The 60,948-nt window shown below is 40.9% G+C and overlaps 1 protein-coding gene across 2 annotated transcripts; it reads left to right on the top strand.

Annotated features, from left to right (window-relative positions):
• Nucleotides 1-15,537: 15,537 nt before the first annotated feature.
• Nucleotides 15,538-37,709, top strand: HERPUD2 (HERPUD family member 2). 2 transcript variants are annotated; one of them, XM_082479792.1, is made up of 9 exons: nucleotides 15,538-15,595; nucleotides 15,803-16,163; nucleotides 21,905-21,982; nucleotides 25,316-25,429; nucleotides 27,510-27,667; nucleotides 33,715-33,837; nucleotides 34,170-34,493; nucleotides 35,619-35,733; nucleotides 36,075-37,709. In XM_082479792.1, exons 2-9 carry the CDS (start codon nucleotides 16,017-16,019, stop codon nucleotides 36,234-36,236), a joined length of 1,221 nt encoding a protein of 406 aa, XP_082335918.1. In that variant the 5' UTR covers nucleotides 15,538-15,595; nucleotides 15,803-16,016; the 3' UTR covers nucleotides 36,237-37,709. The 2 variants fall into 2 exon arrangements, with proteins under 2 accessions (XP_082335918.1, XP_082335919.1); XM_082479793.1 differs by lacking the exons at nucleotides 15,538-15,595; nucleotides 21,905-21,982; nucleotides 25,316-25,429 and having other exon boundaries at nucleotides 15,633-16,163.
• Nucleotides 37,710-60,948: the final 23,239 nt, after the last annotated feature.

Below are 60,948 nucleotides of genomic sequence, written 5' to 3'. Positions count from 1 at the left end.
GTCTTTTATTTGGTGGCCATACACAATAATGACCATTGTGATGGGAATCCATACGAGTTAATGATGAGCACTCTTATTTGAGAATTAAGACGCACCAACAGAAGTGCCCGCAGGTGTATAGGATGGAGTCCCTCACCACCGCAGAGAAGGATGAAGTTGCATGTTGCAAACTAGTATTTCATGAAGGGCCTTCAGGAAAGGGAAAAAGACCAAGCCTGTACATTTTTGCAATGAAAAGTACCAAACAGAGCCCAAAGCATGCTTAAGTGTTACTGGGAGAATCCCTTGGGCTGTAATGTAGCTGAGGTTTAGGTGACTGGCAGCAAAATGTGCTGCAGACTAACTGAACATGGTTATGGTACTCCAAAAAGGAAGGCATAGAAAAAACAAGAGGCTGGGGGAGCTAGTAAGGAGGACAGGGCCAATGTTGGTAGCTGGGGGATATTCACAAATTTTATGGCAAGAAAGGAAGGTAATAAGAAGCAAAGGCTGTAAAAGTGACTAATACAGCTTAAGGCCAGTAGGGAGAGGGAGCAGAGTTGAATGGACGAAGCAGTCACTGGAGGCAAGTTTTTGGGTCAGAGCACAACAGCGAGGGTGAGGATAGACAAACATCACTCAGGCTTGTTTCCCAGACCTTCCTCAGGGTGTACTGCCTCCCTTATTCCACATAACAAAGAGTTAAGATGCTCCTTAAGATTCCTCTCTTTTGGCTTGACTTTGACTCGACTTTAATGAACTAACTTCCATACGGCCTTGGTCTTTCCCTTGGTTTTTGCTGTGTGGTCTGTAACTTTCTCAGACTACAAGCTCCACAGTAAACCATTATAGTGGTAAAGTATAAAGCGCCAAGTATTACAGCACCTAAATGCTATCTAAAGCACACCTATGGTGTTCTTCTATGAATAATAACCTACCCAGCTGTAAAAATGCATTGCATAAATAGATTACAAATGGGTAGGATGCAGAACTTGTACTTATGGAACGGCTCCTCCAACAGGGTTGGAATACTAGCGTAGCAGTATTTGGGAGAAAAAGTAGTAGTAAAATGAAGTTAATTTTAGTTTTGAGAGGATCTCTTGTGCAACAAGAACCTTCTGTATATCGTGAGCGTGCAGAAGAGAGTGGTGCCATCACAACAATACAATGAACTAGATGTGCCCAAGCTCTGGTGAAATTAAGATGCAGTGAAGAATTTTAAACATCAGGCCACATGTTTTATCTAAAGCATTTAGTAGCATACAGAAAACCTCTTCACTTGGTGAGAAGCTGTGACATATTTCTAAAGCAAGAAATGTCACAGACAGAACTGTCACCAGTGAAAAACAATTTGGACTCAAGTGAAAGAAATGGGAAAAAAACGATGATAGGAAGCCATTATAGGACACCAAGGGAGGATGAGAAAGCAGAACAGGAAATGTTTATGTAGATAAAGGAAGCCTGCAAAACAACTACAATAGGGATCATAGGAATTTCAATTGGCCTGTCACTGAGGAGAATTGTAATTAGGAAATATCAAATAAGTGTGAAAAGCTGAAGACTTTACATAGCCCTGAATCATCTTCAGAGAGTTTATGAATGTGCAGCTATAGATAGAGAAGCAATGGCCTCAGAAAGCTCACATCCTGGCTTTTATCTCCAACTCCAAAATAGTGCAGGTCTGAAAAAATCAGTTTACTGACCTTCTGGCTTATACTACTAGCTCTATTTTCTCAGGCCTTCTGCAGATGGCTGGGGGCTGGTATATTCACAGAGGATGTGGTTCATTTAACTTCTGGGGATTGACTCTTGTCATGTTTGCGGAGGGCATGAACTATAAATTGTTGGGAAGACAACTTTGCAAGCTATGAGATAGTTAAGTCTTTATCCTTTTAGAAGGAGAAGTGGCTATATGTTTTTGCCACCTGGGTTATTCTTAAATAAAGTTGGAAAATATGATAGGCAATAACTAGTCAATTTTGGGAATTACAATATACACTAACACAAGTTTAGTTCCATCTGCAGTTAAAAAAAAAATCATGTACAAAACCTATTCTGCTGTCCATCCCTAGAAGTGTTCAAGACCAGGCAGGGGGTTTGAGCAACCTGGTCTAGTGGGAGGTGTCCCTGCCCGTGGCAGAGGGATCAGAACTAGATGTTCTTTAAGGTCCCTTCCAACCCAAACCATCATATGATTCTATGATCTTGGCTTCTATGAGGTTTAAATTCTCCACTGCAAAAGTGGACTTAAGAATGTGAGGCTTTGGCAAAATTTCTCTGTGTTGCAGTTGTAAGAAAGAACAGTTAAGTGAAAGTTACTGGATGTTACTCAGGTGATGTTAAAGCATCAGGTCTGGAAGCATTGGTCTTCTGTCCATCCCTAGCTTTTTCTTGCCTTTTCTTCAGGCTCTGTGTGTCCGCTGCACTGCTGCAGGCCTGCCTTTCCCAAGGGTTTCTGACTGGTCCTTCCAGTTGCCACTCAAATGCTCCTGATGCTTGCCTCATCCAAAACCAGTGTGTTCTGCCATAAACCACATGGAAGTCCCCTCTGATGCTGGACTTAAACAGACTCAAGGAACATCACGCCATACTAAAGGGACAGCAGCCAAGAAATAAGAAGAGTTGCAAGAGTAACCACCAAATATTTACGGATGGTAGTTCAAAGCATGTTCTTCTGAGAAGCTGAAGCTGTAAAATTTATTGCGCTAAACTTCATTTTTGCAAAGATTCATCTGAACAACCATCTGATATGTTCCAATTCATAGCACATGTCTGATATTGTATCATTTTGCACAACAATAATCGCGTTAAGATTAGTCCTGACTTCATTCAGTATTACTGTTATAACATAGATTATTCCTTGACATCTGCTAAAACGGATAACATACTTTTATAGTCTTTTATCTTTTCTGGTTTTTATTTGTCCCAGTGAAAGATGATCTAGCTTGATATTTCTCAAGACATAATTGTTGTGTCTGGAGTCATCCTTGTTTGTGTAACAGGGATTGCATTTGTGAGACTTGCAGGGGATTAGACCGAGCACTGATTTTATAAAAAGACTGTGCTTCACTAAAGTTTTGATGAAACCGTGGGAGAAAAATGCAGATAGTTAATTCTACTTTCCTTTGGTTCCATGTGTACACTGGTCTCCAAAAGCTGTGCAAAGATGTTTTCAAGAACAAATTGTAATTAAACCTTTTCCTAGGAAAGTCTCATTATCAGCCTGCAGAAATGTCTGCTTTATTTTAATGTGCCCTTTCAGCAGTATCACACAACTGTTTTCATAATCTCAAAACTCTTATTTAAATAGCTGTGACAATCAAGCCAATTATGCTCCCATGGACCAATTTTTAGTTATCTTTGGTTGGCTTCCACTAAAAACATATTTGTGTCTCTTTGCTGTCAGCCGAAATATTTTTTTGGAATTCAGTATTGTTTATCTCACTAATTACTCCTTAACTTGCTTTTGCTTATTTTTACAAATTTCCCTTTTTTCTCCCTACTAGATTATTTATTTTTTTAAGGCTTCCTACTTATTGTTTCTAATGACCTTTGGATCCCTGAGCCTATGAGGCTCTGGGATATTTTTCCTATTTAAAAACCAAAAGGAGACATTTCTGTTCCACCCTCCCTTCCCCCAATATTTTCCGCCAGCGATTCCCTTTTATATGACCGCTTAATTTTGTTTCCCCAACTCATAGAAATTCGTGTTAAAATAGGAGTAGAAGAGATTCTTTTGGCAGCCTGCCTGCTGAACTCCAGAAATGCCACTTCACATAGTCCATGCTTTGGATGGTTGAGTGAGTTCCAGAGAATATAGCTGGGAAGACAAACCTGTGGACTGAAGCCTGTTAATCCGAGGAGAGAGGAAGCCATCCTCTAAATTGCTTCATTCTGATCATCACATGTCTGTTTTATTCTGAGTGCTTCGTCTTGGGAAAGTAATTCATTCTCTTCACCGCTTCGTTTGTCGGTCACTGTGATAACTCAGCCAGCAGGCATTAATGGTGCTGGTGAATTTTGTGACACTGACACCCATTTACTACTAAGCTTATTAAGATATGGCATGCAGACGATTATACGGTTATTAGATAGTAATGACTTTAGACCTGTGCTTACCTGAGCGTCCTTTAAGACAGGAATCTGGCTGGGAAAGGATGGTTCTGTTGTCACTTCATGGTCATCTCCCAAACAAGACGATCCTAATTATGTAACTGAGAAGTCCTAAAAGCATTTTAGTCTTTCCTAAGTGAAATTAAACTGCAAGTTTACAGTCAATCTTTGTATGGAAAATGTTAAAATTCACAGCAGGTTTCCAGACGTCTGCTTCCCAACTGTTTTTAAAATCTAGGTCATTATATATAGGTGGCATCAGCTAAGTCTCCATGGAAGTCTCACAATATTTTAAACAGCAAAATGGGTCAGAGTGCTTTAAAGCTTGTAACCATCTAACACAAGTTTTTCACATGTGTACAGTCCAAGAAAGGTTAAATATCTCTCTTGACCCCTCATCGAGTGTGAATTTTTAACGTTCCATGTTCTCATAGTTCTGTAAGGCGGCATTTCCTAGGTAAATTCCCCTGCCATTCCAATCTGTTTGCAGGTTTTTTGCCATCCAGTATGAAACCTACAGCAATATAAATCCTATCTTGTTCCAAACCTTGGTCATTCCTTGACTCTGGGTATTTTCCACGAGCTGAAATGTTTGACGTGCCTCAACTACTACTGTTTCTTTGATTTTGTTGTTATTATTCTCCTCATAACATTGGCCCAGACTGGGAGTGGAATAGTGCTTCCAAAAGGTGGTCCACTCCCTGGGTGCAATTTTACACACGCCTGCAAACAATTTTCAGACTAGTGAGCAACGCACATTACTCTAAGCCATGGCAGAGCAGAGGTGCGGGGTAGTACAGCGCTGGAGAGGGCTACTGGATGGATGCTGCTGGGAAGTAGCAAGATGGGGAGAGGTGGTTGCCAAGGCTGACAGTCCCATCGGTAGGAAAGAAGGGAGACACCGGACCCAGATGATTTCAGTGCCAGAAGGATGCCGGATGGGTAAGACATTGCTGGGTGAGGAAAGCTGTGGATGCTCTGGTTTCTTGGTAGAAGCTACTTTACCTCTGGAGCAGGGGATCCTGCCGTAACTGACTGCAGTTGTGTCAGCTTGGGAATCTTTATCCTGGTTCCCTTGGCCTGGACCAAGCCCACTGCTTAGGGGCGTAATCCAGTTATAGACAGGATATGATTATGTGCCTCAAGAATAGAGCCACGGGAGCCCCTAGTAGTCCCAAGACACAACTGCAAGCCAAAAGCCTGCCTCATTTTCCCACAGCCAGCCTGAGTGCTTGAGAACCCATCTGAGAGCCAGGCCAGCGTGAGAAGGTCCCCGCTAGCCTGAGTGAAATGCAGGACATTTGGCAGCTCCATTGCCCTACGGGCTATTGAAACCCATAAAAACATTCCCAGTGCTTTCAGAGGACTGCAGATCCTGCCTACGGGCTCCTTTCCTTGTGCCATGACAGCACTCCAAGAACTCATATAATATCACCACCTTCTGAACATAAATCCACCTGCGTCTGAAAGTATTTACAATTTTTTTTTCTGAGCTTTTTACATCTGCTGCTTATTTTCATGTACTTGCCCACAATTGCCGAAGAATAAACTCATCTTTTTTTTTTTATTTCTTTCCATTGCAGCCAATACAATCTCCTTGTGCCTGTTGCAAATTCCTCCACCACTGAGCTCTTCTGGCATCACGCTGGTTTGTGTTTTTAGGGCAGAGGGGAAGAGGGTTTTGTATGGTCATTTAATGCATGAGAAAACTCATTAATAGATTTTCTGGGTAACTGAAATGTTGTTTTTCTCTGAAGAATAGAGAGAGCCTAACACTGCAAGCTTCCTCCTGACGCCCTGGCAGTCTCCTGCAATTCCAATTTGGTGTGACTGTTTTTTTGGAAAGAAAGAGTAGCTCGAACTCTGTGCTTATTCATTCTCATTGCTGGGGCTAATCAATAAAGCAATTGTATTTTTTGGTGATGTGAGTCTCGGTGTGTTTTAAACCGACAGGAAACCATTCACACGTACGATTGCTAGGCCACCAGGTAAGAATGAGAAGGAACCAGGACAGTGACTATGAATATGGACCAGATCTGAGCCCACAAGACAGCTGAAGAAACTCACAGCCCAGTTTTAAACAGCTGAAATACTCAGTTGCTCCATAGTGGCTTATTTGTGATTCCACAGCCTGTTGCTGTGAAATTAAGGTGATGTCAAGAGCAGATGATAATTACTTCAGCTAAGTTCTGTAAAACAGCAACAGATAGACTGCTCAACCAGAGTGTTAAAAAGAGTTTGTGCAACTAACAAATAATTACATAAAAATAAGTAGAGGAACAATATTTTGTGCAAATTGAACCATTTTAAAACAACAAAGTGCAAAGGCCTGCACACACTGTCAGTGGCTCCCTATATCCCTGGGGAAAGGCCCTCTCTTGCCCATGGAAGTGCAATTTTCTTCCCTGAAGATGGCTAGAAGCAATACAGCCATCTACTGACTGACAAGGTTAACCACAGCGTGTTTATGTGCTTGTCATTTAACTCGCTCTCTATTTCCATCCTAAAATTGCAGCCCGTGGAAAACTGGTTTTCAGCAGAAGCCAATTACTGAAGCACACAATTAATAGCTGATTAGTAACTTGCTGACTCTCCTTATTACTCATTGCTTTGACATCTGGTTAGGTAGCTGTGTGTATAAGCACTCCCAAGCATGTGCCATGTATTTTACCGAGTGTAAGACGGCGTCACGTCTTGTGGTTGACGTGGAAGGGCCCCATTCCCACATCTCCACTGCTATGTAGGGCTAAGAGAAAATCCTGACCACAATACATCTCCAGCGAAGAATGAGACGGGGCTCCCTGATGTGTGCGGCTGTCCTCTTGCCCTTTCAATGCCTCAGGTTGGTGTTTGCTGAACACTGATCACTTTGTAGAAGTCAGAGAAACACTCTGGACACCAACACAATGTTGACGTAGCAACCTGGCAAAATAAGGGGATGGGAGTCTTTGACTCGGGAATTATTCAGGCTACTTAATTGCATTCAAGATTTGTTCATAGGTTATATGATGATGCAGGTGTTTGAAAATGGAGCCTGACGTGCAATACCCAAGTGTTATGTGATTTGAGGGCTCGCATGTCCTAAGACCATGGAATCTTGCAGGAAGTCCATGTCTTGCCACAGACTCTCATTGAAACAAACTAACGAAGAACATTTCAGACTCATACCACTACAATGAAAGATGCGAAAATGGGAATGGAATGAAAGTGGATGAAATACTGCTTTTAAAGACAGTTTTTATTAGATCCTGGATGGATGTCAAGAAGTTCCCTTTTACCAAAATACTTTTGTAATCCTTAAAGGAAAACAAAGTTTTGGTTAATAATCATATAAGGCTCAGCAGGAACAGTGTCTGTGTCAGCAAACTGGAAAAAATACCTGGCATATTTGGTGCACAAGTAGCTGGCTGAGCAGTCCAAAAGGCACTCACGAAAACACAGTGAGGCAGCAGACTATGTGTAAATATAAAAACACTCTTACATTGTTATGAAATGACTGTAGGGATCAAGACTGACCAGAGCAACCGACGCCGCACAATGAGCCTCATGACAGCTTACAGAACATGGTTTTTTGACAGATGGTGAAGGAAGTCCCAGGATCGTCCTTAGGTTTAGGAGGAGCCGTGTAACCTGCAGTGCTGCTGTGAAAGCGCTGAACTGCTCTGTAGGCAGAAGGCTGATTGCAACGGTTGGAGCTAACTGACCTACTTACATACGTATGGGTCCTACCCTTGCTGGAACTGGAGCATCCAGATTTACACGACTCAGACTTCGCTTTGAAGTGTCACTGTGAGGATATTGGGCCTTTCTTCCTCCTGCAACCACTTCAGCAGGTCTTGAATTATATGTTAACTGTGTTTAATCCCTATTGCTTACATAACACATTGGCTGAAATCACCCCTTGCAATTTTTAGAACAACCAAAAGCCAAGCCATCAAGAACTACAGGCAAAATACTACTCCTCGGTTATTTTATTGTATCTTGCTATTGTAGATGAGATGTTACTATAGATTCTCAGAACACGGTGTAAAGCTCCACGCATATAAGCAACAAGCATTTGAGACCTTAAACTGAGACTCGAGGCTCTCCTTATGATACTCAAGAACTTGTAAAAACTGTCTTTAATAAGAGCGTGATATTTAATGGACAGATAAGCATCTTGCTATTATAAAATCTTACAGCTACAAGAATAGCATTTTAGGCTGAAAAGGTTATATTTTCCAGAGTACAGATGTGAGGATGACACCTAAAAAGACAAACCAGTATAGAGAAGCATTTGGAAACAAAATATTTGGAAGCATTTGGAAGCAATACATAAACCATCTTGTTTCCACTCAAAAATAAATGAAAATGTCATCACAACAGACATGAGACAATGGCGCAGACAGAACAAATTATAAATATACAAAATATATGGATTTCCAGAACAATTGGATCCTCTTTCTCTAAATACTTATGCACATGAGTTGAATGCATCGGGTTTCCTGGAACTGCTCATGTGCAAAGTTATTACTTAGAGTCTGTAAGTCTCCAGTCATGTGCAGTGACATTTGCAAACCTGTAGAACTGGAGCTTCAAAAATGATAAATTCTTCTGAAGAGCGATGGTTTCTTTTCTATGGACTAGATAATACTTAGCAAGCATTTGGCCATTTCTGTTACAAATAATAATAAGCCTTATATGTAAAGTTGTAAAGCAGAGGCTGAGAAAAGATTAAACATTTCATAATCCTTAGACTGGCAGTTCTTAAAGTTTTTCCTTTTCCCCCTCACGAAGGCACGGTCTCAGCCTTACATGCTCTCCCAACAATTCGTGAATTATTTATGTGGCTATTTCCAACCTGTGCAGCATTGACACACAGGGCACATGGTAGGCGGGGAGAGAGAAATGCTGCGAGCAGCGCTAGGAGGGATACTGCCAGGAGGCAATGGCTACACCAGCGTTGCAAGCAGGGAGGAGCTGCCTTGCTAATTCCAAGAATTTTCATGATGTCCTCCCCCTAACCTATTCCCACCAAGACACTTCTGCCATAAATCCACTCCTAACTCCATCCCTTGTGCCTCAGATATCCCTGGAAGAAGGCAGTGGTGCTGGGCCATGCCGTGCCTGGAGCATGGCGAAGAAGAACTTGGAAGTAGCAGTGCTGCTCTGCTCTGCCCTTGCCGTTTCCTCACACCATGTCCCAGGAGCTGGGGAGGCACTCGGAGAGAAACAGCACTGTAGGGGTTAGTGGAAGAGCAATCCTTTCTGTAATAAAAAGCTGGGTATTCACTTACAGATCTTAATTCTTTCCATGCGTGTCCTTTCTTGCCCTCACCCCCTAAATTTTGTTCAAACAGAAAAACAGGAATTTGGCCTCATGTCTGGGATTTCTGGAGAGCTAGCAACCTGACTGGATCTGCAATAGTGCAGATCAAATGATGGCTGTCCTGATAACCGGCCAGCGCATATACACAGATCAACTGCACTTCAAGTGAATATAAATCTGAGCTATCTGGAGCGTGTCACGCTTACTGCACAGGTGCTAGTTATCTGAGTATGTGCCAGGAGATGCCTGTATCCGCATTCCTGCCTGTGTTGTCCTGAGCTGAAATTAGAGATGCTGGCACGAACTTTATGCAAGATAAGATAAAACACTTTTAAAATATCTGACAGAGCCCTTGTAATGTAAATCAGCAACCTATCAGGTTTCAGAAGAACTTTTCCTTTGAGCGTGAAAAATTCTGGCTACCATCGAGTCGCTTCTTTTCTTTCCTAAGTTTTTAATCCTGAACACAGTCAGAGAAAAACCTAGACTCTAGGAAAGAGCGATCTTTCCAATGACAGTAAATTTTACATTGCCATTGATCCAGATGAGTCCATCACTGCTTCCTGGAGGTGGAAGGGAGGATACCCTTATAGGCAATGCCTCAATTTAGCTTGTATACTATAGAGAATGAAACAGGCATCTGTTCAGACTGCACTTGGGCAGTTCTTAGGTGTGTGGGCAGTTACGCCGTTCCCCCTGTAAGCTGTGCCCTTCGCTAACCGAATCCTTCCCAACACTGCCCCCAATACTGGGGATTGGCAGTATCTCCAGATAGAAAGTTCCATGGACTAATTAGACACTATAGTAAAAAGAGCTAAGAGAAAGGGTCGCATTTGTTTTAACTTCATTTCCTCTTAGTTTAGTTGAATATCTCTTCATTCTCAAATTATGAAAGATCCATTAGGACTACTTATTTCTGCGGTTATGGGACTGACCCAGAACTCTGGGGCGCCACGCGCTATGCCAGGATGCAATGCACAAATAAGCCCTCATTCTGCAGACGGTTATGAACCTACCTCATTTCATACATGTCTGTAAAGCACAAAGGGTTACTCAGTCTACAGCGAGGCACTGTGGAGAATGGGTCTCTGCCCCAAAGGGCTTACAACTTCGAAAGAAAGTCAAGCAAGTAACACAAAACAAGGAAACATTTAGGGCGAGGAATAATATTTCAGGTCTGAGTGTCCCATTATCACATATTGCCCTATCGGTGTCTGTGTAGGAACTGACTGCAATTCCTTGCATGTGGGCAGACTGATAGGTCCCTTAATGTTAATGGGGCGTCACATGAACAAGGAATGCTGCGGATGAAAGCAGAAGCTGGATCACAGCACTGATCTCCTCGGTAGCCTCTTGCGGGCAATAAGGTCAAAGGCTTTTTGAAAGTTAAAAATCAATTATATTAGTAGATTTTCTTTTATTCACCGCCCTGCAAAAAAAAATCTTCCTTTGTAGCAATGCTGATTTGTCTCCAGTTTTGCTTGGTAGAGACTTAGAATTATATGAATTTTAAAAAAGACAAGGAATTTGCTAAATGGAAATAGATTGTTTTAAGAAAACAAATTCTCTTCTAAAAAAAACCATTACAGTACCTGGTTTTGCTAGATTTCCCATGGCCATTTTAGCAAATGGTTTTCAATTAAATATTTGAAATTGTGTTTCTTCAGCATTCCACAACAAAACAATGTATAGACATTTTAACAATGGTTTTGATGATTCTCGTAACGCTTAAAATGGATGAGAAATTATTGAAAAAATAGGTCTAATCTGAACCCATGCTTAGGAAGAATTAATAGCACATAAATAAAACTCCATGCTAAATCTGTAAGCAAAAAGCCATTCTATGCAACCAGAGCCCATGTCTGAGATCAAATCAGAGATCTGATCTGAGACTGTATAACACAGCGGTCTAGCTCTTTTATATGGTAGTATTACAGGATAAAGAAGGGTCCATTTAAGTTCTGTCCCAGAAAGTGACTGCTCGCCTAAAACTTTTCTATCCCTGCAGCTGTTTAACCAGCATATTTAACGTTTGATTTTCCTTGAAACATAAGATACCACAACATTCTCTTACCTGTATGTCTCTTTTGAAGCACCTCACGTGTAAGAAGGAAAATTTATGGGTAACTGCTACTCTTCTTCAGTCTTGAAGCTATCATCAGGGCAAACTTATTTGCAGATGAATTACATTTTCACTTAACCGCTTCAAGAAGTTATTCCTTATACATTTATCGCCAACTGGACCACCACTGCTGGTAACAATGCACCCAGTAATACGTGTTTTCAAGATTTGTCAATAAAATCATCTTCGTGCCCCCATTAGAAACCAATTATTTGGTCTTGCAGGCTTTTATTCCAGAAGTTAAATGTTGAAATTGTATAGCTCAGCTGAAGTCACTGGAAGTCCAATTCTGTGTTGCAGTCCATCTGCCCAGTCACCTATTGCAGACGAGTGGGGCCTTAACCTGTCACGTTCTTTACAGGTGATTTGCAAGTGAAAGTGAGTAGTTTTGTATTTCCCTCTCAGCCTGCTCCATTTGAATTCCTGGTGGCTAGAAAGCAGAAAGCTGATTAGCTTTCTTATCGGGGGATACCCTTGTAAGGTCTCCCTCTCTTAATGGCCCCTTAGTTCCTGAAACTGTCAGCATGTAATATCCGAGAGTGCTACCCCTTGTGAAGTTTGATGGAAATTGGCCACTGGGCTCAAAGGTTGGGGGGGGGAACAACCGGCACTTACAGAAAACATCAGTGTACAAGTCCTGATGAACAACTGAGAAGCCCATTACTAAATTTAAATATATATGCATTTCAGCAGGACCAACAAATTGTATACCTCTTGTTGGAAGACATGTAGTCAAACCTGTTTGTCAGTGTTGCTAACATGGCAACCAAAAGACTTCCAGAGCCATTTTTGCTCATGGAAATCCATTATGGAAATTCCTATAGTACTATTGGGAATTAGCAAAATTTCTAGTACAGAAGAGATGATATACACTTCCAGAGTGAAAAAAAAACATGTGAACATGACCTTTCCCTTAGTTTTCTTCAGGAATAAACCTCTCTGGCTTCATGTATACAAATGAATGCAGCACAAACAGCACAAACCCACTCATTCCTCCTTGTACAGTTTTCCAGATCATTGAATGAAATGTAAATTCTGTGATTTAGAACAGAAAATCCTGGCAGGGGCTGAAATATCGATTTTCTCAAAGCTGTTTCTTCTGAAGAAGGAATGTGGGAATCCTTGTTATCTTTTCGTGGTAAGGCATAGTTTTTAAACGGTCTTGGAGAAAACTGATGTTTCTGAGCATACAGATTTGAAAGTTCTTTCTGGTTGTCATCCCACATACAGGTCAGTAATTTCACATGACCCCAACTATTAGTATAAATAGCAGAAGACTGGCTGAATTTGTTTGTTACAACCCAGCTTGGAACTGCTATGATTTTACTTGGTGCCTAGGCTGAGCCCTGCTCGTTTGTGCAGAGGAATGAAAGGAGAAGGTGATCCAGAGTTTTCAGACTGTACACTCACTGTCTTATCAGAAAATAAATAAATACGTAAATAATAAATAAACAAAAATAATCAAGAAACGGAGAAGATATTTTACTGCAATAACTTGAGATTTTTATTTATTCCAACTTGATAAATGGATGTCAGCACAGATTAATCATACAATGTATCTTCTGTGCCTTACTTATTTAAGAACCTAGAAATGTAGGATCTTACATGCTCTGAATTTTCCCTTGAATAGTCTAATGGCTGTATAAGAAGACTCAACTCTCAAATCAGGTACCTGTTTTAGTTGCCTCAAGAGTCAGAAGATGATGCCTCAGTCTTTCATAACATTTTAGTGCATGAATTCCTTTATTTAAAAAAATTAATAAAGTTTTGGCATTCTTAAAAATGATTTGCCGTAAGTTTTCCTCTGAACTAGAGATGTCACAGACAGTGCAAGTATGCAAAAAGGTTACTGTGGCTTTGTATGTCAAGTCAGACAAGTATTAAGAATAACGACATAATTTCTTGCGTGGTAAAATATCAAATGGCCTTTTGGTGCAATACTTTCCTTCACAACGTATATTCATAAAATATTTTCTGGAATGTAAATTAACGTCAAACTATTTTTACCAGGTTTTAGTCCCAAAGCGAGATTAACATGCGTGTAATTCTGACCCCCGAGGGCTTGTGCACAGTACAGGGATCTGCTCATAGAGCTGGCACAACATGCAGCTTCTAAAATGACATCACAGAAGAGACTTTATTGTTCTTCGGTTGTGACTCAGGGGATTTCTTGGTCATCCCAAGTCTGGAGTTTTTTTCAAATAGCTAATGGGCGTGTTATAGAAATATTATGTGTATGTAGATGGTCAAATCATCAAACAATAAAATTGCAACCATCCTAAATGCAAAATTTAAAACTTACCGTTTACCTCAATTTTTGTTTATAAATCCTTGCATACCCTTGTCTAGCTGATCCGTTTTGGTGCCTCACCCTACGTACAAATATTTGACTGGTGCTTGGAAATTCTGTTCTATTCTTGGAAATTCTTGGGAATTTCAAGTTACATGCCCTGGTAATGACAGCATGTTCAGAATTTCAAGTGCAAATAATTGTTCTTATATAACAACGGAAGGAGCTGGGAAACCCATATGAGTATGTCAAATATTACACTTGAAGGTGTTGTCAAGCACCAGTTGTCCACATTTACGATTCGATAAGCCACCTCAAGGATAACAGGTGCTGTAGAAACACAGGTCTTATGCTCCACCTCGAACACAAGGTATGTGAAGGAGTGGTTGTAGAGGAAAATAATTAGAAGCCAATAAAGGTAAAAATTAAGACTATTTTCTGTGCTTTTGCAAAACCTCGCGTTAACTGTTGTTTGTATCCAGGTTTTATTTTAAAGGAAGAATTAGGTCCTGGGTGCTAACTATGTTCCTTCAGGCTCTTCTTTTTATCTTTCCCTTCAGACTCTGGAGTTCCTTAGGGTCCTCTCTTTATTAAAGCAAACTTTTTTGTGCCTCACTCCTTGTTCATATTGCAGAGCTTAATGAAAGGTATAATTTCTTTTGGATTAAAGGGACACCATCTACTTGAAATATCAAACCTGTCTGAAACTCTTGTGCCTTCTGTAATTACATACAGCATTTGAAGAGTGAAAGGAATAGCAGGAAAGCATTGTTTCTTGGTTCTTTTCATAAGACAATTTAAAGTACCTTTTATAAGCAGTTTATTGGTTTGAGTTAATGAGCCCAATTTTTACTGCAGAGATCTTTAGCAGAAGTATCATGAACTAAACTTTGCCCTTATTCGTTGTCATTTTATCCACCAAACTCAAAGGCGATCCTTCAAAGGATTTTCTTTTCAGCAACCAATAATCACATAAGATGATCAGTTTACAATGCTAACCTGCAACTTCAGAGACTTGTTTTATGATTTTAGACAGGTCTCTTGTGTGATATATGGCAAATCCCTTCCCATGCTTTCCATTCTGGTTATAAAATAGTATTTCCTGACCTCACGAGGATGTTGGCGATAAATACACCGAGACGTTTGGCACACTATGGTGAGGGAAGCGAGACACACAACAACTCATAAAGTTTTAATTCGGTTGCCAAGAAGCATTTAACCTTTTCAGCCTGGCGACCGTCCTGTGAACCAACATCCTCACGCCAGGGGTTGGCGGAAACACCCCACACTCTGCATCGCGGGCCTCCGCCTACGGCCACAAACCCGCAGCCTTGCCCAGACCCAGGACCTGCCCTTCCGCCATCCCACCTTCCCCGGTGCTCCCCACACACCGCCCCGGTGCAAAACCATCGTTCCAAAACGCCCGAATCCTGCCCTCCCAACACAGTTTCCCCCCACTTCCTCCTTCCCCCCGCCCCGCCCCCCTTTTTCTTTACTGCCCCCTCAGCAAAACGCCGCAGATGCTCTGCGCCTCCCTGAGGAAGAGCCGCCTCACGCGCGCTTCCCGCCGCCATTACCCCGCCTCACATCGCCCCTGCCCGCGCAGCGCGCCTGCGCAGTGCAGACCCCGGTCCAGCCCGGCCGGCGGGCGCCCCCCAGCGGGCGGAGGGAGGAAAGGGGGTCGCCGCCGCGTTTCCGGTCTCCATTTTACCCAAGCGACAGCAGGCCGGCCGGTCGAGGTGGTGCCGCGGGGCCCAGCCCGGGTCGGCGGGCGCTTTGCCGGGTACCGGGCTGCCTTTCCTTCTCTGTGGGCACAGCGGGAGGGTTGTCGGGGCGGGAGAGGGAGTCCGTTGGCGCCGCGCGAGCCCCCGTCGCTGTGGTTACCGGAGGGGGGGAGGGGACGCCTGTGTGTGACGTGCTAACCCGCCCCTCTCTCTGCTTGTGTGTCGTGTCCCCGTCGTCCCCCCCAACCCCCCCGCCTGGCGGGCAGACCTCGACCGGTGTCTCTACCGCCTCCGCCCCGCCCGCCGTGTGAGCGCCAGCACGGGGATGGGCTCCCTCAGCTTCCCCAGGAAGTTCGGCCCCGGCCGCTGAGCCCGCCCGGAGCGTCCAGAGATTCGAGCGGCTTCGTCTCTCCGGGGAGAAGAGAAGCGGGGGGGGGGCAGGGCCGGGCCGGGCCGGGCAGGCCGCCCCCTGCCAGCAGTATGGACCAAAGCGTCGTGGATCACCCGGTGACCCTCATTATCAAGGCCCCCAACCAGAAATACACCGACCAGACCATTAACTGCTTTCTGGACTGGACTGTGGGCAAGCTAAAATCTCACCTCTCTGATGTCTACCCCAGTAAGCCGGTGAGTTGTGGGCCAGCCCTGTTTCTTCGTCGTGTCGGTAGGAATGGCGTTGCGGTAACTTCTGGGCAGTTGATCGAGACTTTTCCTTGGGTACTCTGCAAAAATAAAAACAAGGAAGAGCCGTGCTGCCAAAGAGCTGTCTGTGCAGAGGTGATGGCTGGGTTGGAAGTTGGCAATATAGATAGCTCCTCTTTTATATGGTTTAAGAAGATCACAGTATAGCGTCCAGAAAATGGTATCGCTGAAGGCACCTATTAGTGCTCCATGTAACTTTTTTAGGCAGTGGAATTTAGATATCTCAGTTAACTCAGTCTAAGACTAATTTCTGTAAATGTTAGAGTTCTGGCTGAAGTAATTACAGTACTTAAGCAATATACCTAAAGTTACTATGATCTAGTGAATTCACCGAGGTGTGGAGCAGGTAGATGTTTATTCATAATACTACGTGAAACATGCACGTGAACAACCTCCAGAATTATTTCCTTTTCCTCTGAAAAGCCATTTTTTTGAAGTTGTGCTGAAAATTCTGCTCTCAGATATTCTATAAACTTGTATAACAGTTGTAACTGTATTTTGAAACTTAATGTAAAAGCTTATGCCTTTATTTTGTTCACTGTGTAAAATATGATTTATTTCTAAATTCATTTAAGTTCTAAACTTGGCAATTAAAAAGAGGCTATGAAAAAGGATACAGATAATAATAGCAAGATAGTACTGTACCTGTTTAGAATGGCAGTCATATAGAACAGTACATTTGACAATTTGTTCCAGAAAACTGTATAAAGGGAGTGACTTTGCCTCCACGTTGCAGCAGTGTGTGGGGCCTAGACCTTGCTGTAGAAAACATCAGACAAAGGTTGTGTTTATCATGTGAATTATTAGTATTCACCTAGTTCAGTAGAAGAATTATTGACACTGTTAATTTTTTTGGGAGGGTTGGAGGGAAGGCAAAATAGTGGCTTTGGGTCTCAAAGGGGGTTTCTGCCTTTTGGAGAAAGCAGAAGAAAAGCAGTCAACAGCTTAGGCTGTGTCACTGGTACATTGAGATCTGTTAAGCAGTATTTGAGAGTTTGTGGATTTAGTTATTGCTGTAATTCTCTGCTGAGAGAGTCTATCTGCTGTGAAAGAAACAAATACATGACTTCAACTGATTGCTGCTTTTTCCTCCTCCCTAGAATCTCCTCCTGTGACGTATTTGCGTTTAAACACTAGTTTTCTGACTCATCTTATGATCTTGCTAAATTGGGCTTCTTGTTCATTAAGGATTCTTCCTAGAGGTTTTAATGTTTCACTGTAGGTTATTATATTATACCAGTTATATTATTATACCAGTAGTATAATAGTAAATTTCAGTTTCCCAGAGCATCTTTCTTCTGTTGAAAATTGATTGCGCAACATGCCTGTTGTTATTAAATGACTAGTTCAGAATCCCCAAAATTGTTCTGGGTTAAAGAATGGGGAGTTTCTTTAGTGAAAATTGTCTCAGTAATTCCAATTTAATTTGGGTTTACCACACTTGCAATTAAACTAGTAACCGAACACAATATTTTTATTTCATAGAACCTTTCAAATTCAAGTAATAACATGGGAGGGGAGAAAGGTATTTAACAGGATGTGTCCTATGTATAGTAAAACTGAAAAGTGTATTTTTGGCTTAATGTGTTTTTGATGTTGAGTGTGATTGCTTTTCTTTCAAACTTGTTAAGTATTTAGTGCTTTCAGGAGCTTTTTTCTCTCCCCTTCTTTTTTTCTTTTTAAACCAGATCAGTGTCAAAAGCTTGTTGATCGAATTTCTACATTCCCTAAATATGATAGGTCCTGGAAATACCTTCTATTACAATGCTATTTTAGGAATGCAAGAATATATCAGAACACAGATGCTCTATACAGGTATTGCAGTGTTCTTGAAGTGAAGGGTGTAAAATAGAAATCAGTTGCTATCACTGTTATACATAGTCTTTCAAGTTTTCATGTGTGACTTGGACCACATTCTCTCTCTGTAAATTAGTCAGTAAACTGATGGTAACTGTAAATGTTGTCCTTAAATTTACAATTTTTAAGAATATATTTTCAGAAAATGATATGGTTAAAACAGGCAAACGAGAAGTTAGGCCTTGAGGCAGTGGTGTTTGTGATTTTTTTTCAGATTAATTTGTGTAAATGACTTACTTAGAATATGTACATATTTAGTTATCGTTAGATTTAAATAGGTTTAGTTGTTATTAAAGTTGGTATACTGACTAAAGTAAGTCACTGAATAAGGTAAATGGGTTTAAAACAGTGTTAAATTAGTTTGTGGGTCTATGCTAAGGTTCACAATCGCCAGTATTTTTTTTTCCTGACTGGACCAGTTTTTCATAGCTAGAGTACTGCAGTTACAGTGTCCCTAAATTAAGTGTTTATTTAAGACAAGAAAACATGGAAAATCAACCTGTATGTCTCAGTCTGGCAGATCTTACATTCAGTGCATTAACGGCTGCATCAATTACACCCATAAACGTTAATTTAAAACTGCTGTTTCTCATTTCCTTCAGTACCTGTCATCTGGCCTATACTTTGCCTACAGTTCTAACCTGATGTGGTTGTTTAGATTTTTATTTCCTATGGAAGAATGGGAGAGAGGCTGAGTGACCAAAATAATGTCTTGTAGCTGAAACAGGATAGCTTAGAGATTGTCTATGTTTCTAAAGGAAGTTGGTGCTTTAGCTTAGGTTTGGTGGTTTTTGGTAATGTGCTGGGTGTAGCTAACTTAGACTAAGCATTGCAGAAGGAGTCTGGCTTGAAAAATAGAAGATAAAGTAATGCTAGCTGATGAATTCTTGGTTTGAAATACATACCTTTTAGATTATGATCTGAAACCTGTCTTCCACCTCACTTTTAAACTTTAGGTTCTAGAATAATTTTATCTGATGGTATGTGCTTGCTTCTGAAAAGGGGACTGCTCTAATTATATATATATATATATTGTCTTTTTTCATAACAGTTCAGTGTTTGGGCTAGCAGTGAGCATGCTGTTCCTTGAAGCAGGAGGTGTGGTAGTGAACCTTCTCTGGCAGAGGATGAGTTACATGCCTTTTCCATTTGCTTTGGCATATATGTGAATTGCTGTGTTTTTACATTTATCAACTGTCCTTCTATCTGCATTAAAAAAAAAAATATTTCAGAATTCGAGGATGGCTTTCACTCTGAGAATCTCAAATGGTAATCCCATAGTGCACAGTTAGGTATTTAAGTTACGTAGGGAAGAGTATGGGGTTTAAGACCTCATCTTCCCCCATTAATGTCGCTAGCTTAATATAATTAACAGTACTCGGCATATGTGTAAACTTTTCTTTTGTGGTTTGGTAGGGAGCTGAAACGCATTACTGAAGGCTACGTAGTAGTCAGCTTTGAGGGGTCATTTTAATCTAGCAGTTTCTTCTCTGTAGAGTATTAATATTTTTTAAAAAAGTACTACTTGTATCGTGTTTTAGAAGGTACTTAATTAGATGGGATTGAAGAGAGGTTCACATATAAGGTACTGAAGAGAAGAATCTGAATTTGACCATGTAGAAAGCTGTATTGTGAGTGGGATAGGCAAAACAGCACTCCATTGACATTTTGGATGATGGTACAAAGATTTGGAGTTTGGGTTGTTTTTTTTTTTTGTTTGTTTGTTTTGCTTATTTTGTTTTAACTGTTTATCTGTTCTAATTAATCTCCAGATGATCTATCCCAGAACCCAGAAACAAGGTTTCTGATAATTCTTTTCTGGCTCCCTTGGTCATTCTAAAGCAACAAGTTTCTATTATACATGAAATCAAAGTTTTCTGTAATATTGATGCATGCTGAAAATCCTGTTTTATCTAAGAAGGCCTTTCCCAAATACAAAATGCAAATAAGGTTGTATTCTATTAGCAGCCTGTTAACTGCTTGAAAGGAGCAAGCAAAATAGTATAGTTCAAAAGAACTTAGTCTGACACGAGAGACAGGCATTTTTGTTGTTGTTTTAAACTTAATTAGAAATAGTACAGCATTGATGTTCGATTCATTTCAGTATGTTATCCATCAGAGCTTCAAATAACTAGTTCCCTGCTTCATGAGCCCTACAAAAATAGTGTATCACTAATTAAAAATACAGAAAAATGCAGAATATAGAAAATGTTTCTTTAAATAAGTCTTTAAAAAAAATGAGTGCATAAACTGCCACACATAGTACAGAAATGTTTATCACTTATTTGATCATGAATAGCTAGTATGAATTTGGGGAAAAAAGTTAAAGCAAAAGCTTCTCAAATTTACTGTATGCTTTTTATAATTATTTGCTTAGACTATCTGTAATTTTTTTCTAGTGATATGACCAGATTTTTTTCAGGGAAAAAACAAATTCTGCAACTTTTCTATGTTCTGCTAAGTTATTGGAATCTGTAAAAGGTATTGCAAGAAAAAAAATCTTAAAACTTCTATGAAAGCTACTTCTAGTTACAGAGATCTGGATTTCAGGTATTTGTGGCTTAGTATTAGGGAAAGACTGCAGAGTGGGCAACAGAAGGCTGGGAGAGAAAGAGGAGAGATGTTTGCATGATGGGGAAATTCTTCAAATATTTAATGCTGATAATGCGTGTCCCATTGATGTTAGGCTAGATTTTTTCATTTAGCATTTGTTTATGTTAGTACTCTCAAGTGATAAATGCTATTGTATTAATTTAGGATGCAAGCAGTAGTTAAACTGAACCGATGTAACAGTTGGATTTTCTTTAAAATTCTTTCAGTATGGGTGAATATTTAGGAACTTTCCTTTTTTTTTTTTTTTTTTTTAAAGGAGCATGTTAGTGACCCACTACTATTAAGGCTATTTAAAACTTTCTGACAGCATAAACTGAATTGAGTGGGGTTAGGGTTTTTATTTGCTTGTTTTATTTAGTGAAGTAAGGTGCCTATTGCTTTAGTGTACTGGACATCTCAGATAGGTACCCCAACTAGATTCCTTTTAAAGAGAATTTCATCATTATCTCTTCCTTGTAGAATAGTTAAAAGTAATTAATTTATGGATAGTGTATCATTTGTTTGGTTGGTTTGGTGGTTTTTTTGTTTGTTTGTTTGTTTTTTTAAATCTTTGTTTGCATTACTAAGGTATTTTAAACTATGGAGATGTAAGAACAGGCAAAAAAGGTTACCAAAGTTTGAAGGCTACCTTAAAAAAAAAAAAAAAAAGAAATTGCTGCTTCATCCTTTTTAATGCTTTCCTCCTTGTTTCCTCTTGTGATTTTTTTTCTTTTTCTTTTTTGGGTGTGGGGATGGGGGCAGGGACTAATAACAGAAATTCCATGTTGAAAAAGATTGAGATTTGTGCCCTTCTGCATATTTTAATTATCATTCCATAATTCTACTTTTTTTGGTTTTGTTTCTTTGCCCCAGCTGCTTTTCCATCTACTTTTTCAGGAAGTGTCTGGTAATGGGAGCAGGGTAAAGAGCAAATCTTTAAAAGCAAGCAATTTTTGAATATACTTGATAGTTTTGTTGAGCAGCATTTGTCAGTTAAGTGTTATTAATTGTTATGGTACTCTCACTGAGTGAGTAATAGCAGAATTCTTTTTCAGAATTAATTTGTGAGTTGGACTTGTGAAGCCTCTGAAATGTTTTTAAGGCTATCTGTTAGTGGTTGGAGTTATAAGGGGTTTTCTCATCTGTGAATGTTATCTCCAGCTGTATATCTGTACGGCAGGAAAAAGCTAAATACCTTTCTTTGTCCCATCTCCTAGTCTACAAAGGATCAGAGACTGGTGTATTCTGGCAGACTGCTTCCTGATCATCTGCAGCTGAAAGATGTTCTCAGAAAAGTAAGCTTTATATCAACACCATATGCTATTTGATCAAACCCCCTTTTTGGGAAATAGGAATTTGGATTTGTGTTGTTTACCTTCAGACTTTCATTGTTGTATTGAGAGATGTAACCAAGTAATGTTGATTTGTTCAGGAAAATGTATTTTCAAGTATCCTTTATATGTAGGATTGTGATACTTGTGGCTTGAGGCATGTTTGGTGGGAGAGCAAGTAGGCTATGTAAGTTCCAAACAAGTGGTATGTAGTGTAGAGTGACTTCTTTGGGTGGTTCCCACTATGACCTAAACAGAATCATTTAACAGGTCTGTCTGTTGGTTTGGCACATCATTTCATTTCTTGTATGTACTTAAAGCCGAGAACCTACATTAAAAATGGCACTTGTATAAACAAATTAAGGGTAATATATTTATATGCAAACCTGGAATTCTAAATTGCTGAATGGTTTTGCTGGGAAAGCTATTTATTGTCCTGGTTTTATTTGTCAGCTATCAGCTGTTCCTGATGATCTTTGAAAGTTCTTGCGGTTTTTTTTCTTTTTTATTTATTCTGCTGGTTCATCTTGGAAAAAATAATTTTACTAATCTAAATTTGCATTCTCCAGTGAATGTTTAAATTAAATCCAAATCCTGAATACACATGACGTGATGTAGGAAATCTTGAAATACATGTACTTGTTTCTCAAATTGGTTCAAATTGGTTTAGATGGTTTGGATTGATGCTACCAAGTAATGAGACTTCATTAAGTTAGTAAAGTTCTTAAAAATTTATAGAGTAAGATGACATTTAGGGCAGATTATCAACAACTTTGTTTCAATTTTGATGGTAACAGAAAACAAAGCATTATGTTCAGTAGTCTTTAAACTACTTGTAAACATATCAGGATGCATCAATAGCTGTATTTGGAAAATACTTTAGATCATTAAACAATTACACAGTTTTTAATCCTATGAAATAGGTAACCTTTGTAATACAGTACCTGGCTGTTGGTAATGATACTTTTTTTTTGTAATGTATTATGGTAAAAATCCATGGACAGGCTACAGGAGTGGGTTACGTTTTAATATTTAGTATGGAGGAAAGTCTCTAAAGGAGAGCAATGCTTTCGTGAAAGCGAGAAACTGAACTTCCATATTAAGTATGGAGAAACGTATGCAGAGGAATCTTGGGTATTGCTTGAGCAGACTAATGCTGTTGTTACTTTATAATCTTCATTCTGAAATAGGTTTTATTAAATAGGCTTTAACTGCTTACCAAAAAATGATTGAAACTTACTATGTATAGGTTTACTAGAAAACTGGAGCTGGATTGTTGCCAACCAGTGTATATCTTGTACCACTTCAGTTCATGAAAATGCTTATATAACTTACCTCAAAGCTTAGTTTTGATTGTTAAGGACAAAATGAAGTCTGAATCCCTTAAATTCACTTGGCCTACTTACCGCAGGCTAGTTTTAGGAAACACAATTTCAAACCTTGCTTGTGTTCTAGAGGAGAAACTTTGCCTAACTAATGGCTTCCTTCACTATACAGGGGCTATATTTGACTTTAAAGGCATTTTAGTAGCCAGAGGCCTTGGGTTTAGTTAAAGAAATTCAGTGAATTTAGAAACATGAGTCTTAAGCACAAAGTTAAAAATCTGCGTTCAAAGAAGAGGAGTACTCAAGCTTCTAAAAGCTTTTGGAAAAAAAGGTATGATTACTTTTAAGTTCAATCTCATTCTCTGCCATATTATTCCTACTTGATGAGCTATAAATTCCTGCTATTATCTGAGGATTTAATAAATCTCAAAATCGCTTTGTGATACTTATTCTTTGATACTGAGCAGTGTCATTGTGCTGATACAAAATACCTTGAGGCTGTAAGTTGTGGTACTCTTCAAGGATGGTGACGTTCAGCACGGTATGGATAAATAGAAATAAATTACAGTAAACTGTCACACTGAGTAAAGCTGTATACTGTGAGATTACAAGTAATATGTCTAGCTCCCTTTGCCTCTCCAAGTGGCCTGAGTTCTTATCTAGTAGGAAGGTAACGAGTTAGGTTAAGAGGCTTTTGATGTGGGTAGAATGCTGATCACCTGTGTTCAGTGCTCTGTGATCATTGCTTACTATCACCAAGTAGTAAGAAGCTACACTTAATGTAATAATAAGGCTGTGCTTGGGGCTAGAAGCTGATTCATGTGGAGGAGTTTAAATGAATGGATGCGGATAGGCTATGCTAGCAGTAATGCACAATGGTGTATAAAAGCAGTTACCCAGTTTTCTTTATTCCTAAAGATTGAAACTTAAAAATGAGTAAGCGTGTGTTTTAACATTTTTTTTTAATAGCTTAAAAAAACCCAAACCCTCCAAGCCTGGTATTTCTAAATGTTATCTCATTAAAAACTGCAGCTTGACTGCACCACACTGATTTCAAAAGAGGACAAAATTTTTTTTGCTTCTTTTCTTGTTTGAAATTTGGTTACTGAAGAAGCTGTAGTGTGCAATTAAAATACAGTCATAGCTGTTGTTGTTGCTATGGCCATATAAAGCTTCAGGCATGCTGATGTAGTGGGGTGTTTTCATTTGGTAGAGTGAAATAGCTTCAGATTGAAGGTGTTACCACATCCGTATTTCAGGGGGAGCATACTCATGAAGAATAGGCGTGGGCGGATTACTTGCATGCTCACGTGGCTTCAAGTGGTGCTTCCTCACTTTTGAATATTTAGGAATACTCAGGTCCCATCTAGCACTTCTGAATATCATTCCCTGACTGTGGAATATCTTCAGTTGGGGGTCTGCAGGTTATGCTTGAGCCAAACTTAGACTGGAGTGAGGTGGAGGCAGTTACATTTTTCTTATCTTGGTCTGCTTGTGGAATTCCAGCTCCTACATTTTTTATTTACCTCAATGTCTTTATTGATTAACACTCTTCATTAGATCTCAGTGCAAATGTAAGCATTCTTAACTTAGGGAAATCAAGCCCTGTAAAGGGTTTGAGATTTTTGCCAAAATAAAAGTCAAAGCTTATGATACACTTTCTCATGTTTCTCTGTGTGGTCTTCCACTGGTTCTGCTATACTGCAGTTTTAGGGAAAACTGGGGGTAAGTGAATGTTCAATATGTTATTGTGGACACCTGCTAAGAAAACATTAGCTATGAAACAGTAGGCTTCTTTTATGCTAGGCTCAAGTTTTGCTTTATGGTCTCTCCATTTTGCATAATGTTTCTTTACTGATTGCAAATGCAACTTTGAAAGTGGATTCTTAAAGACGTTTTTTGCTTGTAAATTTCTCAAATATTGTTGCTTTAGTTCAATATTCTTTAATTCTCAAATTTTTTTAATTTTTAGCAAGATGAATATCATATGGTTCATCTGGTATGTACCTCCCGGACACCCCCAAGTTCTCCAAAACCCAGCACCAGTAGAGAAGGTCATGGAACTTCAACCTCCAGCAGTAGCTCAGTGAGTTTTTTTTTATACACAGAACATGAATTTCTTCTACCTCGAGGAAGCTTTCCAGAAATTTCTCTTGTAATTTTTGAAATTTGACTATAAAATAGTGTGGTGAAAGCAGAGCATGCCATATGAATTTGTACAATTAGACTGGATTATTTAAGGGTGTCACTTTACAAAATATACAATATTTTCAAATTGTAACAGTTGTTTATTACATGATGATAAAACACTACTTTTTCTAAGCTATTCTTTATTTTTAACACTTTTCTTTATCAAAAAGTACATTTTTCTTTGTCTCCATGTCCCCATATCTTTGGGGAAATTGAGCAGTGTGTTCAGATTAAAAAAAAAAAAGTTGTAATTTATTTGTGAAAATTTGTACTGCTGAAGAGAGACCAGTCAAATTAGTACCCTTGTGGTGAAATAGACAGGTGGAGCTTGGCCAGCGTTCCTTCTGCTTGACAGAAATTGGCCAGTACTTATGTAGTAGCTTCAAGGTAGTCTTAGTGTCTGTAAGACAGTGAGAAGTAGACAGTGTTCTTAACATTTTATTACTTAAGCTGCTTACAGAACGCTTTTGTTCAGTGTGTTCGTAGTCTTCCCCTCTTCACACTCTCCAAAAATGATGTTCCTCGGTTGTACTCTGTTTTAATAGAAGGGCAATTAATGTGTCTGTTGATGACTTGATCTTCATCGCTGTAATTCTGTTGGCTTTTTCCAGAGCAGGCAGTATCACTAAGCGACCTTTGAAGGTTAGTCAGAAGGGAATGTATACAGTACCATTGTAGGTATTTCTCATCTGCGGTGCGTTGATTATCAGTGTATGGGGAATACCCTCCCAGTAATAAGCTGTCTGTTGTCATTCCTCTGTTGGTAGGGTACTGTTTCTGACTGCTATGTGGCAGTCAGAAACGTGAGCAGTTTAAGCAATAGTAGAGAATGGACACTGGTTCTATCATCTCTTCAAAGGCTGTGTTTCTGTCTCTGCAGACAGGACAACAAAGAGCCTTTTTTTGTTATTGTTCTATTGCTACATAGATCAGTTCTAAATGTTGTGTTTAAATGATTGTATTAATAACTGCTTATAGCAGTCAGTACGCACAGCATTAAGGTCATAATACTTTGAAGGAAACAACCTAAACCCAAAGCTTGAATGGCTTTTGTTGTTCGTTTTTTATTTTTACCCCCCCCACACACTCTCTAGTGGTAAATTTTTCTTGTTTTCCTTTGTAGGACAAATGTGATATGGATGTCTTAAGTAATGGCAGCTCCTCGCTTCCTGAGTTATCGAAGTTGACAAAGATTTTCTACTGAGTAAACATTACAGTTAAGCTTAGCAACAGGATTTGGGGATTTATTAAAACTAAAATAATGCATCTCAATGGCCAAATTGCAGTCTTGTTATGGTGGCAAATAATCTAGGAGAACCAGCTGTTGTCCTGCTTCCAGGGTTAAGTGTTGATCTTGGAAAGCATCAGAGGTCTGACACGCTAGTTTTAGGCGTGTTTGTAGGAGCGTAAGTAGTTCCTAGCGGCTTCACTATTCCCACCTCCTGTCCTCTCCCAGCAGGGAACACAGCACTTCGGGTTGGGCAGATGACACAGTGAAGACAGTGCTGAGTAGAAGGGGAAACTGAAGACAAGAATAGAGGAATGGTATTTTAAGCCACTGCAGACACTGTTTTCTCTGAATAGAAAGTCGTATCTTGAGGTTGTAGTTACTTTCCTTAACGCTAGCTGCTCGAATTTTTGTTGCTGCTAAATATTCTGTGGATTAAGCTTTATTTTGATTCAGCTTTTTGAAACTTTCGTTCCCAGTGACTTGTGATTTTCCTCTGGGATCTATGAGGCATTGAGTCTGTCTGAAAACTTCACTGTTTTTATATGCGCACCTGAGTGCAGTTTTGAATTTCTGTTTTTACTAAAGGCTTGCCAGAACCAATAAAACCCCAGAAGACTTGCCTGGTGCTTACGTTCTCAATAAAACTTGTGACAAAACATTAACGCAAATCGTTTTTTTAAGAAACAGTAGTAAATCTCGTAACTAGCAAAAAAAATCCCCAACCTCGGTTTTATTTATTTTTAAGAATTTGGACCGTTCTGGATCAACTGCTGCCTCATCCACAAACCAAGAACCTTCATCTACATCATTGAACACTAGTGCAGATGGAATGAGGCATCGTAATCTTCCGCAAGCACAAAGCAATCCCATACCAAGCCACCAGTTCCCCTATTTAATGCAAGGGTAAGTGAGATTGAAGCAGTCCTCAGCTCTTTGATACTCTTTAAAGTACTTTAAATGTTCAGTTACAATTATGTTTCTTTCATGGTCTGCAAAATGATTTGGCTAGTCATCTTGAAACATAAGTCACATTTAGAAACATTTTTAGTATGAACAGTTTTTAGCCAGGAGTCAAAGAGTATTCTTGGTGCCTTCCCTTCAGGCTGGTTTTCATTTTCGGTTCATGCTTTCTGCCCTGAAGTTTCTGTTGATAAGTGCAGCTGTAATATTTATCTAGTGGATGTAGTTAGTGATGTAACTGATAAAATTATTATTTCTGGTTGCTTTTTCTAGTCCTTTATTGTAATTGTTAATAGTAAATCCTTATCAGAATATGATGCTGCTTAGTTTTTGACACATAGGAGATGTAACTCTTCACTTCTCCATATTGGATTCAACTGTAGAAATAATATGCAGGTGTTTTGAGTACATGTAAGTGTTTGTGTATCTACAATAGAATTTTCAAGTATATTAATGCATACCAATGAAATGTAACCAGTATACATTTTTGTATCAGATTGAACATTAGGAAGAAGTTTTTCACTTTGAGGGTGGTAAGGCACTGGAACAGGTTGCCCAGAGAGGTTGTTGAGTCCCCATCCCTGGAGGTGTTCAAGGCCAGGCTGGACGTGGCCTTGGGCAACCTGGTCTAGTGGGAGGTGTCCCTGCCTATGGCAGGGGGCTTGGAACTCGATGATCTTCAAGGTCCTTTCCAACCTAAACCATTCTATGATTGTTATTATGTAACTTTCAAGATTCCGTAATTATTTTTTTTTCCCCTTAAAAAGCAGCTTTAGGAATTTTTAACCCACGTGACCTTTGCAGCTTCTTAAAAAATTTCTTTTTCAAATTTTCTTCAAAGGAGAAAATGGGAGGAGGAGGGTAGTGCATTCTGAGACGATAGCTGTCATTTCCTCAGGGAACGCTCTAAAGATTTCTTTTCCCAGTACTGTATAGATTCTAGAGATTTTCTTTGGAGAATGTTGAAACAAAAAAAAATACGAACCTGCTAGTAGTAACAATTGTTTCTGTCACTGGAAAGAAAACAAATGTCAAGAACTGTTGAAAATTTGTTTAGTTTCAGTTCAATTTACTTGCTCTCTTGTTATAGTTAACCTATACTTTACTAGTCTTACTAGTTTTCATCCTGAATTCCTTCAAGTCCTTTTTATTATTTATCTGAAATGTACTGCCTACTGGCAAGAAATTGCCTTTGCAGTGGGTGGAGCACTTACGTTATTCTGACCACGTGCATCTCCATGGAAGTGGTTTTACTTCCCTTTATGACAAAGCTAGGTGACGCAGGGGTGACTGTCAGACTGCTGTTTGGTGTAATGTAAATTAATTCCGGAAGCAATATATTGTATGTTGTGTAAATTATGAACCTCTAAGAAGCTTTAATGTTTTCTTAATTAGCTTTTCACATAAGCATACCCTGAGAATAAGTTTTTCGTCAGTAAGCATGGTGAACTGAATAGCCTATGGACTTCAAAAAGGCAACAGAATCATTGTTCAGTCTTTTACCTGAAATAATTCAATTAAAATACAGTAAGAAGCATCAGTTTGGAAGACATTACTGTGTTTGGAAAAAGAATAACTTAAATAAAAATACTAAGTCTATGTCTGTATTGGCAAGTACATTGAGAGGAGTGAATTGGCAAGAGATTGAGAGGAGTGAATCTGTAGACTGAAAGAGGTGCTGAGAACCTGACATCAACACTGCATGTATTTCAGGGTTTCCTGTCTTTTTTGGACTATCTCTAGTCTTGTCACCTGGAATAGGTGCCTATTTGTGGCTAAGGAGCATTAGCAGTGTACCTAAATCATGTCTTTCATTTAGTGTAATCCAGAAGGAATTCAGATGGTGATTCAAGAGCATTCTGTGGTACAAACAAAACTGTAGTAAGATGAAGTAACTGGAGATTTGCTTCTAAAGTGCAGTCCTGACCTGAAAAGAAATGCCAAAAATAAAGGAACCTTAAATAATCTTAGGCCTTTTTTGTAAAAGTAATTTAATGGAACTCAGAACTTTAGGTAGATCTTTGCTGCAGACTGCTAGGCACTGGCTGTGCTCCACTCCAAATAGCCTGTGCCAGTGCCTGCTGTAGTTTGCTGTTGTCTTAAAAAACCCTTTTTAATGCTTTCAGTAATCTTCTCAGATGCATCTGGTTTTGCTTCAGGGCAGTGCTACTTGTATTCCAGCAATAAGAAATGCCTTCTGTTTTTTAGCTGCTCTCTTAAACATGATCTGGGGCGATGAAATCTAGCTTTAATGTAATTTATGCACAGACTGAGACTTGTTAGGCATAACCAAGATCTGTATCTGAAATTTGTGTTGCCTTGTGGATTTTTCTTACTCTTTCATGACCAAACACTTTTATTCTACCTGCATGATGGTCTGTAGGCTCTACAGATGGGGAAAGGTCTCCAGATGTTTGAAAATGTATGTGAGAGGCAGTTTTCTTGAACATTTTGCAACACTTTCATTAGTAAAGTAATTTGTACAAATAAGTAACATGATTGTTAGATGATTAAATGACGGTTTTGATGGGTTTTCAGTTCCTGGCACAAGGCTTCAATGTGCGAGTTGAATACACGTTGGGAACATCAGCTGAGATTGTTAAAAATATTACAGAGAAAGCAATTTAAAAATTTCTGTTGCTTTTGAACTTCTGTAAATGCTGTTTTCTAAAAATCTAGACTTGAGGTGGGACTGGGCAAATAGTTTGTATCTACCAAGTCAGTCTTTTGCTGTGGAGAGCAAGTGCAGCATTGTCTGCTCCTGTGAACTTGGTCATGGATCAGGGCCCTACTGTGCTATGCAGGTATAAACAGAACAGATGGGCTTGCATCCTGAAATGGCTTGCGTCCTGAAATGGCTTGCATTTCAGATTGGAGAGTACTTGGAAGCAGTAAACAGACAAGAAACATCAAGGCAGTGAGATTATTTGTCAAGTGTGGGCAGCCCATCTAATGAAATGTTTTCGTATTGTGTACATAGTAATGTTTGAAAGCAAACAACAAAATGACATACTGATGGTGTACGGTATGTTCTAGCACATAAATACTTTGCTTCATCAGTAGCCTTTGCTCGCTGTATTTTTTTTTTTTTTTTAAGTAGCAAATAACATAGCAGAGGATATTGAAATATCACTTCCAGTTGATATCCGAGGCTCATATAAGACTAACACTAAATGAGATGTTTTTGTGGGTCAAGGTCATTAAACAAATGCAGTTATTGTCAGTCATGCAGATGACAGATTGAGCTTTTAAGACTGAATAAAAAGTCTTATTTTTCTGTTAGTTGCGAGCAGTATCTTCACAATGATGCTAGCTAACTAGTCTGACCGTCGTCTCAAATTGAATCTCAGTTAGCTCATTTCAGGTGTCTTCCATAGATCAAAAGAAGTAATTCTGAGCTTTCTGCCATTTAAGGAGTAGCATGCATCTTTCTTTTCAGAATATTCTGGATCTACTTCTACCATTTAAACCTTAAAAACTGTTTTCTGACTTATCTGACTGTTCTACTGTCTGCTCTGCTTTGTTCTCCACTCTTGGAGTGCCTGTGCCTATCCAGTGTGCTTCTCTGCCCTTTTGTGCTGTTGCTGCCATTCTTTTGAAGTACTTCCTGCCTCTCTTTCTTCCTTTTCGAAAAATATGAGGAGAAAGCACATGCTATTTTCCTTTTTCTAACAGCAAGCTAGCTTGCTTTGCTGAGAAGAACCTCTTCTTCTGGAGAGGTTCTTCTCACTGAAATACCTTATACTGTGTTTAGAGTTGTTCCTCAATTTCAAAAGCTAACTTAATACCCTGTCAACTGTAATAACTGTGTAATTGACATCACCTGCCTCATTCTGATTTTTGATGAGCAAATAAAATACGTCTGAGATGGCTGGCATTCTAAGGCAGAAGCCAGTTCTTGAATATTGATGTCTACTTTTTCTCATTAATGGAGTCAGATCTTGAAAAGTTAAGTCTTCCTTCTGAGAAAGTCCCTAGAAAAGCTACTGGAAGAAAGAAAAAAAAAAAAAAAAAAGGAAAAAAAAAAAAAACAACCCTGTCAAAATATTTGAATGGAAAAGCAAAGAACATGATGTAGCTGAAATCTTCTGTGGTTTTTCTTGGTTGACTGGTTTCTTAATCTGTTATTAAGCTTTAAGACATCAAGAAAGCAACTTTTGAAAGAGTTTGGAAGAAAGTAGAGGCTCAAATCCTGTAATATTTTACAAGACTTATCTGTGAGGGAGAGCTGCTAAGGCCTCTTAACTTTTGTTGAGCTCAACTTAGCAGTTGTAAAGAACCACCCTAAAATCTATAACTGATGAGAAAATGAATTGGTGAATTTCTGCAGAACTCACTCGGGCAAGTTGGGTGGCACTGCTTATCAGTGACTGAGTTGGAGAAGTAGGTGTGGTTGAACAGTTGAGCGATCCTGCTTGTTTGCATCCCTGTGTGATTCTACATGCTTGAAATTGAGACATTGCGTAGTGATTTGTCACAACGTAGTACATAATGACACCCATGTGGAATATTTGAATCGTCTTTACATTTTGAGGGTGAAATGTTTTATGAGGGTCAGTGTTTTATGAATTTTGGAGGAGTCTTATTTCTCAAAGTGTTTGCCAGTTCAGGGGATAGAAAAAGACATTCTTAAAGCATGCAGCCATAAAGGTAAAAGCATGACTGATGTTTTTCAGTAGCAGCTTGACAGCTTTGCGGTTCCAGCATGTTAATTGTGCATAAATAAGTAGCATCAGCAGGGCTGTGAGTTCATCTTTGCGATTTCTGAAAGAAGCCTAGAGTATTGCCTGTGATTATCTCAGTTTGTATGTGGTATCAGGAAAATAGCTTTTGCTTTCTTTTCTTTATTTTTTTCCCCAAACTATTGTCAAAACAGGATGTGACTAAATACAAACATAACATTTTTAGTAGAGGCCATGGAGTTGCTTGGCAGGTTCTTCTCCAAAATTACAGTGAAATACTTATTCATGTGTGAGATGGAAAAAAGATTTTAATGTCTTCCTCCCATCTTTCTTTCTGGGCATGTCTTGTATATCTGGATGCCTGGTAGACTAATGAAATCTCTTGGTGATATCTTTGCAGGGAGTGCCTTACTTAGGGGACAGGTGTAGTCTGCAGTACAATTACAGCAGTCTCAGCTTTTGCTACCTGCAGTCTGAATAAACTTTTCTTCATGCTTTATACTCTCATGCTGTCCTGAAAGATGTCCTGGTTTACTACAGTTCACTACATCAAAATCTTTGGGGAAAGAGTTGGAAATCTTGCCAAAACATGCTATATGCTCTAGGAGGTAAGAGAGGCTAAGAAGTTTAAAAGCAGACAAAACCAAAGCTAAAACTTATGTACAGGAGCTTTATATCTCTTGCATGTGAAATGGAGTTAAAAAACCTTAGGGATGAGAATCACTTATGTTAAAAATACTGAGGGGGGGAAAGTAAATAATTTACAGTGTTCTTAGTTGCATTCTTCAGAAGCTGTATCTGAAAGATTAGTTTGTTATCTTTGCTCATGTTCATTTCTTCATGTCTTTTATCACAGTAGTATTTCAGGTATTGCTTCTAAAAGAAAGTTACAGATGCTAGTAAGCTTTCCCTTTACAGCTCCTGCAGTGCCTTTAAGGGTGACCTTTGAACTTAAAAGGAAGTCTGTGGAAGAATTTCTGCAGTTTATATATATATGTATATACAATTTTGAAAAATTTTCAATATTTTTTTTTTTGAGACATGCGGCTAGCGACAGACATCTAAGTACAAAGACACAAATCCTCTTTCTATAGAAATAACTTTCCTGATTAATTTCTTGTATGAAAATATAGTGTTTTTTTGGAATGGGTGGGACAATGTCACTACATGTCTTTTCAGTGTTATTTCAGTGCATTATTATAGGGGACAAGTGAGAGGAAGAATGCTACTTTAATTGGTTTTAATATTGGTGCATTTTATAAAACTGGCAATTTAGAACTGTATATTTTTCTTTAAATCCTCTTATAGCAATATAGGCAACCAATTTCCAGGCCAAGGTGTTCCTGCTGGATTTTCTATGTATCCTGCATTTAGTCCCTTACAGATGATCTGGTGGCAACAAATGTATGCACGTCAGTACTACATGCAATAGTAAGTCTGCATTATTAGTACTAAGTTACACTACTGAAAGGAAGGTATTAAAAACTTAAATGTTGTTTGCAGGATCAAAATGTATGTGTTTATTTTGTCTGGCAGTGATGTTTTACAGTAAGTTTTGTCCAACAAGTTATAAAATCTAGTTTTGTATTGGAATTATATTAATGCATTAATAAGCAAAGATTTAAGGGAAAATACAGTTTGTTTTGACATGTATATTACATTCTGAAACTTTGTTTTTATTAGTGTAGAAAAGAAGACAAGAATAGGCTTAGAAATTTTCATGCATATTCTTTGACAAACTAGTTTTATGTTTAAATTTTTAGCCAAGCTGCTGTTTCAGCCCAAGTGACTTCGAGCACTGAGCCAGCGAGATCTGCAGTTGCGCAGGCTGTAAATTCAGAACATGTTCCTGCAAATGAGCCCGCAGCAGCACCAAATGTAGCCGTCCAGGAGAACAGACCCATAAACCCGAATGTTCAGATGAATGCACAGGGTGGCCCGGTAGTGAATGAGGAGGACTTCAACCGGGACTGGCTGGACTGGATGTACACGTTTTCTAGAGCAGCAATTCTTCTGAGCATTGTATACTTCTATTCTTCCTTCAGTCGATTTGTCATGGTAATGGGAGCCATGCTGCTGGTTTATTTGTGAGTATAACAGTTGAGTACAGCTGCGGATCTGATATGTGGAGTATGCTGCTAGTGTAGAATCCACTTAAATTGTGAAAAATTATCCAAATGCAAAAGTTCAGGCACTGCTCCTTTACAGTATAATGTGTTTAAAAAAAAAAAAAAAAATTTAAAAAATTGAATTTCAAACAAGCCAAGAAGCTGATATGAAAAAAGAAAAAGTTCTCAAAACATATTTACAGTAAGTTAACGGATCAGTGTTGTAGAAATGTAGAGTTTTGGGATGGAAATTTAGAAAGTGGAGGTAAGGGGAAAGAAGTTCATGGAAGTAAAATTGCAGAGCTAAGCTCATTTATATTTCAAAAATAACATATGGGATTTGTGCAGTAAATTGTGTTAGGCAGAGTTAAGGTAGTGCTACTGTAATGGTGGGCACTAGATCTGGTATAATTGCAGGAACTTAAAAATTTTTTTACAAGGCATCCTAAAGGCCTAAGCGCTGTCTCTGCTTTATGAAGAAATATCAGTACTATTGTCATTACTTCCCTTTATATATGAAAATACCTTAGTGTTGTCAATAGAAGTGGAAAACAGCAGTAATCTTTGATATTTTGGACTGATGTAATTCATCCTCACAAGGACTGTTCTGTTTCTCATGCAGATGCAAGAGTTGAAATCAGAATATACACACTTGAAAAATGTATGAAAGGCTTATTTAATTTACAACGGTAATGTGGTTCAAGCCTCAGCTGAAGTTTAAATTTTTTTCTACAAAAAATCAACTTTAAACTATGAAAATTAAGGCTGCATTTGAGAATTAATGTAACTTAAATACTTATAAAAATGGGGAGGAGACCCCAAAAAAGTATTCTATGGATTTAATCATCTAATCGTGGTAAATTATTCATCTTCCGTAGCAGAGGGTTGCGAACAGCACTTCTGAAACTTAAAGAACAGCGCTTAGCAAGGCCATTCTTAACCCAGATGTCAAAGAATAGCCATCTGATCTAGAAGTAAGACTTGCAGAAAATGCATGCAGCTTCATTCTACTTGAAGAATCTACTGCAGTCGTTAGCTGTGTCAGAAAAGTCTTTTTATTCCTTTCAAAAGAGAGGTTTTCAACTGTTCCCTTTTCTTATGAAGGCACCAAGCAGGATGGTTTCCCTTTAGGCAAGAGGGAGGCCAACAACAGGCAGCCAATAATGTGGAAGTGAACCGTGATGGGCAACATGCAAATAATCCTGATCTTGAAGAGATGGTGAGTAAGAGCAGACATGTCTTTTGAGACTCCTATGTGTTATATTGTCAAGTATGCTGTAATGCCTGAACAAGAAAGTCAACTTTCATGAAATGCAGTTGGTTTAACCAGAAAGCTTTCAGCATTGTCCTCAGTGTTGTGCCTGCTGCTTAAATTCTGTATTTTTCCAGTCTGACAATTACTTGATCGTCTCTACTTCAGTCACAGACTTTCTTCATGCTACTTATTCTTCAGAAGGTTGTTCTTAGGGAAGTTACTTAACATAGGAAGGTACTGCTGGTTACCTTATGTCAGAGCTCTGGAAAGAAGCAGTTGAATTGCTTCAATTTCTGTTTTTAAAGGAACGACTTATGGATGATGGGATTGATGAAGACAGCGGAGAAGATGCAGGTGAAGATGCCAGTACAGAGCAGCAGCCTGGATTCATGGCTTCTGCTTGGTCCTTTATCACAACCTTCTTCACATCGCTCATCCCTGAAGGGCCTCCACAGGTTGGCAATTAAAGTGGAAAAGGAACTGTGTCGGGCAGCCTCAGTAGCCATACGTAGAAGTGGAGCGGATTCTAGAGAGTGTTTTAAATACAGTGCAATTTCTGAAAATTTATAATGTTATCTTTTTGATCATGGTGTACAAAAATGTGTATTTTTTTTCTTTTGGCTTTCTCATGCATTGAATATTTTAAGCACAAGTGGACTACTAAATGCTTTCTTTAAGATTCTTCTTTTTCTGAAGAATAAAACGTAAAGATACTGGTCTTCCATGTTTTATTTTAATTTCAAATGTGTATTATACTGAGGCAAAAAGCTTGTACTTAATCTGCACCATTACCTCTTTAAAGAGCTGTTAAAAATACGAATGTTGACAAACCTTTCCAAAGGCTATCTATTCATCTGAATCACTAATGTATCTTCTGTTAGTTTTATGCAGGATATGAATTATCATTTGGGATTTGGAGTTTGTATCATTCCGGAAAGAATGCTGTAAACACAAGGATTACTTGTTAATGGCGTGTTGTCTTCATGCCACAAAATACTAAGCCTCTTCTCGTACATCTAGAAAGCTAAAAGCTTTTTCTTGAGGCTATACTGAAGTTCACTAAAGTTGGAGATGTTTGACAGCTCTTCAAAGATAATTGACAGTGATGGGATAAACCTTAAGTGTTTGATACATACAGTACTTTTTAAGAAAAATATTACTGTACTGGGGGAAAAACATGTACACTAGGTTTTTTTAATAAAAACTGTTACGGTAACTCTTTTGGATGTTTATGCATATTTGAATGCAAACAACTAAATAGTGCATCATTAAAGATAAGGATATGATTTGAGAGTGGAATAAAGTTATGGTGGCATTACTGGTATTGACTAAAGTGGTATGTTTGTAGCAACGCATACACAATTATGGATATGATCTCAACAGCAGGATATCTGTATTCTTAAAGTTAACCTAATTAAAACTGAGAAAAGGAAAATTATATATGAGATAATAGTACAGTGCTATTGTCAGTTTGGTTTTGGTTGCTTTCTTTAGGTTTTAATAAGAAGATTAATTTATTTTTGTTCCTAATTCTGAAGTTATCGTGTGTTATCTAACACAAAAATGGCTGCAAACATTCTTTCATACTACAACCAAAACAAAGCTTATCCTGTTTTCTAATTTCCAGGTACAGGGCAAAGCTCTTAAATAGGTATGAACAAGTGAGAAATAAGGGTTTATGTTTTGCTTGCTCATGTAAAAGTGCTGAAGCTATGTAGTGAAGTTTTAAAGGTTAAAAAAATTTTGAAGCATTTGTCAGGATTTCTGGGCCTTATGGAGAGTTGACTCCCAACTGGAAAAAATAAATTTGAGTAACAATTTTAATTTAAACAGCTTAAATGGAATGATTTTTTACTTACAAAAGGATTCTCATGTACAAATCTGTCAAAAGGAGAAATAGAAATGTAAGTCTCACAAACATTAGTTATTTTATTTGCTGTATAGGCAACAGTGATGAATAAATCATGTTTAATTATGATGCTTTACTCCCATAGAATGATAGAATCATTTTGGTTGGAAGAGACCTTTAAGATCATCGCGTCCAACCGTTAAACTAGCACTGCCTCATTACCACTAAACCATGTCCCTCGGCACCACATCTACAGGTCTTTGAAACCCCTCCAGGGGTGGTGATTCAACCGCTTCCTTGGGCAGCCTGGTCCAATGTTTGATAACCCTTTCAGTGAAGAGATTTTCCCCAATAACCAATCTAAACCTCCCCTGGGGCAACTTAAGGCCTTTTCCTCTTGTTCTATCACTTGTCACTTGGGAGAAGAGACTGACCCCCACCTCGCTACGACCTCCTCTCAGGTAGTTGTAGAGAGTGATAAGGTCTCCTGTGTTACTGTGGAGACCTACTCTCAATTTAGGCTCTTTACTACGTAAACATAAAATGTGTAGACCATGTCCAAGAAATTTTACCCTTTGAATTTGGTGGATGGATTTAATTTGACTAACATTTTAGAACTATTACAAAACCTTACATTTTGAAAGGAATGGCACAGAGTGGCAGTCTTGGATGCGGTAAGACTTATTTTTGAAATGCCCTGAAGAGGTTTCATCTATTTTACCTGTGTGTTCTCTCTCTCTTACTTTTCCCAAAAGTTCATTTTTCTTCTTGTCCTGGGGTTAGGGTATCTGTAGCCTATGCAGTTATGACCTACTGGTATCCAGTTACTAACAGCTGTTAGTTAATTCTTGTTCTTGTTGTCATTATTTAGGTTTCTTTTGTTGTCCATGCTATAGGAAGCAATTGGTGGTAGCGCTCTGCTATTAGCAGAACAGATTAAGAAAGTTGCTTTTATGCTGTTAGCCCTGATTTGGTTAAAAAGCGTAAAATTGTCATTGCTTGTTTGTATTCAGACAAGGAGAAATGCGTTTATAGGCTCCACAAGGTTGAGAGAGTGAAATGGGAGATCCTGGCAGTTATTTAGATATTGAGGGAGATGTTCTGAGAGTTTTAATCAGATTGTAGAGCTGGAGCAATGAATTGAAGAAGCCAGACTTCCATGAGAACATTTTAAGGTCATTGAACTTCTGAACAGTGTCCAGAACGTTACCGAGATCCAAGTAAAGAAAAGCAAAAAGATGGTTACTGAGGAAAATGAGTGAGAAGTAAGAATGAGATAAGAAGCGTGACCAAAAAGTAGTAGAAGAGTTGGAGGTAGAGGAAAGCCAATGGGAGGAGCAGAGATAAGAGAACGCGTGATCTTGAATAAATATGAAGCAAGCATTGATGGGCAGATTGAGGTAAGAGAGGTGCTTTTTTTTTTTTTCTTTTCAGAAAAGGAAAGAGCTTGATGAAAATGAGTCCAATCAGGTCTTTGTTTTATGTGTTTCTGAGCAATTCAGGTATAGAATTGAACAGTATGAAATATGTAGCAGGTGATGATGGAATAGAAATGAAAGCCTTAGGAAAATAGTTTTTTTTCTTAGGGTATCCTCGTTGTAGGAACTGTTCTATAGCATAAAACACAATTATGTTGTACATTGCTGTAGGCAAAGCTAAGGTGCTGAATTGTAGCAAATCCGCAACATGAGATGTAAGGACAGGCATGAGGATTAAGGCAGCATAGCGTGTGCCCCACTATTAATGGTTCTACAGCATACCTGTGCATCACCCAGCTTCCACAACTTTGAGTTAAGAAAAAAGTGATTGAAATTCATGAGATAAAGTGTCACTTCAAGAGATGAAGTGACAGATATACCACTTTTAGAAGAAGTCTGTGTATCTAATAGCAAGCCTTTGCCAGCAGGTGCAGCAGCTTCATGGTGTGTTATGGTAGAGAGTCACACCAGAAACGGACACAAGGTCGAAGTGTTTTCCATCTGTAACATGCCTTGCTGCGAAGAAAATGCAGCCCTATTACAGATGAGATCAGCAGTGCTGATGGAGGAGGTGTATGAAGAGAGTAACACATAGCTGCTCTTTTGCATGATTTCTTAGCATTGTGCTTACTCTAAAAAATAGTTTGCGACTGGTCTGTGTCCCTGCATACATCTACACTGACCTCTTGACAACAAAATACGATGGGACTGTTGCTTTAACAAACTGGTATAGCATAAACTCAAACTGGAGAATTCTTCGATGCAAACCAGTGGTCAAAGGGATCCTTTTTCTCCTGTTAGCTTGTGAGCTCGCAAGCTCTTCCTCGCGCTGCTGTTTGGTTTGGAGACCTTGACAGGCAGCATTGGCTTTCCAGTTGCCATTAAATTCAGGTAACTCAGAGAAATTATCACGTGGTACTTCATGAAAAGGCTGCTTCTGTCTCAGATGTATTCTGCTGCCTTTTTACTACTGCTGTGGCAGAAGGAAAAAAATACCATTGCGTGTGAGTTTTTTGTAATGGTAACGGGTGCTGCAAAATCACTTTGTTCCATCATATGGTGTGACTAATCATGTTTCTGCTGCTTGTTCCCTGTACGACCTAAATGTTTTCTAGCATAAGCCTTTTTTTTTTTTTTTTTAGCAGCCTTTGCTATTGCAAGCAGGCAGTTTCGAATTTACCCAGCACAGTGATTGTGAACTCTGACCTGTTTTTTGTGGTGGGCCATTGGAGATAGGACGGCAGCCCAGCTGGATGCACCCTCGTTAATTAGGTTGCAGACCTGCCTTTAGTGCCAAAGTATCTAGGGTAATAGTGTGTTATTTGTGCTGGGGAAGTTTTGATGTTACAGATGTTTGGGTTAACTGCATTAATGCCAGCGTGGTTTCATGCGTGGGTGATGTACTCTTCTTCCAGATTACAGTGTTGGAATAGGCGGGATGATGCAAACTGGGACCACTCGCAGCCCTCGTTTGCTTCCAAGCTGCTCGTTTGAGTAACAAGGTAACACAAGGCAATAAATAGGTCTCATCATCGTTCCCACCCCCCAAAAAAGGGGATTCAGCTATTCTGTGGCTCTCGGTGGGTGCTACGTCTAGAGTGTCTGTTCAGCTGCCGCCACGTGGGAGGCAGCTTCTTGCTTTTAGCTGGATGTATTCACCTGCAGCTGTCTACGCAAGGTCTTGCTTTTGCAAGAAGCTGGGGTGACTGCTGTGAAAGCTTTGCTGTTTAGACTTACTCTCAAGACCATCGACCCTGGAGCACTGGTTGGAGAGGAGGGAAGCACATACTGCACCTGAAAGAGCTCTCCAGAAAATGGTTAGGGCTGGCTCACTTACTTTTTTTTCTCTTGGAATTTACAGAGGCAAACACGGAGTCTAGTGGGAAAATACCCAAGCTACGTAATCACTATCTCCCCTCCTTTACTAACACATTAATTTGTGGTTGTTTTAGAGCTTTATACTTCATTTAAACAACATGAGGAAATTTTGCTGTATACAATAATACACATCCTTTTTTTTTTTTTTTTTTGGTCCCCCTTTAATGTGTATCCGTGATACTGATGTGATTTCACTGCTTGAATCGTTGTCAGGGCCTGGGATGGTGAAGCTGAAGACCTGCAGTCATTATGTCGGTCTCTTCGTTTAAACTTTCATTTAATGCTTTCTCTGTGGGCCTTACGACAGCATAGTGTTTATGTGCCACTTCTCTGATAAAGCTGGTTGTAAACTTTTTCAAGGATGTGGAAGGGGAAGAAAGATTATATTCCTAGAATTTAATTCAGACTTCTCGTGAAACACCAGGCGATCTTAACTGGTTTTCCGCATCCTCACATAGTTTTGGTTGTCCTAGGAATAAACTGCAAAATTACTGGTCATTTTTGGAGCGAGGAGCCTTGTACCAGGGAAGCTGCGTGCGTTTGTAGTTTAAATCTCAGAGTGGTGGTGGGGGGTGTGTTTAAGTAGCACAAAACTTACAGAAAGACTTTTAAATGTTTTTTCCTCGCTTTGCAGAGATCCAGGGAGGGGGAATCTAGATGGGAAGAGTTTATGGGTAGGAAGTAAATGGAGTTGTGGGTAGGTTAATTTTTAAAAATCTGTTTGTTTCTTTCTTTCTTTCTTTCTTTTTTGTGTGTGTGTCCAGATGTTTTCTTTACACATTCAGAAAGACTGGGCTGCCCTTAACAGCTGGTTGGAAAGGAGACCCGGTGTTTGTGTTGAAATGGGCATGTTTAGGTGGCTTTCTTGAAGTGATTTTGTTAGTAACCCGCTGCCGGTAACGGGAAAACAACGCCGCTGCGACAATAAACGAGCGGTTTTGCTGAGCCGCTTGTGAACCAGAGAAGCGCTACGGACGTGCGTAATAGGCGAAATAAGAAAAACACGTCATGTACGACGGAGTCATTGGGGAGCAACCGGGCGTCCCCCGTCCCGTCGAAGGGGAGCGGGCGGCGGCGCTGCTCCACCGCCACCACTAGATGGCGCCGCCGCCCAGTCCCGCCGCCGCGCCCGGGCTGCCGGCGGCACCGGATGGGGGGGAGGGCGGCACCGTCGGGCGGGTTCCGCGGGGCTGCGAGCCCCCGGCGGCGGGGAAGGGTACGGGTAGCGCCGGTTCGTACCGCTTCTGGCGTCGGGAGAGGCTGGCGTGTGCCGGTCCCCCCGGCGGCGGCGCGCCGCTGGAGCGAGTAAACGTAACCGAGGGGATGTGATGGAGTCAAAAAGACGATCGGCGATGCTTTCAGGGGAGGCTGGGCGGCTTGTCCCTGCAAAAAGTATCGCTAACTGTTGTGGTTTGGGCTGAACCGACCCCTGGGAGAACGACAGGTGCTCCCCCTCTACCTCTGTCCAAAGAGAGAGGCGCAGGAGAGACTTGTGAGTTTAGAAGGAACTAAACTACTTTAATGAAATAATATTAATAAAATAAAAAGAAAATAATGGAATATATACAAACCAGTATCAAGCTCCTAGGATGACAATCACCTCACCGGCTGGCACCGGGGAAGTCCCAGACTGGACTCTGTTACGGATGGCAACTGGATTGCGGATCTGGATTCAGGAATGCACAGATCGGCATCAAAGGCACATGAACAGACAAGAGTCCTTCTTGGATGCGGGCCGTTGAAGAACGAGAGCTAGCCCGTTGATCCCTCAGCTTTTATACTGAGCATGAGGCAGATGGGATGGAATACCCTGTTGGTCAGTTTGGGGTCACCTGTCCTGTCCGCTCCTCCCCGCAGGTGCGACCCCTCTATGCTTTTCCGCTTCCGACACTCCAACGGGGCAAATAACCAAGTCGGCTGCCCTCGGGTGTTACAGCAATACGTATAAGCAAGAGCATCTCTGCATGCCATTCCTTGGCATCAGCTATAAACATAGGTCTTACCGCTCCGAGAGAGTGAACATCGTCTGCACAATACGCTGTTAATTTCAGTAGTTAGAAGAAGCCTAGCTAAAAAGTAAAGTTACTGAACAAAATTGGTCTTGTTTTACCTTAAACCAGGACACTAACCCAAATCCTTCTGCAGTAACCCTCAGCAGAAGTGAGTTATTGCAATTGGTGTGAAGGCTGACCATTCCGCCGCCGCTAAAAGATGCGAATCCTGCTTGAGATACGTGGATGAAGTATTGCGAGGGAGCTGTGAAATTGCTCCCATTGTTGTATCTCTTTCCTGGCTCGAGGGCTTCGTATTCAAGGCTGTCCCCAAACAGTCCTGTCTGTAGCTTGCCTGTTCCCGAGCAGTTCGATTCTCACATTCAGATGCATGTGGTAACGCTGCTGCTTGGTGAAGCACTGCTGTAACAAGTTAGGCACCCTGCTGTCTTCATCGAGCTGAAAAAAAACAGCCTCCGGCTTATGTGACACAGAGCTGGCTCTGGGAAATGTGGAATCATCAGTTTATTGAGTTGTATGCTAGTTTTCCAACACTGTTGATTTTTTAAAAAAATTTCCCCCTGTGGCCACAGAGATAGGGTGTAACATGTAAGTTAGAGCACGAACATCATTAATTAAGATGATTATGCCTGCCTTGGTCTTGATATGTCTTAAATTAATCTTCCTAGCTTTTAATTTTGATGCAAAAGGCAGCATGGGTCTTCCTAGCAAATAGCTATGATGTATGATTCTTCAGAGCAACTATTTTTTTCTTTGTTGCTGAAGAAAACATTTGTCTTAAGTCATCCGAATAAGTTTTCCCAGCTGCTGCTGGTGGAGGACAACCGATACCTTCTTAATGCTGTTTTGCCAACCGCATTTCTTTGGTGAGGGTTGGAATTCCCATGGCCTCTGATGGAGGAGGGCTTTTGAGGTCCTTTACAAAGTGAGGTAACAGTATCTGCAGAGATCCGGTACCGTGATATGTAGTACTGGTGACGTTGTCCAGCGTTACAGCGTGGCACCAGGCAGGGGCTGAATCATGTGGAGGTTGTCATTTTTATGGGGTTTGCAAAGGCTGAATCAGTTCTCTGGTCTGATTCCCAGTGTGGGCATGTGAGTGGATGACCCGGTGCAATGGAGGGGGGCAGCATGGCGTGGCACGGGAGCACCACCCAGCGGCGGCAGTATCTTAAGAGGATGTTGTCGTCAAAGACTCCACCACATGAGACCATAGCTATTGTTCCAAAGTCCGGTTCAGGAACTAGGAATGGACTAAACTGGTCTGGACAGCATCTTGGTTTTGAATTTCAAGGGGAACACGTGTAAGCAAAACACAGGCAGAACATTAGAACTGTTGACCCTCTTCTTCATCTGATGCACGTGCTTTGTGTGAAGTGGGTTAATAAGATGGGAGGATTTGGGCCTGCTTGCACTCTACAAAGATCTAGCCCCAAGGTTGTCAGAGCTATTACAGACAGACATAATTTTACACGTATGTGAAATATATATTGTATATCCTTCAGTTTCTATCTACCTCGGACTGTTTGTGTGTCTAGAGTAGGTCTTTTTTCTGTCCTTTTACACCTTTTACAGGTGACTGCAAGCACCAAAGAGACTTCTGATGGGAAAGAGATGCTGGTTTCCTTCCGTTCTTCTCAGCAGTGGCTTCATCTCCCTTTTTGTGGCTGCAATTTAAGAACCTTCCATGTGTAAAATGTGAGGCATAGATTACAGTGATAACTGTACAGTTAAAGTTTGTTTGTCTTGTTCTGGCGTTGCTTTGTTTCTGTGAGACTGATGTAGCGTGAAGCTGGGCAGTGGTGAAAACCAGATGGTGAAGCTCAGGGGATATGTCGTGAGGAGGAACTGTTTGTTGGGAAGGTGTCTTCCTCTTTGCTGTGTGTTTGCCAGCATTTTCTGATGTCTGTTAAAGAAGCAGGTAGAACTTCATTATTTATTGAAGGGAAACAATGTCAGATTTTTTTGTCAACCAAGTTGAAGAACTTACAAGAAATTGTAGGTTATTATACAATAGGGGTTTGGGGTTTTTTTTGGGCAAATAAGAAATAATCAATAGGTATCTTTCCATTTCCATTCCATTGCACACCCAGGCTGATCTCTCTTTGGCTAGTGGAGGGCTTCATAGTGCTTTTGGAGCACTCTGTGTTAATGTGGACAAAGCCCCTGCCCTCTTTTGTGTATTCAGAGCTACTGCTGAAAAGCTCTGTTTGGGAGTTGGCTTTTGTGATGTACGAAAGCACTGAATGATTGCTTGGAAAAAATCTTTGCTTCTCCCTCTGCCCTTCTCTCCTCTCCCGGCAGTTCCATGTCAGCTCAAAAATGGGGCTTGCCAATGATTTTAAATTGTGTCAGGGCTATTGTGAAGAATTTGGCAACATGAAATGCCACTAATTGAGATGGAGGTTGTGAAAGCACTTCCCATAAGACATCAGGTTAAACTCCATTTCTTGGGGAGGGTCTTTCACTTCACGCAGTACAATTGCCCATCACTGGGGATCTGCAGTGTCCCAACACTACAAAGAATAACAAGATCACAACTACAAAAAAGTTTTTAAATCAGATATTTGAAAGGACAAGTAGGGTCGTTGAAACAGGTTTCAGAGGGCTTTGTTGTCTCCATGGAAGTACCATGAGATTTTACTTAGTCCTTAAGCTGAGAGCCTGTTGCCTTGGTACCCACATCGCAGGTGATACCACTTAATATTCTCTGGCCCTTGTGATGCTAAAAGACAAAGAAATTAGGTCAAGAAACATTAAGGGTGAATTATCTTGATTTTCTGAGTTTAACAGAAAACTCTGGAGTTTATTGCGCTGCCCTTCTGTCTGTGCACAATTTTCCATTTTTAAGAGGAAAAATTGTAATTGCAAACACGGGTAACGATCATCTCGAAAATCAATTTGGTTTTGATTTTAATGGCTACACTAATGTTTTTGCCCATTGTAATTTAATAGCTGTAGTGACCTTCCTTGTAGGGATAAGAGAGTGACTCACTCTGTATAGTCACATAGACACGCGTGCAGCCACTCACATTCAATTACACATGTATCTAAGGAGCTACTGGTAAGTTCAGTATAGCCCACCCAGAATCTGCTTCAAAGTGTTGTTTTTTTGGTTGTGGTTTTTTTTTTTTTTTTTTTTTTTTTGTGTGTGTGTGTAGAAGAGGATTCGGGGGTCCTAGACCGTGAGAGAGATTTTCTGCCTTTAATTTGCGGTAAACGAACTGTCAGCTGACGGGTTTTCTACACCAGTGGAGAGCCGGGGAGCCCAGCAGCCAGAGCCGTGAAGTTGGGGTGAGGACGCCGCCCTTCTTTTTTTTTTTTTCTTTTTTTTTTTTTAAAAGCAAAGCAACAGAACCAAAGACGGTGGAGGTGGTCTGAAGAAAGAAGGTGGCTAGATGCCAAACCTGCTGGAGGAGTCCTTGTGACTGCGGAGGTAGATAAGCAAAGCAAGCTGGTATTAGCTTGTTGGTGGCCTGAGGGTGTGTGCGTACGGGTTGGAAGTTACCAGTGAGCAACAGAACTGGACCAGTGAGTGCAGGACCTGAGATGCTTGGTGGTGTCTGTGCGCGAGGAACGTAAATGAGATACAGGGGGTACAGGAGCAGATAAAGGAATACCGGGGCTGACAGATGTTAAGTCTCCAAGTGCTAATTTTGGTGAAAGCAGAGTCAGGGAAGTGACCCAGATTATTAAAAAAAGGCTATCATCTCAGTTACGGAGCAGGGCATATGCATATGCAGAGTAATGTATAATTATACAAACACTTCAGTTTTTTAAAAATGCAATTGTAGTGTCAAGGCCAGAAGGGTATTAACACAAACATGTAATTAACATTGCAATAGAGTCAAATGAATTACTGGCGAAGGATCTCAGTGGGACTGCAAATACGATTTGGGAACAGAGATCATAAAAGAAAATCAGGTGTTCAAAGAGGAGCACAGGTCAGGAAAGATTAATAAAGCTAAAGGTATTGATAATTCTGTGTTCACGGTATGACAGATGACAAAAGCAAAAAGGGATAACACTGGTCAAACAGACTCGCTTTAGATTAAATATTTGTGGGAAAGATGGTAAAAAAATAATTTAAAAGATCTCCTGGTCTGGTGTTGGGAGTCCTGTTTGTAGATACCCAGGCTCAGATTTAGAAATGGGTGGGTTTCTATAATTAAATTTGATCTGGAAAATCTAGGTAGGGAAAACGGTAGCTAGGATTAGTTGGATGCAGGTAGTCTTGTGAGTCTTGTGTTCAGTAACCGGCAGATTTCTTCACCGGTCCTTGATCTAATAGGAGTCATCGGTACTTCAGACTGATGCATGACCAGCAGCAAGGATGTCACCAAAGAATTGATTATCAGAACCAAACCAAACTGCTTGGCTTGACCGGATGCCAGTAGAGTTCCTTTAAATCAAAAGGCAGTTAAAGAAAACTAAGATGCTTTATTTCAGGAAAGCCAAATTTGAGAGTAGTAACGAGCAGAGCAAGGGGGACTAATGAGCTCAAGGACACGGCTTTAGAGGAGTCTTGGAGCTGCTGACATCAGAAGTGCAGATCCCCTCTCGACTTTGAACGAGGACGAAAGGTATATAGGGAAGTGGTGCAGAGACAACTGGAACATGAAACGTCATGTTTGTCTGGCAGAGCAGATTTTATGGTCCTTTGAGAGAATTTATTAGTTCAGATGGGTAAGATAGGGATGAATACAAAAGCTAGATAAAGAAGAGATAACAGGAAGCTTTGCTGACAGCGGGATTACAGGGCTGGAGACATGTTTTTAAACATAGCCTTGAGGGGAAAGATTCATATTGAATAGTTCAATTCATGATCTTACACAAAAACTAGCAGTGTTTTTAAGGAGGGATTAACACGGGCAGTCAGACGATAATAGGGTAACATCCCTTTCCCTTGGGCTCTTGCAGGGCTAGGTTATATGTTGTGGTTACAGTCCTCCTAGCCAGGGCACGTCTGTGGCCAGGCTCTGGAGCGCCAATGACATTTGATACTGACATGAAGTTATGAGGCATCAGCAACACGAAGAGGAGGGTGATGTGCTTCAGTGAGGACTGGGCTAACGAAAATGTGATGAAGCGCAGCAATGCAAAGAGCTAGGTGAGGAAATTAGTGACTAATAACAAGAGTTACTCTTACAAACCAAGAGCATAGCACTTGGAAACAGCAAAGGAAGTGCGCTGGGTGATCAGAGGTTCACAAGGAGTCATAGGTGCAAAGTAACCAAAAAAAAAAAAGAGTCTACGATCCTGATGTCTTAAGGTACCTCAAACGAGGTCGTGGTAGAAGAGAAGGAGTTATCAACTGCACTGTTCAAGGTGTTAATGTGCTATGCTGCGTACAGTTCTGGTCTCCCATTTTCACCACAGATAATCTCCAAAGTGGAGTCGCATGGAGGGAAGGGGCACTTGGATAATCAGGAGAATTTAAATCATCTGAGAAGATGAAAGCTGAGAAAGGACAAACGTTGCCTGTGAATACATCAAGGGGATAAACTCTGGCAGGAAGAATAGCTATTTAGTGTAAAGGACAAAACTATCCTAAAGAGGAATGGCTGTAAGCTCCAAGAGGAAAATTTGGGCCAGAAGATGATTCCTAACCATGGTAGTGGTATCTTTCCAAGAAGAGCAGTAGGGATGAAGACCACAGGTAGGTAGGTGTAAGATGGTGCTGGAGGAATCCCGTGGCAGGGCAGAGGTCCCTTTCAATTCTCTGTTCCAGTGCCCTGTTACCAGCATGTGCTTGCAGGGTTTGTAGTTTGTAAGGAAGCATCCAGAGTGGCATGACAACACCATTATCCACTGAAGTCTCAGGGCACGTGTAAGAGGTGAAGTGTAATTCTCAGACATGGAATCTGTCCTCAGCACCAAAAGTAGTGCTTGCCTCTGTGAAAAATCAAATTAGATTCCTGAAGGCACTCGGTGATCTGGATTTTATTTGTACGCATCTTCTGAAAGACTAATAATAGTTCCTTTGGGGACTTCAGGGAGCTCTCATTCCTTATGCTATTGTCACTGTCAAAAGAAGAAAATCCACTGGATGGGCCTGGACTGTCAGAGGCTTAAGAAAAAAAATGTATTAGATGCCAGCAGTTTAAATTGGGTCGTGTCTGGACTGAAGTTTCATTTCTTGTGGCAAAGCCTGTTATTAGGGGTACTGTGAATGACTCCTATTATCATTTAAAATAGTTTCTTTGGTCTCTGGATAAATGCAGCTCTGAGTGTCTTGGAAGTTGTGCCTACCGAAATGGTGGCAGTCAAATCCATTCCTATGTGCAAGGGATTTGACCCTCAATCTTTAACTCACCTGTTATCCTTATTCATCTGAATACAAAGCTGGGTAAAAAAAAAAAAAAAATTCATAGAATGGTTTAGGTTGGAAGGCACCTTGAAGATCATCAAGTTCCAACCCCCCTGCCATAGGCAGGGACAACACTAGACCAGGTTGCCCAAGGCCACATCCAGCCTGGCCTTGAACACCTCCAGGGATGGGGCCTCAACAGCTCCTCTGGGCAACCTGTTCCAGTGCCTTACCACCCTCAAAGTGAAAAACTTCTTCCTAATGTTCAATCTGAACCTGCCCTCTTCTAGTTTAAAGCCATTCCCCCTTGTCCTATCACTACATGCTCCAGTAAAAAGTCCTTCCCCAGCTCTCCTGTAGGCCCCCTTTAGGTACTGGAAGGCCACAATAAAATATCCCCGGAGCCTTCTCTTCTCCAGGCTGGACAACCCCAACTCTCTCAGCCTGTCAAATTGATGCCTGGTTATTAATATCAATATGGTAATACTCTTTAACCCCCTGTAACTTCAGACACTGAAAACGGCTTTAATAAAGATTGCACACAAAACTTGAACCAGGCTCCCTAAACTGTTCGAGGTTAGAGCTTTTAGCAGAGGGTAAACCTTTCAAAGTGAGTTCCTGGACTCTGGAAACAGGAGTGTCCAGTGAACTGCCCACCCTACTGGGCTGCCCATAAGCTACAGACAGGGCTCTCGCACTCCTGCCACCGTGTGCCTGGTTGCACAGGAGCTCTCTTCCCCAGGCATTGACATGTCGTTTTGGAGGCTATGGAGGTGATGGAGCCCTGGGTCTCAGACACAAATAAGAAAAGACATAGATAAGGAAAGACAAAGAAACGTAAGAGACAAGAAGGATGTAAAAATGCCATAATGAACTCGTGTGTCTTGAGAAAACCTCTAATCTAATGAGAATGGATTTTGTTTGAGAGATTGTACTGGTACAATTAATTATTCATGGCAGCGACATCGTTAGGATTTCATTTTATTTAAGGGCCTCTAAGTGACTTGGAAAATTGGGTTAAGCTGAAGAGGAGTTTCAGGAGAAAGGCAGGGGAAAGCTTTTCCTTTTATTGGCTGCCTAATATTTTCTAGATAGCTATTAGAAGTACAAACACAAATTACACTCAAGCTCTAGCATTCCTACATTAAATGTGGGCATAAATTTGAACCACATAAATACGAGATGTGAGCCAAATGGGAACCTAGATGGCTTTTTGCGGGATGAGTTAGATACCATTTAAGTGACCTACTGTCACTCGCAGGGGACTTGCTGTGTTCCATCACTGTACGTTAACACCGGGCTGTGACCAGTGGCTCCTCGTCTGCGTTTCCAAACTTGGGCTCCTAATGTCTCACGTAGCGGAGCGAGGGGACTACGCAGCCTTTCTGCCTGTCCTGCAGTAGTGTTAAGTGTGGGCACAAATGGAGAATCATGGGGCCGTTGCCCTAAAACTGGAAAGACTTTGGCTGAGGCACATCCAAAACAGAGTTTATTAGGTCTTTCCTTTGGTGCAGTAGAAAGCAAAGGCAGAGATGGTCCTAAAAACCAGTAGCGGACAGACCTCTCCTTCACACACAGTGGCTAAAGCTCTTTGCACTTGACCACACCACCAAGTGTATTGCCCGTATTGACAGAGAAGAGAGCTTTCCTGGATGGCTTCCCTCTTCCCTGCAGAGGACAGCCTGTACGCCAGCCCACGTGGAGCGGGTTGTGTGCCCACAGACAGCGCTGTAGCCTGAGACTGTGTGCCCTGCAAGGCACAACTCATGGGAACAAGGCAGGGATTACCCTTCTCTGCCCCCCCGGTAAATCTATACCCGATTCACGGGTAGGTTATGCAGCCTCAGAGCTGCTAACTCTTGTACGCTGTTGAGAAGACTCTTTTTTTTTTTTTCTTTAACACATGGATGCTTAGCCTGGGAACTATCCAGGCCTCCGAGTGTTTAAAAAAGTCTGGTTTTCTTTTTCTTTTCCTAATGTTTATTTGTTCCTTCCCTTGTAATTCTGCCTGTTAACTCATGGACATCACTCAGGGACAGATTTAAATCGAAGCAGACAGACTCCAGTTCTGCTCTGTCCCTCGAACAGTGGAGATTTGTTTAAAAGCGCTGTCGGGAGCGCACTTGGTATGACTGGAATGTTCAGGGCTTTATTTTTCATTTCGCATCACGTGCAGAGTAACCCGGCTATAGCTCGAGATGTTCACGTGGCCGTGGTGGTACCATCTCTGCCTCGGTTGGCTGAGGGTTGTGTAAATTATTTACGACAGCTTTGCTGAGGACACTCACAAACAATGGACTGGCCACCGCGAGGAATGTGGGGGATGAAGCTCATATGGACCGAGGCTCGGGGCCTTGGGAAATCACATTGGGCAATGGCTCTTAAAAAATGAAGAAGCATGTCTCCAAGTACTGGTCTGGATCCAGTTTCAGGCTCAGCCTAAAACCGAGAAACAATCACTCTCTTGCTTTGATGTCTGGAAGGGTTTGTTTCACAACATTTATATCTAGCTGACACTGGGAGGGAAAAATCTTATTGAAATTTGCTAATTAAGAAGAAGTTTCAATACGACAATTGCCATTTGTCCTGCAATCCTCAAGCGTTGTCTTACAGGAAAATCCACAACAGCTCCAAGCTCCCAAATTCTGGCTCACCTGAAAACTAAGTGGGGACACGGCAAGGTTTAGGCTGGCATGAGTGGCATCACCTGGATCAGTCCCGAATCAGAAGAAAAAGTGGCAGCTGTTGCTGGTTTGCTAAAGCTGGGGCTTGCCAGGGACATCTCCCAGGGAGAGTTGTCTTGGCCATCTTGGTGGAGCTGTAGCCCAGTCGGGCTGGGAATGTCACAGCCCTGCAGCCCTCCCTGGATCTCCTGCGCCTCCCTGTTGGTGGTCACTGCACCCATGAAGCTGGGTGTGCACTTGCTTCCTAGGAGGGCTGAGAAGTACCGCAGAACAATCTTTCTGAAGTGTGGAGTGCCTCTAATTGCCACTGCAACGTAAAGATAGGGAGAGTGCTCAACACCTCGCAGATGGAGGCTTTATAGAATAATGTGTCCTCCTAAAGCACGTGTAGGCAAACCCATTATACTGGCGGTGAACTGATTTTTCAATGAAGAGCTTGAGATGTCTCAGCTCTAGGACTTCAGGTGGTGTTCCCTTGGACACTGTTATCCTGTGTTTTATGGTGTGTATCACTTAAGGGTGGACATCTCTGCTCCTTCTGGTAGCGTACTTCAGACTGCTTGTTTTCCTCTGGCTGCAGCCGGGGAGGATTGGAAATATCTTCCCACAGTGTCTCATCTTAATCAGTCTGAATAGGTGATTGTTTTGGGCTGTGAAGCCTCGCCATCGATTCCCTGGGGCCCTGCTCTTGCTGCTCGCCAGGAGGAAAACTTTTGCACTTTAAACACTGGGGCTCACAACCTCCCCAAACTTCCAATAGACAAAATGTGGCTGCAGCCCAAGTGTTTATTTAGACTTCAAGAAGAAAGAACCACAGAAGGAAAAAATCTATCCAAATAATAAGACCTTTTCTCCTGATGACTTTTTGATGACGTTATTTTGGTGGCTAGACACTTGGCTTTACAGTATGTAAATATTCATTTGTTTTCCCATATGAGGAGAAAACTCAAGTCAAATAAATTCAAGTCAATTTGGCACTCTCATTTCTCTCCTTTCAAAAAGTTTCCTATTATTTTTGCAACTAAGTAATATGTGTTTGACTAACCATTAATTTTTCCCATGAGTGACCTTGGATAAATACAATAATTTTAAAAATAGAGGTGAAAATTAACTTCTCAGTACAGTGATCCTAGCACAGAACAGTTGTTTTATCATTCATTGTCCACCATGGCAAATGTAAAGCTTAATCCTGTACGTGAAAGTTGACTTGTCGATCCTTAACTCATGAAAATGGTTTTCCTTTGGTACTGGTTCACACAAACTTGAATGACTCCTCCTGGGACTGTAGTGGCACTATTCAAACTGTTGAAGTGCAGCGATGCTTTTCTAATCATCCATTATTAAATCTCAGTCATCCAGATCCTTGCTAAGCAACACTTCTGACGATGTCCTTTAGCTCTGGCCCAATTTTTATCCAAGTGAATTTCAAAACCCCTCTTCACTTTATTAGAGCAGTCCATTAGCAGCTGGACAACAGCCTGGTTGAATCAGGGCAGCAGCAGTGCATGTTGCTTTACAAACACAGATCCAAACTCTACCACCAGGTACGCAAGGGTTTGTGTTTCTGGACTCTGTCAGCCTGTTAGTCTACTTCAGAGAAACTTGCACACTTTGATCCTGTTGACATCAGTAAGAATGAATACCTCCTTTGGTGTAGATTTAACTATTTTCCTCATTTGGGATGGATTTTGTTATGTCCTCAACTTTGAGTATTTTTTTAAGAAGTCAACCCCTTTCTTTTGGGAAGATGAGAGACTTTAGGGTCTTTCCTCTCTGTTCTTTGTAAGGAGAAACAGTAGTTCCTTCCACAGGGCAGTAAGGAGGAACATCATGTAGCCCTAGGGCAGGAATTGATGCTTGCTTTGGTTCCTTTAACGGTTTCAGACCAAAAATCCTGCAGTACAGGACTTTTGGTCTTTTTTTTTTTTTTTCCCTAGCAAACCAGGGAAGAGCCCTTAGAAGGATGCCACCATGTGTTTTTTCTCAGAAGAAGAAACACATTCGTCAGAAAAACTAATGGCATCTACTAAGCTCTGTTATCTCAGGATGAGATGACTTGAAACAGCATCAGCTGGGAGAAAGCTGGATCCAAGCTACAGCTGATATAAATTAGCACAGTCTATTAGCAGAAAGCCTATAGAAAGGCTGGGAGAGCCCTGTGTGGTGGGCAGCAGAGGGTTTAATGTTGCGAAGTCTGTAAGGGGGTGGTGGGTCAGCTTGCTCTGAGTTAGGGTTGCGAGTGTAAATGGTGAGTGGCTGGGAAGGTCCTTGTCCTTGAGGACTGTGTTGATAAATACAAATGTTGAGAGCATCGGCGCTCCCTGAACCAGCAGTAAAATGCTGCAGGTTGCAGGAGGGCTGTGTAGGAAAGGATGGGTGGAGAGAACTAGGTGATATCTTTTCATGGATACTGTTCCCTTGATTTGGGTGGACTGGTGTGACTACAAGGCAAGTCATCTGGAGCTAAAAGGTAAGTGGAAAACTGATTCGCCTTCAGGGAGACTGATAGGAGTGTGGAGTAAAAGTTTCAGTGAAGAGGAAAAGGGTAAAAATGTGCAACTAAACTACTCTGAGGCTGAGCAAGGAAATGCAAAACTACAAAAGAAAAGAAATATCAGCAATCCCAAGCCTGAAGTCCCTTGCTAAGGCTTCTTGAAGGCACCTGGATGCCTAGCTCCCATCCCATCTCAATGCCTTGAGTAGCTAGAAAATACTTCAGGCATTCAAACTTTGTGCGGAGCCAACATGGAAAGGGACAGCTGACAAAGCTGTGCTGGAAGCAATTTAATTTGGTTAAGCAGAGCTGGCTGCTGAAAAATGCCTTTAGCGAGCCCTGTTTTGGCTGCCACCTCTCCTGGGAGTTGTGTTGCCTGTGCTGGACTGGTTGCACAGTTCCCTCCCTACTTCCCCGTGGCTTTTGCAGGCTTGGACCTTCCCCTGGAGCTGGCTGGCGTTAGTTTGACATCACACCCGGGCAGTGATAAGCATGTGTCTGCTTTTTTTTTTTTTTTTTTGAACTGGAGGTTGTTTGAATACATCAGTGAAACACTGTGTGCTGGGGAACAGGAATAATAAACTGCTGAAAACTCTCGGCTCCTGGCTGGTGCCAGGAGAATGAGTGATGAAGACTTTTGCCTGCAAATCTCAGCACTAAAAGGACCCCTTAATTTGGTCCAGTGAGTCTCTCTATGTGGGCACTGGGTACAGTGGCATAATTTTACAGATGTGAAATTATTTGTCCCATTTCTCCCATTACATGTCCCAGGATACCGGGAGCAGAAATCTTGGCTATTTGAGGGGGGGGAAGCGGTTAGAATAAATGAAAGGACAAGTTCCATTATTTTTCCTCCAGCCCTTAATTATTTTTTCTGCTTGCTTAGCTCAATTAGCAGGTGGGAAGGACTAGGTAGTTTGGTGCCCGATTCTCAAAAAGGTTTGAATGTAGACCTCCTCCATGTACGTTCCTCGTGGATGCTTTAATGCTTTACGATACAGATAGGTACCTATGTTGCTTCTTAATGTTGACGCTGTTCTCCTAGTTTAGCCCACAGAGCTGGCTAGATTACTGTATGTTTTATACTCTTAGCAGCTAAATGGTTTGTCCTTAGAAATAATCCTCCTTCTCGGAGCCAATTCTTTTCCCAGTGGTATCTCAAAGCTGGACTCCAAAGCTCCATAGAAATTGGAAGTTGAGAACCATCTATGTTATTCTTAGACTGTAACAGCTGCTGTGTTTGAAGTACACTATAGCTGCACTTGAACTGTAAGCTGCCTACCTGGGAACCAGCAGAATTTAGGTCAGAGCTCAGCAAAGACTAAATGTTGAAATTGTGTTACTCAGCTGAATTTTGTATTAGAGTATGTCCATACCGAACTGCGGTTATGGTAGTGACTACAATGTAGGCATAGCACACTCAGATGTTCTTGAGTATCCCATGAGGGACCTAATATTCTCCATGTTTTGGGTTTAGATCATCTGGGTGCCTTTTGTGTTCTAGCCATGGTGCTTTGAAGTCCCCAGAAAGCCTTGCAAGTTTGATGTAAATCTTCGAACTCATGTGTTTGGTTTCTCAAAGTGAAAAGACTGTGTAAAGGAGAGTTGGGTGTTGTGGTGTTGTTTTATTGCATTTCTATTATTTTTTTTTTTTTTCCCCAGTAATCGGGGCATGTGCAAAAATACTCTGTATGCTGCTCTGACTTTGTGTGAGCGATCATACTGTGAGTGAGAGTGTCTGGCTGTCCGTGGCTGGATGGCCTGAAGGATGAATGTGTCTCTGCCTAACAAGGCCATGGAGGTACCACGTGTTCCACATGAGTGACCTTATCTGAGCACTGAAGAATGGGGTCCTCTCTTTGGTTTTGAAGCAGTAGCATTAAACCAGACCTCTGTGAATATGGCTCGTATCTGGTCAAGCTCTGGTGACTGTTTTGTAAATTCAGTGTAAATTTGTGCGTGTGTGTGTGCCTGCAACACTGTTGTCCTACAGCCGAACTGCTCCCCAGAAGGATAGCTGCCTAAATGGGTTTGAGTTATGTACCAAGACAAAGGTAAATAAGCACATATACACTTCATTGCATCTGAATTGCTCTGCTAAAGTATGGGCTGCCTCTTTTTGAAATACCCCCAAGTTGCTCTTCTTCTTTTAACTTGGTTAACAAAACCAATTACAATATACTGAGAGAAGTTGTGTGTGATATCCCTCGTTGAATACGTACTTCTGGTTAAATTTCTTTACACAGTTTATACCCTAAACAGCTAAATGTTTAGTCCTTAAAAATGCTTTCCTTTCAACACCGTTTCCTTCATACCAGGGCGCGGGTGGGATTCCCACCCTCGGGCTGATCTGCAGCCCTAGACTGAAACTAAATACAATGCCCTGGGACCAAGTCCCATCATCTGCAGAAGTTGGGCAAGAGGAAATGTTTCTTGTGTTAGCTCAGCTTGTGGCCACACTGGGAGAATTTGTTTTCACACCAAACAGTTGGCTGACTCCTCTGTTGTGGGGAGGGGGAAAGGAGAATCAAGGACTGATCTCTCGGAGAAAAGGTTTTACCTCAGCAATAGCGCTTTCCAGAGGCATGCTGTTATTTTTCAATGGTTGTGTGTTTACAGCTTTTGCCTCCCTGAAACACAAGTGTAAACATTTTGCTAGTAGTGCACTTTTGTGCACAATATTTAGGGTTCAGGAGACTTGCTCATGTTTGCTTCTTGTTGTCTTTAAACCATCAGACAAGTGGAATGGGGCTTGTGCTGCACAGCTCTCGCCTTGCTCTTATTCCCAGAACTTTAATTTTGATGGCCCTGGTGACAGGGTTTGGGTAACTTACAAAGCCTGGGGCTGTTTGCAAAGTGTTGCTCAGCATGTACTTTTGTTTCAGGTTGACTTCCAAGTTCAAAGAACAACACATTTTAAATGCTGGTTTGAAAACACCTCTCAGGTTTTAAAAAAAAAAATAAAAATCAAGAGGCTATTTCCCCTGTGCAGTTCGGCGGTATCTTGCCAGGAACAGCCTTGGTTTGATTTGGGTTTTGACCTCCCATTGTGCAGGGAACTGAGAGCCCTCTTGGGGTGCTGGAGCTCAGCCTGGCACAAGTCTAAACACTGAGCCTGTCTCCGCGTGCGGTAACGAGACCGTCACTCCGGGCTTGTAAATCACCACCCTTCAGGAGCAGAAGGTGAACGCTCTTGCTGTTGTGGCAAATATCGTGAGCAAAGTTTTCGCCTCTCCCTCTTGAGTGATGAGAGAGGACGTTAGAGATGCTCGGTTTACTTTTGTGTGCATGTGGATTATGCACGCCTGCGAATTTGCTGAGCGTGTTCTCTAGCCTTTATTCCCTAAACAATATTGCATCTGTGCCAGCTAAAGGCAATAACTTCTTCAGCTTTATTCCCTTCTGTTGGAGCTGCAGCAATCACTGATCACTTGTGTTCCAGCCAAAGCCTTTGGGGGTGGAAATGTATCTTCTGCAGATGAACAGGATACTTGCTAATAATTGTCTTTCTGTTAATAAAAGCAATAGGATGATCAGAAAATGTGACAAAATATTTTCCTTAAAATGCATAACGTCTTCCTGAAACTCCTGCAGTGTTTTCCACCGATCTGGGTAAAAACATTACTTTTGCAACTAGTCCATCATGTTATAAGAAAAACCTGTATACTAAGTAGTGATTTTTAATTTTTCAGACTATGTCAGGATTATCCCTGCCTTGTAGAATGGTGATCACAGAGGAGTTGCTGGGTCTGATCCTGGCAAGTAACTTCCAGTAGCTACTTCCCGCTTTTTAGTAACGATTTTAGACTATCTTCTTGATGACTGATGGACAGCATAACCACTTCCAAACTCTAGATGGTACCCTTAAAGAAGAAAATAATCTTGCACTGCCTTATAAAAGTTACTTGAACTTGAACATGGTTCTTGAGGTCTGGAATACTGAACCACAGCTCAATGCCAAAGTCCTGGCGTGCAACATAATGACTTATAAGAAAAATGTATGTAGTCAAGAGTAACCAGGAGATATACATATAAAAGTTGGCAAATAACTATTGGCATTCTACTTGCTGGCAGTGAGCAAAAGTGTCTGTGAATGGCAAAGCATTGAATACAGGTTCTGCAGTCACATCTAACTGTTTTTCCCTTTTAGGGGTGGTTTGTTGTTTTTTGTTTTTTTTTTTGTTTTGTTTTGTTTTTTTTTCCTAGTTGGTACGTATTCTATTTCTTCTATTTCTCTTCTAAAGTCCGCTCAAGAAGACCACAAACTACTGCTGAAAGAAAAGGAAGGCTGAGTCAGTTGTTAACATTAACTGCCTGCTGTTTGATATCCTTGAGCTTATTGCCTAATGGTGTGTATGTGGATTTTGGAGGACAAGAGGGCTTGTGACGGTTGAGGGGAATAACATGGAGGCCTCCTTGGAAATAAGGTTTAGCTTTACATTCCGGCTGAGGAGAGAAAACATGATCATGGAAAGACTTTTGCTCTTTAATCCCTGTCTTAGCTCATCTTGACCACCAGTTTCTTTCCTTGCCATGGCATCACCTGAAGCAAGCATTTTTCTGGATAAATCCATGTAATGCCAATGGTAGACAGAATACAGCAGAGCCCAGTATGATACTGGCACGTGGCCGGTTCTTTGGCCACATAGGTGGCTGAACACCTCCTGACAGTTTGTCTGTGCCCCATTAAGTTCAGTGGTCAATGGATAGACCAGTGAGATGCTTCCCATCAGCACCTGTGCGTTTGCGCTCATTACGGCTTCTAGAAAGTTTGTCGATCTAACCAGATGGGTTGTTTAGGATTTCAGAGAACTGACCCTTCTTGGAGCCAAATCTCTTCAGGGTGACTGGATGCACGTGCGCAGCTACAATCGAGGTGGTTGGAAATGGAAAGGGAATAGCACTTCCTCGCAAATTTATCTGGGGAAACAACTGCACTAAAAAGCAAAGTATCACTGTAGTAAATCTATGCCAGCTGATTTTTCTAGACTTTCACCAGCAGTGGATTTTGTTAGGGCTTTGCCATAGAAAGTAGTAATGCTCTTGCATAGAAGCAGCACAAATTAGGGAACCATTGCGAGTATGCAGGAGCGTTTACTGCCTCAGTTGGAGAGTAACTTTTGACTATCTCGGTGAAAGTAAATGTTTGGGTGCGTTGCTTGCACCAAGTATTTGCAGAGCAGTTAGCATCCCCTTGCTGTTAAAGCAGAACAGGCTGTTGAGGTGCTGGGAAAGTGGCACTTGTCCTGTGCTACCTTCACTTGGTACTCGGTGTGAGATGGGAAGTGTGGTGTTGCAGAACAGAGTAAGGATGGTCTAATCCCGGTGTGAAGTCTGTCTTCCAGCTGCTTCTGGATGGGAGGAAATGATATTTGGACAAATGAGAGGAGAAACTTTGTCCCAGTGCATTCTGCCAAGCTGGTGCAGGCAGGATAGCTTGTGGCTCTGCATTCCTGGGTGCTGGGCTGAAGGCACGTACCATGGTAGACCATGAGCTGGTCTAGGCAGCGCCTAGCTGATTCCCTTTCTCATGATGTTGGTAGAGATTTGCCAAGGTGGACCTCCTGTCATAAGAAAAAATAGCTGTGTGTTTAGCCCATGGGGAAGTCAATTATTGCTAGCTCCTTTTTTTGCTTTGAGGTTCAACCCATAACCAAGTAAAATTCATAAAGTCAAGCAACTGAATTAGCTGCAAACAACCCGTAGTGAATGCAGCGCTCAAAAGCATAGTCAGTTGAAACAACCCACATTCAACCTGACTTTTCCTTCTAAACATGTGAATCCAGGAGGTGCAAATGGCTTTGATGTGCAACTGTAAATGAATACCTGGTGGATGCCTGTTTGAAAATGGAAGTTTGGGTTAATCTGAAGTTGTTCTTTTAGAGAGATCAGTGAAAATGGAGTCAAATTTTGTATCTTACTGTGGCTTCTAAAGATAAATTGAATATTTGCTGCGGCCAAGCACCAGGAACACCAAACATTAAATACAACTCCTTATAACTTGTTCTAGTTAATTCGGTTAAGCCTGACTCTTCCCACCCCTTTCCCCTTCCCCTTGCTGCAGGGAGAGACTGTACTAGTAGTTAGCAGCGAAATGGGCCGTGTTTGCTAGCCACTAATTAGTCAAGTTGTTTAGGCTGGAACTTGTAGATTTGAAGCATCAGAAATCTAGATTTGGGCTGTCTGATGATTTTTGTGGAGCAAAAATTAAATCCTCTACAGGATTTAATGCACTCCTTAGCCAAGTGTAGTATGGGCACGTTTTAGGCTTGAGCCTTGCAGGGCTACACCGTAGCACTTCCCTGAGAGAGCGGTTGCTTTTGTAAAAACACAACAATCCTTTTAGGGGATGTATGTGGGAAAAAAATCTACGTTTAAGTTAGTGTTTACCACTGGAGTAACCCTGCCTTGGGTTTTCAGGGCATTTAGGTACCTACTGCTTCCTGCAGGCTCAATAGCTTTGAAATCTAGCCT

The sequence above is a fragment of the Vanellus vanellus genome, assembly GCF_965231255.1.
Source record: "Vanellus vanellus genome assembly, chromosome: 2".
Lineage (NCBI taxonomy): Eukaryota > Metazoa > Chordata > Aves > Charadriiformes > Charadriidae > Vanellus > Vanellus vanellus.
This window is presented reverse-complemented; position numbering and strand designations above follow the sequence as displayed.

Bases quoted from the DNA above. Each gene is read 5' to 3' on its own strand.
- HERPUD2 (XM_082479792.1), top strand. From the start codon at position 16,017: ATGGACCAAAGCGTCGTGGATCACCCGGTGACCCTCATTATCAAGGCC. The intron at 16,164-21,904 runs GTGAGTTGTGGG...CCCATCTCCTAG, and splicing joins ATGTCTACCCCAGTAAGCCG to TCTACAAAGGATCAGAGACT. The intron at 33,838-34,169 runs GTAAGTCTGCAT...TTAAATTTTTAG, and splicing joins CGTCAGTACTACATGCAATA to CCAAGCTGCTGTTTCAGCCC.